This window comes from Cupressus sempervirens, chromosome 9 (genome assembly GCF_028749045.1).
Source record: "Cupressus sempervirens isolate cs-2001-9-10 chromosome 9, ASM2874904v1, whole genome shotgun sequence".
NCBI lineage: Eukaryota > Viridiplantae > Streptophyta > Pinopsida > Cupressales > Cupressaceae > Cupressus > Cupressus sempervirens.
The window spans coordinates 620,830,901-620,902,989 of NC_143126.1; the positions used below are offsets into that span (position 1 = coordinate 620,830,901).

Here is a 72,089-nt window from a genome sequence, read left to right on the forward strand (position 1 = left end):
TTTTATCTCCCCTTTTGACTATAATACTTCACATTATTAATGCTCCCCCTTTCTACATACTCATACAATTTTCCTGTATTACTCCCCCTTTGACATCAATGACAAAGATGTTAAAACTTATATACAAGTCAAAATTTTGGATCTATGCCTCTATTCTCAGGAGAATAATTGTAAAATGCAATGATCAAAACTTGTCCCCAGGATCTTAAAATTCTTCTCCCATGAGTCTCTAACTCCTTATGATATACGAAGAAGGGTGCAAAGCCCATAGGATGCAATTTCTACTACATTTAAATCTGAATAGACAAATTTCTCAAAAGATGTCTTCACTTGTAGACATTCTTCTACTTTATGCTCAAGTGTTGTTATCTTCAAAGATAGGTGCTCTCAAAGAAGTAAGAATATTTTTGTAATTCTCTCTCTATTCAACTCAATAAGACTAATTTCATCATAAGTCTTCCCAATCTTTGCTTCAATATGTTCTACCCTTTTATTAGGCTGATGTAGTTGATTTACTAGTTCTTGGATGTCTTTGTTCTTCTTCCTCAGCTCGTCATCACTATCCTTAGTGAACTTGAATGATAATGCACACTTATCATGTAGTTCCTTTCGTTCTTGTTCACATTTTCTTAGCTCTTGTATACATGCATCAAGAGCTCCCAAGTCATTTTTAATATTTTGACATATAGTGTCAAACATTTTTCCATCATGCTTAGCTTGTGCTTGAACTATTGCAATGTCAAAAAGGTTAATGAACTCTGCATCAAAGGATTTCACTAATTCCATGGCTCTTAGCTACATATCTTCTTTTGTCACTTGAGATGGAATTGTATTATGCATTCTGTCCAACACTTCAATTAGAGTCTTTTCAAGACTATGCACTTTCTTGTTCTTATCTAGTAGCTTACTCAAAGATGACATGAGTCTTTTTTTATCATCATTATCATCTAATGCCATTGCTACTTATTTTGCTTTCTTTTCTTGAATTTTTTCCTCCTCTTCTTCTTTCTATTTCCTCTTCTTCTCTTTGTCTTATTTCCTCTTCTTCTCTTCCTCTTCTTTATTTTTCTTCTCTTCATTTTCTTTATTTTTCTTTTCTTCTTCTTTCTTTCTTTTCTCCTCTTCTTTTTCCTTTTTATTTTTCTCTTCTTCTTTCTTTACTTTATCCTCTTCTTCCTTTTTCTTTTCTTCTTCTTCATCCTCAGAGCTAGTGTAACTAGTCAAATTACCAGCAATATTTGTACCATAATCCTTAACAGAATCTTCTGATGTGTCAATTTTTACCTTGGTGTTGTTAATATGCATTGTATCTATAGAAATTTTTATTTTTGGAGTAAGGGATACCTCTGTCATGACTCTATTCTTCTCCTTTTCTTGAACTATCATCATTGTTACAATTGTTGCCTCTGTTTCCTTGTTCACTTCTTCATAATTTATTCCCATGATTAGTATGGGCCTTTTCTTATTTCTCAAGTGAGGTGGAATGTTACTCATTAAGACTTGCAAATGATTTTCATCTTTAACTTCGCAAAGTTTTCTAAGATGATTCTCTCATATCTTTATGTCTTCTTCTGTAACTCTTTGTTTTATGTTAACAAGTCTTTTATACAAGTTTGTTGGAATAAGACCTTGTATATCTATAAATTTATTATCGTTAATAATCAAATGTCTTATTATAGAAATATCTAACTCAAATCTTTCAAAATTTCTATACAAATCATAAAACTTGTTAAGTTGTGCAAATTTTCCTTTGATGATTGCATCATTTAGGGTCTCAAATCTTGGCATCCGTGCCTTCCTGCCAATGGGTGTCTTAGTTTCTACCCTTTATAATTCATATTCCTTCTCCTCTATTTCCTTATCTGATGACTTTGATTTAGATTCAAATACCTCTATTTTTCTTTTGGGAACAAGATTTTTCCTTCTCTCTATGGTCTTGTGGCCATTTGTTTGAGTCTCTTCTGTTGTTTTGGAGGTTCTATTTTCTCCTTTTTAACCTCTGTAAGTCTTGTCAATTTTCTAGTGCTAGGAGGAGTGGTTGTCTATACCTTAACAATGCAAACATCATCTTCATTCTTCTTTTGTACAATGGTGGGTTGCACTTGTGAGACTATGGCATATGGTGTAATGGGAATCTGTGATGAGGGTCCTACTAATGTTACCCCTTCTGCTACTCCTACTAGCATCCATGATATTCCAAGACCAACCAATAGATTGTTCATGGAAATAAAGAACGAGAGAGTTAGAAGATGGGTGCAAAAGAGCACTTGAAAGCTTCTTCTTATTCTAGATAATCATAATGACCTAAAATGCCCCCTAAGATTCCATTTATTCCCAGTCTACACTAAGCCAAATTTTGTCCATTAGGCAGAAATTTATTTTTGAATTTTTATTTATTGGATAAGAAGTATATTCACTTTAAATTCATCTAAAGCACACTTGAGCCTATGTTACTTAACCAAGCTATTGAGCCCTCATATTCCACAAAAGAATTTGCATCATCACAATAAAAGAGAAAGTTGACCCAACTTCAAAAACTCTACCCTAACAAGAAAAAAAACCAATAGGGCATCAAATTGTATTATAGCTTTTTAAAATACCATTTGAGGTTGTCAATTTGACATAACCTAATTTGCTCCCTATAAATTTAGGGCAAGTCCCAAGACCTATCATTTTGGTCACCCTAATATCTTTTCCCACATCAATTTTATCCTTTTGTTTGTTTTCTTATCTACCATCATCCATTCAAACTCTTGGAAAAGCTCTCTATCTACATCCAAAAGAAAAGGAATCCTAGGGATGGGAGAGCCTCCCAAACCTACTTGATGTTTCTTCTGAGAATTTGAGCTTGCATTTGATAGATCCATTGGGAAAGTTGGGGGGGCAAGGGGGGTGGTCGAGGATAAAATAATTATGATAAAAGAGCTCAAAGAATGTAGACCCTTGCGCAAAAGAGGGCCATGCCTCACCCCAATCTCAATAGATAGAGGAGGAGCCAACCTTAGTGCATCATCTAGTATCTTTTGTTGAGAGGGAGTAAGCAGTGAACTTGAAGCACTCCCAAATGATTTATTTCTTGCTTCTTGGAAAGGAGGGATCAACTAGCCAGAAGAGGTGGGTACTGCCAACTATAGAGGGGGTTTATCTTGAGGAGGAATTTGTACTTTTTGGGCACTTGGAGTCTTTAATTCCTTAGCTCTATAAGGACAAGAGAAGTCCAAATGACCAAATGCCTTATAGTGAATATAAAAAAATTATGCATTCTCATATTCCAAAGGTTTGACATAGGACCCAAACTTAGAATCTAGAGTAACAAAGATAGGAAGGATCTTCTTCATAGTAACACTAACACATATCCAAGATTTTTCTTGCATAACCTTTTCCACTAACAGAAGAGTACCAAATGATTTTTCTATGCCTCTGAACACCTGGTTATTCCAAAACTCTAGAGGTGGACCCAGGAGCCTAATCCATGTGAAAGTCACCTAGGATTTTATTCATAGACATTAAGAATATTCCTTGAGTTAATCCCCAAGGACCAAGGTCCATTAGAAAGGAAAAAAAATAGGTCAACTTTATTCTAGAAGGAGATCAGATAAGATAAATTTATTAATGTCCAACAAGAGACCAACTAGGGTCTAAGGGACTAGAAATAGTACAAAGGGAAAATGCCATCAGGGGGAGCACCAAATAGTTTTCACAGAAAGAATTTGAAAGAAAAACAACAAAAGAACTAAGAAAAATAAATAACAGCAGCTAAGAATTTCTCACAGGTGAGAAGTAGTCCAGAATGGAGAGGTGGACATTAGGAAAATCAAGTACTCTAGAAGATCGCCTCTGAGGTCTACTAGAGGGACGTTGCCAAGTATAATCTCTATGGGGTCTCACAAATCTGATGTGAACCGAGATAGTACAGAGAGGCCACTTCGATCCTCGGGTAGGAACTATAGGACTAAAGAAAGAAGTGATGAGCTATGTAGGGGTCAAAGTCGAGAAAAGGTAGATTTGTATAGTGTGCTCACAAAGTTGCATGGTCTCTTGAAGGTAGAGTGCAAGACAGTGTTGGTTAATATATCTAAAAAATGAGGGAAGAGTCTGACACTCTCTGAACAAATAGTAGAATCTCCCTTGGATCTCATAGTAAATGTGACAACAAAAAATAAAGTGAAACTCAGTCTCGACCTCCCTGAGGTGACAAAGCCAATAGATCTTGTCCTCCTTACCAATCTAGCGATTAATCTAAACACATAGCCAGTGAGATCCCACCCTAAAAGATCCCAAGGAGATGTGAAGAGCATGATTCCAATGATGAGTGAGGTACCAAGGATGTAAGATGATCTCGTCCTGGATATCAAGAAAGTGATTAGCATAGAAGGCCATGTGTGAATGAAACCCACCTAGGGGATTCTTCTAGGTCATGATACCATACTGTTTGTAGATGTCAAGTCTAACATGCTCATTCAACTTCTGCTAAGGTGGAAGAAGATGGGTTGGAGCATCCAAAGAAAACTAGAAGGGGGAAGACAATCCAAGCTAATACCAATCGAGCCCAAGAGAGTAGAGACCTAGGTGTACCAACAACGAGACCTATGACCAAAGTCTAAATCTGCAACCTCCATAGAAGAACAGTAAGCCAAGTAGGAATATCTTTGATGATCGTAGAAGGAATCGACAAAGCTTTAGAGCCAGTGGAGAAGCCAAACTTAATCAAAGATGGTCCCTAATCTGAAAGGGTGAGCACCAAACCTAGCCAGAACAATGCTCTGTGGTGTGAACTAGTGACATATGATAATGCACCAAAGGAAAAGATTTTAGACTCTCTTAATAGAGGCCTAATCAAACTCCAAGAGGGAGGGGTCCCAAATAGTAGAGCCATAGAGGATAATCAGCTTGACCAGGGAGTCAAGAAGAGACATCTTAGTCATGGTGTCTTAGAAGTGATGTCAAAAACATTTTCAGTCAAGAATAGCAAGGGAGCCAAGCCCCTTGTTGACTCTGGGCTGTATGGTTGGCCTCAGGTTGAATCGAGGTCCAAAAAACTTAACCCCCAAGTAAGTATATGAAGATGCAATCTTGATCTCGGTACTCTAGAAGTAAAAATGGAGATGAGATTTCGTCAAACAATTGAAGACCATAACCTGAGTCTTGCCCAAATTTACAACTAGCTCACGTGAGTTGCAAAAAGAGGCCAAGTAATGAAGGAGCCACTAAAGACCATTGGGAGAAGATGCTAGGAGAATCACATCATCAGCAAATAAGAGAATAGAGATCAGTACTTGATGTAAATAACAACCATCGCTAGGGAGCGAGGAATCATGGAGAAATGCCTCAAGCTTGTTGATGTAGATGCCAAAAAAAGTGGGGGAGAGAGGACAACCCTGTTTTACCCTGATAGTGCTCTTGATAGGATCAGAGAAGCCCTATGGAGTCCTAAATCTTCCCTTGACATGCTCGTATAACCTCATAATAGTTGTAAAAATAATCTATGAGATCCTAATATCCCTAAGATGTTGAAAGAGAGCCACCCAAGGAACGAAGTCAAAGGCTTTGCAGAAGTCAACAAAGCAGCAATAAACTTTCACCAAGCAGTGACGAGCCTCCTCAATGATGGTTGTAAAGTCAAAATGTGATGGTTGTAAAAGAGCTTTAGAGACTAGAAGAACATGGCACAAAGAGACTTACACTACAATAAATAGAACTTTTGTTTCTTATGGCGAAGAGAGTAGCAGTAGTCGAGCCTCAACTAAGAGGAAGAGGAGGAAGAAGTACTGGATGGAGCAGAGTGAAGCATGCAATGAAAGGATTTTTAGTCCTCATCAAACCATTGGTTCATGGGGCAAGACATGCGAGTGGACCGAGGAGTGAGTGAGGAGGTACAATGGGGAATGGAGAGAAGGGTAGACTCCCACAAGGAAGACGCAAGTGAGTGGAACATGTAGGTGACATCCCTGGAGTTGGGGAAGGGGTCCTGGGGGAGAAGTCATCTGAGGTGGTGGATGAAGAGCTCTACATCACCATCAAAGAAATGAAAACAAGTGTGAGCATGGGGGGAGGGAAGAGGGGGGAAAGAAGAAATGGATAAGCAAGGGGGAGAAGATGTCAGGGGTTCCCAAAGGGTGATGCTAAGGAGGGCATGGTCATCCAAAGGAAGGCAAGAAATGGTAAAGTGAAAAATGAGAGGGATGAAGGAGGCATTAGAGAGGACGTAGTCAACAATGCTAGCACCACCACCATGTGTCCAAAAAGTAAAGAGTTCAGATCTTGGAAAATACGAGAGCCCATTCAAAATCACTAAGTCAAAAAACTCACAAAGTTGTAACAAATTACGACCATACCTGGTGAAGGTCCCTTGATAATCCTCGGATAGTCAAAGTAGACCTAAAAAACCAGGATCAGAAGCAATCGTACACATGGAATTAGACTTGCGATCATGGAAAGGAGGTTCTAGGTCTCTAGTCTGCGTGTTAAAGTCTCCTAGAATAATTATGTCCCCCATAGCAGAGAATTTGGTTATGTACTCAAGAAGGTCCTCATAGGATTCCCCACACTTAGTGTTGTGAACTACATAGTACAAAGATGTTGGCGGGAAGTAACAAACAACAATATAGATATCTCTATAGAGCAAGATTCCTCAATCAATGTGAATCCATATGAATCTAGCATAGCTATCAGAGTGAACCAAGGAAATTTTACTAAAAAGGTGGTCCCGAATAAGACAAGTGACCCCACTAGAGCACCTAAATTTGTCTCTAAAAGAGGAGAGCCACTGATATCTAAAAATACCGGGAAGAGGACACATGGGGCTCTCATGTGTCTCTGTAATAAAAAGAAGGTCAGAAAAACCAATAGCATCATTAAGTAAGCCAGGCATAGACCAGACAATACCATTACCATTCCAACAGTTGAGACACAAAGAGCCTATGCTCAACTGCCATTGAGCCATTCATTTGGCCTTAGAGGCTGCCCTCAAAACCTAGCTTGTAGGAAAGGTATCACAAATTATTGCTTTAATGTTTATGATGACCGCATATCTACCCTCTTGTCTTACTGACACAATGAGGACACAAGCTTGCTTGAGTTCTGCCACTTTTGATCGAGTGAGGTCCTCATCTAGGTAGATCTTAGGGGAAATTGAGAATAACTTTTTATTTGCTCTTAGAGCCTGCAACTTATCAAAGAGGGAGAGGAACAAGATGAAGAGAGTAACATTAGGGCCTAACCAACACCTGTCAAGAGTGTTAGAATTCTTTAGAATAACTGAGAGGGGGGGGGTGAATCAGTTATTCAAGGTCCAAATTCCCTATTAATACCTTTTTAATTCTTTTAATGAATCCATACACTTTTCATCCATCCAAACTTAAATCAATCATATAACCAAGTTACAGTAAATCAATATGCAAAGATAAAACATCCAAGATCAACACATGACACAATGATTTACGTGGAAACCCAATTTGGGAAAAACCACCAATAACATGCTACTTGATTCTCACTCTTCTGAAGTGATGCCCTGTTAAAAGCCTGCCCTATTAAAGGCTTACAACACACTGTTAAATGTGACCCTATTAGAGGATTTCATCGAACTGTTAGGAATGGGCCTGTTTAAAGGTCTTTAGAACATTCACTTGGAATGTCACCCTGTTAAAGGATTTATCTTATGGCTATTAAACCAACCTAAGTCCATAGGATTTAAACTTACTATTACAATTGCTAGAAACTAACGATAATAGTCTTTTGATGTGATATAACTTACAACATACTTTGCAGATTTTAGATCACACTTTCAGTTCAATCCTTATGCTTGGCTTCAATCACTCCAGCTCTGACTGCTTGTCTTCCTCTCAATCTTCGTCTCCTTGAGTTTTCTTACTCATTCTACCAATGCAATCATCCGTGTGGTCGTCTATCCAAACAAAGTTCTTGTGCTTTCTTCTCCTTAGCACCTTCTTCAGTACTTCATGCTTTTATGCTTGACCACCTCTCTCTCTCTCTTTTTCATTAACTTATGTCTTCTTAAATATAAATATGATTTGCCTTTGCCGCTCAATTCTCCCTCTCTAATTTTAGGGTTTCAGAATGGATTAGGTAGGATACAATGTATCTACCCCATATCTTGTTCTAAACTTTGCTAGTTGTATCCTTAAAAACATTCTACATGGTGTTCTGTGCCACCAGCTCATCATTCTTATCTTCCTTTTAATTCACAAATTTCTAGATAACAACCTTGTCGACTTAGATCTGGAAAATCTTCGATTTTCAAAATAATGCAACAACTTAGTATTATTGAGTTACTGGTGCTCGGCACCTCTATGTTACTCAGCACCTCTGTGTTACTCAGCACCTATACCTGCTCGGCACTTGGTTTTGCTCGACACTTGATAAACTCTGTGTCACTCGGCATCTGAACTTGCTTGGCATCTGAAGTTTACTGGGCATCTGAACTTGCTCGACATCTGAAGTTTACTCGGCATCTGAACTTGCTCGGCATCTAAAATTTACTCGGCATCTGAAGTTTACTCGACATTAACTAGGAATTTGCTCGGCTCTTACTAGCTTGCTTGGCTCCTTCTCTCTAATGAACTTAGTTGAGCTTTACAAAATACTTAGCTAAAACCTTAAATCTTTGATATGTTCTAGTGTGCCCATTCTCTGTATCTTATAGTATGTCATCAAATACACTTTTTCATCAATGGCTTAGCTGATCCTTGTACTTCATTACAACCTCATAACTTCAACCTTTCTCTAGGTATTCTAGTTACATCTTATTGATTGCCTCCTCCTCGACAATCAACTAATTGATAGTATTTGGATCAGTAAAGTAATTTTCATTCCTGCAAGTAGCAAGTTTAACATCAATGACAAAACAATGATTAAGGACATTCTTTACCAGTTCCATATATTATTCCAACAACTTTTCTTATGATCATTTCAATCATTTCCAACAAAGAGTGATGTCTAAAATGTCCATCTATCCTTGAGGAAAGAGTATCCAGCAGTCAAAGGATCATCAATGGAGAAGAGACTATGGACTCGTAAGTTTAGTTCATAGGTCCGTCTAACCCGCTCATTGTCCATCTTCTCTAATACTAACTTCTTAATGCCTGAAAGGGGAGCTTCAGCTGTAGAATAGCATAAAGAAGCCCAAGACTTCACCTTTAATTTAGTCTATGTTAACAGTGAAGAATACACATCGACAATCTTCGATTGTTTCTCCTTGATAGTGTCTAAATCCTTGAGTTGAATGGTAGCAGATTCTGTTAGAGTAAATAATTAATATTTAATTATTTATTCTATTACTTAAGCTTACTTAGGTCATGCATTTATTTAATATTTTATATTTAATGCATGTAGTGGTTAGTTGTTGACAACTCGGGAGTTTTCTCCTTTTTTAGCATATTCCATTTTTTGTGGATATGTGCTGAGTTGTCATTTTTGTCCTCTACCTCCTTCCAGCTTGTTCTACAAGCTTCCTGGAGCTCTTTATATTCGGGCTCTCTCTCATTGTAATATCGAACATCACAATATTGAAAGCCATTTCTTATTGTAAATACATTTCTTGTTGTGTTTGCATTATGATGGCTCTCATGTCCGTTTAGGGTTTTGCCCATGCTCCATGCTTTTCCCCTTCTTGGCTTCTCTTTGACAGGTTCGCATGCAGGTGATCTTGGCGTCTTTGGAGTTGGCTTTCCTCAACTCCAACATGGTATCAGAGCCTTCCTGTTGCTGCTTCGTTGAAGAAATTTTGAAGCCATGATTTGAAGTCACAAACCCTAGTTTGTTTGTGCATTTTTTCTTCAAATCAGGGGATCAGCAAATTTTCGGAGCACTTTCAGCCCAAACGGACATCACCATTGGATCTGGAAGGTCGTTTGCAGTCAGGATTCACATAAAGCTTGTCGATTTTGGAGACAGAGCTCCGGGAGGCAAAAAAATTTTTGACTGGAGGCACTTCCGTACGGATGTACGGACGATTCAGCATTTAAAAAAATAAATTTGCAGAGCGCACCGCCGAGCGGCCACCACCGTGCCACCCGGCGGTCGCCCGCGCTCCGCTTGCACCTCCTCAGTCACGGGCGGCTCCGCCTGAGCGCCTCCTCCGGCGGCACCTTTCCTGTCTCCACCTCCACCGGCAGCTCGCCGCCACTGCGGCCACCTCCGCCGGCGGTTCTGCTCCTCCCCCGGTTCTGCTCTGTGCCGCTCCGCCTAAGCCTCCGCTCGTCTACGTAGCATGCCAGCTCTGCAGGTACAATCAGCGTTTTGACAGGACAACGCTCGCGTGGTCAATACTGCACAGTCAGCAGTTTTTCAGCGTGACACGTGGCAGGCGTGCCACGTGGCACATTGCCACGTGGCCCCTGCCACGTCATCGTCCGTACTGCCACGTGGAAATGCCACGTGGCACTTCTTTTTTGCGGCGACGGCCTCCAAGTCGTCAAATTTAATCGCGTGACTTGCTGACGTCAGCGCTGCATCATCATCCTTGCTTGCACTCTCCTTCAGTTCTCTTTTGGACCTACTTGTGGTTTTTTGGCCATAACTCTTGCATACGGAGGTATTTTTCCGATCCGAAAGAAGCGTCGGAAAGCTGGTTCCGAGACGGAGATTTTGGTGTAGGTATTTTTAGGTTTTGATGCTTTTTTAGTGCCTGTTTTTTCAGTTAAAGTCCGAAGTCCTCTTTTTTACTCCGGCATGCATATCTTTTGCGTCCCATATCTGTTTTTGGAAAACTTTATATTTTTGGAAAGCTGGTTTTCTCATCTTTTCAGAACTGTCATCTTTTTTCCTCACTTTTGGCCTCTGCTCTTTCTATCATAGTTTTGGCATTTTTGCTCTATGGTGGATATTTTGAGTGTTTTAGGCCCGAGGATCGTTTTCCTGGCATGGTTTGCTTTCTTTTAGGCTGTACTTTCTTTTGGTTCAGCTCTTTTTCAGTTCTAATCATTGTAGCTATCTTTTTGAAGCACTTTTTATTTTCGCACTGAGATAATTTGTCACTTTTGCATTCTGGGAGTCATGAACGTTGTTTTGAGTCCGGTGTACTTGCACTATTTCATAAAGCACCATGGGGGGGATTATTTGTTTGCTGTTTTAGGCATTCTCCCTTTGTCAAGTGAGTGTCCCTTCCACGACATTAGCCCCATGTAGAGTCAGTTAGACCGTGTCTTTATCGGTGTCTGTCCTTCTTTTCCTCTCTCCTCGTTCTTGGTTCGTTTGCAGAAGATTTTGGCTCACCTTCTCAGTTGCCTGTCATCACACCCTGTTTGCATTAAGGGGGGATTATGCTATGTTCTAATGCATCCGTGGTTCGATGGTTCGATAGTGTGAACTATGTATTCAGTGGTTGATCCTACATACAAGGCGATTGCAGTGGCTGGCTACCTATGCATTTCGGTGAGATGGATCATCTACCATATAGACATGCTCAATTCGTGCCTTCTTCTTCCATGGAGGTTTCTTCAGATCAGCAGTTTGACAGATTTGCGACTTCTTCATGCTTCAGTGATGCTGCTTCTTCATGATCACTCTTTGTTCCTATTTTAGGGGGCAATTTCCCTAGTTGGAGACTTCTTCAGCTCTTCACTGGGTTCTTACCTCTTTTTAGGGGAGGGTTTTTCCCATGTGGTTTTCTCTCTTTCCCTGCTTACAGAGGTTTCATTCTTCTTGCATTGTACTTGGGTACGTAAAATGGCCTCGTTGCCGGGACCCATTATGCATTCATCTTAGCTTTGTGAGCTTAAGGCATTTCCCTAAGTTGCACTTAAGGGGGGGTGTTAGAGTAAATAATTAATATTTAATTATTTATTCTATTACTTAAGCTTACTTAGGTCATGCATTTATTTAATATTTTATATTTAATGCATGTAGTGGTTAGTTGTTGACAACTCGGGAGTTTTCTCCTTTTTTAGCATATTCCATTTTTTGTGGATATGTGCTGAGTTGTCATTTTTGTCCTCTACCTCCTTCCAGCTTGTTCTACAAGCTTCCTGGAGCTCTTTATATTCGGGGCTCTCTCTCATTGTAATATCGAACATCACAATATCGAAAGCCATTTCTTATTGTAAATACATTTCTTGTTGTGTTTGCATTATGATGGCTCTCATGTCCGTTTAGGGTTTTGCCCATGCTCCATGCTTTTCCCCTTCTTGGCTTCTCTTTGACAGGTTCGCATGCAGGTGATCTTGGCGTCTTCGGAGTTGGCTTTCCTCAACTCCAACAGATTCCAGATTAGCCTTAAGGCTTGTATTTTTAGCAACTAGAGATTGCATAGTATCTCGTAGAGTGTGGTTCTCAGATTCCAACAAAGCCAACCATTCTGTGATTTCAACATAGAGTGAATTTGACTAAGCAACAACACTTTGAAGGACAACATTAGCAGACGCCACGGTAGCCAAGCGATCAACAAGCCGTTGGAGTGTAATTGGCTCAAAAAAAGGTGTCATAGCTTATAAAAGAAGGTGCCCCTAGAAGTTCACAGCCTTACCACAGACCAATCATTTTGTCAAACAATTTATAGATAGCTATGTGAAGTACAATCCATCAAACAGTTGAAGATGTTGGCACCAAACCGATTCTTGATGATTTCCCTATGGTAAAGCCTCTAATAGAAGACGTAGAAGGAGTGATTAAAGAGTGGAGTCAAAGCAGCAGTGACTACTCCTGATCAAACCACGACTAGCTCAAAACTCAAAACTCAGCTCATGGCAAAGGAGATCAATCTCAAAGAGGGCACAGCAAAGCTCGACTCATGACAAAGGAGACCAATCTCAAAAACAATGTCAAAATTTGCTATCAAATTGTGGATCGAAGACTTGCAGTGGAATGACCTGCAATGGATAGATGTGACCTGTAGTAGAAGGATACACGCCACAACAGAGGGTGACTAAAAGGGCACACAAGCCACAGTAGAGGGTGACCAGAAGGGTACACAGGCACACAGGCCACGGCCACGGCAATTGGAAGGGCTCACGGCTCACGGTGACGACCTACTCACGGCTCACCTGCAACAACAATCAGGACCGAGGAGACCAACTGCAAATTGTTGCGTGGGGGTGAAGACATTGGCATCACAAGAAAAAATAGCAATGGACAGGAGGATGGCATGTGGTGTCTGAAGTAGGCGATGGCAGAAGGCGACCAAAAGGGCACACGGGCCACGGCCACGACAATTGGAAGAGCTCATGGCTCATGGTGACAACCTGCTCACAGCTCACCAAAGGGGGAGGAGCTCATTATCCAACAATTTGAGTCGGAGGTTTATCCCAACTATGAGCACCACATCTCCTGGTAGTGGCGTGTACGTATGCATGTGAACCAAAATGCAAGCAAAAGAAGAGCAACCCAGTATTAATTAACACACTTTCTTTAACTAGAGTATTAATTTTCACATTTCTTTAAGGGCCTAGGTAGAGGCAACCCATTTCTTTAGCTGGTCTATAGAGGACCTGAAAAGTAAAAACTTGTCGTCTGAGTTCTAAGTTGTTGACAATTTCCTCCACAATATCGTCTGAGACAGTAATGGTATTACCCTTCACCGCCCAAGAACCTTGAAGAGGAAAGACTAGATGTTTCCCCTAAGACCTTGTTCATACATAATATAATATATATATATATATATATTCTCCTCACCCCCTCTCTCACAACCACACATACTCTTTGTGTTTCTCCCTCCCTATCTTTATCCTTTTTTATACTTTTTTTTTTTTAAATGTTCATTGCTCTTCCCATATTGATATCTCTCTCCTTTTTATCTCTCTAATGTAGAATTTTTATTTTATTGATATTTATATAGTATATCAAAACAATATTAATATAAATTCATATATAAATATCAAATTAATAATACAAACAATAATTATAAATCTATTAAAATAACAAGTATCATGTAGTGGGGTACTTGCCTTTTATTTTAATTAATCATAGTCTTAATTTTATATCTAAATTTATAATTTAGTGACTATTATTATAAGTATTTAATATATTAATTGATTAATTATTATGTTATTTTAAAAACTTATAGTTGATATTTGAAATTTTAAGTACAAAAAATCTAATAATATCTTAAAAGTATTTATGTGACCCTCTAAATCATAATTCTAATTTTCATTAGAAATATTTTAACTGTATTATTTAATAATCTTAATTGTAGTTTAATGTTGTATTATTTTAATTATATATCATCATTAATACTTTATATGATATAGCATTATATTATATATCATATTATAGTATCATATTTCATATGGTAATAATTATTTAAATAAAAAATAGATTATGATATCGTAATATATTATAAATTTTAATGTTATATCCTAGCATCATCAATATGAATCATGAATAGTTTTGGGTAAATTATTAGAACAATTTCATAAATCCAATAAAAATGCCTCAAATTTTGTATTTTTATATAGGTACAAATTAGTTTTGTTCATTTCTAAACATTAAAAAAATTCCATCTTCACTATACAATATATTAATTTTGTAAGAAAATATAAAAATAATTATTTTCTGTTGGCAGAAGTAAAGAATTTTAATTACTAATTAAGTTAGAGAAATCAAAAAGTGATAGAAAAGTACTTAGCCTATCGACAAGTACTAATAATATAAAATGTAATACTAATATAATATAAATAATGTTAATAAAATAATAATATAAATGTAGTCTAGGTGATATTATGCCAAAAAATAACTTGGAAAAGGATGGAGGCACTGTGACACGATAGTAGGCAATGGCAGATAGGGAGATTTGTAGAAAAATTTCAGGCAGTCAGGCAGGATGGATCAGTTTCAACACACTGAAGGCAAACAGCTAAAATCTTGGGATGAAATCTTTTTCAAAAGGGCCATCATACAGCTGGCAAAACCCTTTTTCTTAAACCCTAGATTCCATATCAACAATAATGTAAAATCTAAGTACCAGGTGCCCTTCGAAATTTGTGAGAAGGAGATGCCATTCAATGGTCCTCTGCGAGAATTGCTTGATGAGCAAAGGGTTATGGATGGTGATATCCCCAATCAGCAAAATGGGTGTCCTTCAAATTCAAAATGAGATGTTGATCAACGTTCTTCTTAAGTAGTCAAGGGTTTATGGGAGAAGGTTGAGAGCTCGTTGCAAGGCATGCAAAGATAAAGGATTTCCAGAAACTCTAGGAGAGCTCCCTCCAAACCCAAACCTTTGAAGGTTAATAAAAATACTGGAAATGAAAGAGGATTTGGAGGAAGTAGTCAAAGACTATTGCTCATGTAGACACAAGGTTTAAAGATTGGGCAGTAATGGATATCACTATTCTAGAAAGGTTGATTTCCCCGCATGTTGAATTTTTGAGAAAGATAGCACTTAGGGTGCAGATTCAAATCCATAATTTAAGCAAAATGGACAAATAAGCATAGGTTTTCAGTAACTAGCCAGGTATGAAAGAGGTCACTACTCTTGTGTAAAGCCTACTATGGAGGTTTGTAAAGATAATCAAATTAGTCCTGGGTCAAAACTTCATGTTGTCAATACTTCAGAGAATTGTCATAAGATTATGGAAAGAAGGAAATGTCATTTTGCAAAACAATTCTTGATATATTTGCTAGGAGTAAGTTTTAAAAATCAATTTGTTTTGATGGCACATGCTCAAAAATTCCATAATATCTCATATCATCAAACAATTTGTAGGCAGTTGAATTACCAAGATTTTAGTTTGTCTGATTAGAACAAGCAAAGTTGGTCTACAGTAGATTTAATCACATATCATGTTATGTTTAATCAGCCCCCTCTAGAGATGTTTGTTCTTACATGTAAATAGACCATGCAAGGCATAAGGTTGGGTAGTAATGTGGAATCAGAGTTACATCAGTTAGCTAATGAGATTTCAGCATTTGTGGTATCAGAACAATTTCAATTAATTGTAGATGAAGTTATGCAAGAAGAAATGTCCCAGATATCAGCAGAAAACTTTGAAGAAGGTCAAAGTCGATTAGGAGGTTTCCAATCTGAACAAATGATAAATGGCAACATTAGTTGTAGGTCTACTTTTGATTTCTCATAAACCCTCTCAATTATGAAGTCACCTAGAGATAGCATTATGGTATCCTCTATGCCAAAGACTCGGGGCAGAAAAAGTAAATTAAAAAAGCAAAAGAAGAAGTTGTAGTAGGCATTCAATCCACTTTGGAAGAGAAATTTAAATCAGTAAAAAGAGTCACCAGAAGGACTAAATGTCCTCTGGTGGAAGGATGAAGATCATAACATGGAATGTCAGGGGCATTAATGCCCCTGAAAAAAGGAGGATTAAAAAATTGCTTGATGAGTCGAGGGGTGACATTATATTGCCTCAGGAAACAAAGTTATCAAATGAAAAGTATGAGGAGTCAATTGCTAAATGGAAATAATGGAAATATGTCCATTGTCCTAGTGTTGGGGCATTGGGAGATCTAACCACCTTGTGGAATCCAAAAATTGTTACTGGAAGCTTAATAGATCAAGATTTGGGATGTCAATCTTTTAAGTTTCAATATTTTGAAATTTTGATGGTTATCTTCAACATTTATGGTCCTTCAAGTATTTCAAATATGACTAATCTGTGGAATGTCATTTCAGAAAAAATCAGATCTTTTCCACAACAAAATTGTATCATAGGTGGTGACTTTAATGCAATTCGAAATAATTAGAAGAAACAGGGAGGAATTTTTCCATCTCTAAAAATTATGGAGGAATTTGATAACTTTATCACTATCAACAAATTGTTTGAAATTGAAACATCCAATGGATGCTTCACTTGGCATAATAGAAGAGATGGTTTCTTGCAAATTGTTGAGAAACTCAATAGATTTCTAGTTTCACAAGCACAAAAAATAACATCTATCCTGTTCTTGGCAAAAATTCTTCCTTTTTCGAGGTCGGATCACTTTCCTATTTCATTATCCTTAGATAATAAAGTGGACCAGTCAACATCACATTATAAATCTTCATTCAAATTTGAAAGAATGTGGTTCAGACATCCAATGTTCCTTCCTCTAATTAGACAATGGTGGGTCAGTGCTCCACAGCAAAAAGGTAATAGGATGTTTTGGTTCTATAAGAAACTCCAATATCTTAAAGACAAAATCAGAGTCTAGAATAAACAGGTTATTGAAAATATTTTTGAGGAGAAAAACAAGGTGCAAAAGGAACTTCAAGAAATTAATGAATAAATCATCAATATTGGTTTGAATTCAATTTCATATTCTCGTCAAAAAGAGAAGCAATCTCAATGGGTGGATTTGTGTCATAGGGAGGAAGAATATTGGCAACAAAAATCCAGAGAATTATGGTTAAGTGATGGTGGCCGTAACACAAATTTCTTTCATGCTTTAGCAAGTCAAAAAAAGGCAAGTAAATCTATTTTCAATCACAGAACAGCATACGGGTAAAAAATTATTAGAGGAGGTAAGTATCAAAAGGAAAGGGGTCAAATTCTTCAAAGAACTTCTTGATCCATTAGTGAAAATGGATGTAGATAATCATCAACTTAACTCTTTCTTCGAGGCAGTCCCAAGAATTATATCATATCAAGATAATGATGCTCTAATGAAACCCTTCACTTTGGAGAAAATTTGGAACATAGTCCAATCTTTGGCCCCAGATAAAGCACCTGGTCTAGATGGTTTTACAACTCTCTTCTTTCAGAAATGTTGGGATGTTTTGGGTTGGGATTTACTTATGGCCCTAGAATCCTCCCATCGCAAGGGTTACATGTGTGGGAATTTTAATTCTACTAATATTGCCCTCATTCCTAAGTCTAACGATCCCAGACTTTTTTTGATTTCAGACCAATTTCATTGTGTAACACTATATATAAAATTTTCACAAAGGCAATTTACTCTAGACTTCAAGTTTTGTTGCCCAAAATCATTTCTCCAAAACAGGGTGGTTTTGTGCCAGGCAAAGAGACATTGGAAGGGGCAATTGTTGCTTATGAAACTCTTCATCACATTAAAGAAAACCAAATCCCTTCCTTTGTTATTAAACTTGACATGATGAAGGCGTATGATAGATTTAATTGATCCTTTCTTATCAAATTATTGGAGAAATTTGGATTTAGTAAACTTTGGTGCAAATGGATCAAAGCTTGTATTTCAGGGGCTTCTTTTTCAGTTCTTATTAATGGGTCTCCAGAGGGATACTTAAAATCTTCTCAAGGAATCAGACAAGGTGATCCTCTTTCACCTGCCTTATTTATTCTGATGGCAAAAGCTTTTAGTAGGGCCATTATTCAATCTCAACAGTTGAAGCTTTGGAAAGGTATCCAGTTTGGAGGAAATGATCTAGTAGTCACTCACTCCCTCTTTGTAGATGACACTTTACTGTTTGGATCTACAAATATTAATGAAGCCAAGCATATTAAGAATTTACTAGATCAATATTCATGGTTCTCAGGTCAGAAGATCAGCATGGTTAAATCTAAAATCTTCTTTTTCAACACAGCTCCACCTATTGCACTAAGGATTAAAAAGATTCTTGATTTTGAGGAAGAAAAATTACCATCTACATATTTGGGTGTTCCCTTTTCATGGGCAGTAATAAAGCTTCTTATTTGAAAAACATAGTAGATAGAATTAAAGCCAAAACAATGGCTTGGAAGGTAAGATGGCTCTCTCTATTTGGCAAAATTCTTTTACTTAAGTCTATCTTATCAGCTATTCCAAATTATTATTTGTCTATATTATAATCTCCCAGGTTTATTATTAAGCAGATTGAAGGCATTATTCGAGAGTTTTTATGGACAAAAAATATATCAGGTAATAGCAAAATCCCTCTTATCTCATTAAAGAAAATGTCTTTAGAGAAGTATCAAGATGGGGTTAATCTTCCTAATCTGGCTTTAAGAAATATTGCTTTTGGAGGAAAATTAGTTTGGTCTTTGTATGAGAAAGCAAAGCAGAGGCTAAATGGTGCAGGATCTTTCAGAGAAAATATTTAAATTCTTCTAACCCTTCTAGAATTTTTACTAAGGATCACTTGCCTAAAGGGTCAGCTGTTTGGAACTTCTTGGTGGAATCTTGAGATTTAGTTGCTAGATATTTGACTTGGAAAATTAATAATGATTGTAAGGCACTTTTTTGGTAGGATCCATGGAATGGCCTTTCTCCGCTTTGTAATTCTCAATCCTTTGATAGTTGGATTGAAATTTTTTGTGCTGAATGGGGCCCATATGTAGATGATTATTTTCAATCTATTGATCCAATGTCAAGTAGAGTTACTTGGAAAAACCCGAATAAGTTACTAATTCTTGATCATATCAAAAAAGAATTTATTAGTATTTGTAAATCAGGGACTGTTTTAGTGACTAATCTCCCAGATACATTGATTTGGGCCCCACACCAAGAAGGCAGATATTCATTAAAATTGGGTTACTTAGCTGCCAAGAACTAAGAAACTAGCTATAAGTCATTTCGGGCATTCAAATTTTGTTGGAACCCGATAGTCTTACCAAAGGCAAGAAATTTTTCTTGGTTAGCTTTAAAAAAGAGAATTTTGACAAGAGAAAAGTTATCAAAATTGAATATTGTTCATAATATGAAATGTGTATTATGCATGGAGGTAGAGGAGAATGTTGATCACCTTTTTGTTCAATGTAAATTGGCATATCAATGTTGGATCTTTGTTCTTCAAAAGTTAAATTTCAGTATGCCCCTCCCAAACACCTTATGGGATATGTTCCAAGATTGGCCAACTCTGATTAATCATTCTTTTTATTCATGTATTTGGAAGTGTATCCCAACAATAGTTATTTGGGCAATTTGGTGGGAGAGGAATAAAAGCATTTTTTGAAATCAATCTTTAACATTAGAATCTATCTTGTCAACATTAGAAGTTACAGTAGGGGAAGTTGTGGTAGCCTATATCAAAAGAACTTCTGAACTTTATTGTCATAGGTTGGGATATTTCTTTGGCTAATAGATGGGCTTCTTTACCCTCTCCATCATATCAATTCATTAAATCTGGTGGTCCTTGTGAGAAATTTAACAGAAAGTTGGTTAAATGGATTTCTCCTGATAGGGGAGTTTGTAAGTTAAATTATGATGGTTGTTTGAGAGGTAATCCTGGTGAATCAGGAGCTGGAGCGTGTTTAAGAGACCATAATGGGTAGGTGTTGGGTATGTTGGCTCAAAAATTGCTAGTTGGTACAAATAACAAAGCTGAAGAAATGACACTCTTACTTGGTTTAGAACTGGCACTTCAACTAAACATAGTTAATATTCACATTGAGGAGGATTCTTCAATGGTTATTAATTCATGTGTAAAGAAAAAATTAGAGAATTGGAAGTTTTCTTATATTCTGGAAAAAGCTTGGGAAATGATTGATAAATTTAAAGTGGTGTCCTTCTCTCATACCATCAGGGAGGGAAATCAAGTTACAGATAAATTATCTAATATTGGTTGTGATTTGAAGACTATTGAGGAGGGGAGATGCTTGGTAAAATTAAATCTTGGGTATTTGGTTGCCTCTATTCAACAAGCAGATTTGAGAAATTCAAGGGTGTACAAATTCTGTTAGATCTCAAGTGTTTGCCGAGTGAATGTGATGTGCCTTAGTGTCTGCCGAGTGATCTGGTTTAGAGTTGTTGGAGATGCTCGGGTTTAGCTTTTTCCAAGTGACCTAATTCAGAGTTGACCGAATTGGGTCAGGGTCAGTGACTACCGAGTGTCTTCATACAAAGTTGGCCGAATGATGAGTTGATCGACTTCGGTCAGGTTCATTGATTATCGAGTGCCTCGGTACAAAGTTGGAAGAGTACACTAAGTTAGGTCGAGATTCATTGTTTATCGAGTGACTCAGTATATTCCTGAGGTAAAGTTGCCTTCATTGATTACCTGACTTGGTATAGAGCTGGAAGAGTTGACCGAGTTAGGTCGGGATTCATTGTTTACCGAGTGGCTTGGTATATACCTGAGGTAGAGTTGCCTGAGTGTGAACGGGAATAGTGATTGTCGAGTTAATTTCTTCTTGTATTTACCAAGTTAGTCAATTAACGCTGGCTGAATTGCTCAAGTCTAGTTATAATTGGGTACGCAATATTAATTGGTTGTCTGTGCCAGTGTTTAATATGGTTAGTACAGATTTGATGTGTTTATGTCAACTTGTAATTTTAAGTTCAATACAAGTTAATTGAAGATTTGATAGTGGATTTGGAGATTTATGAATTGCAAGTTGATAGGAATGGTACATTACATGTATGAATTTTATAATTAAATAAAATTTTAAACTTAAATTCTAATAAAAATACAACTAGGAAACTTACAAACTTTAAAAAGTATAAACTATTTATGTTATATATATATATATATAAAATTCTATTATATTACAATAATTATTTATTTTATATTAATATGATATTAACATTGTATTCTAATTATTATATTGTAGTTTTTAAAAATAATTATTATTTAGATTTTCAATTCTATACAATAATTGATGGAACTAATACAAAATTTGGATGTAATGAATGCATTACTATCCTACCGTCTCCATCTGACATGAAACTATTTCTTGTAAATCTCAATATTTATAATGCGAGGACAAAAATCATCTCCAAAGTAGGCTAGAGTGGATAGCCCAATGAGATAATTTGCCACGTAGCAGTAAATCTCCCTCGTTCTAGGGGTTTCTTCTCAAACTAAATGAAAAATTTAAGGCGTAAATGATGATTATAGTTCAAGGTGTTCAATAATTTGTTCTTATCTACCCCACACATACCACGTCAATAAGGACAATAGCCTCAAATGATTGTTAGTCCTTGACTTATCTACCTAGAACAAATGTTCCTAGTGATGGTCCACAATTAATTTTAACAACTTAAATCAGTGTAATGATAAAGTTCAAAAGTGATTTATTTTTAAATTAATTTTAATTGAACAATTTCTATTTTCCTATTGGCCAGCAACATTTTTGCTAGTCGTAAATTTAATTTTTTAGGATCAAAAATTAAAAAAATAAAATTCTAGAAAGTTCTTCGCTTAGTATCATCACTGATGGCATCAGACTCCTCTGCAAAGCACCAATTTCTGTTAGGCGACATTCTAGTCATGGAGACAAAGACCTCAAACTACACTTATGCCCTTATTTACATCTTTGGATCAAACCACCATAAAAGAAGCTCAAGGGAGTCTCTTGCAAAAGTCTCCCTGATAAATTCAACACCTACACAGTCTAGAGAGCTTAATAGTACCCTACGATCTGATGATTCAGCATCAATGTTGACGACAACTAAAGTATTTTTGTTTCCACCTTGATTGGGCGACAGAAGCGTCGCCTTCAACTGCAAACTACATTGTTGTAGTCTTTCCATATATTCCTTCGGGCCTTCTACTCTTGGCTTTCGATCTTAATCTGGATCTTCACCTCCTCGAGAGCCAACCATTCTAAAATGTGGATTGCAGCTTGTCAAGTCAAATCTAAGAGCAACCGCCTGAGGAAAGCGCACGCATACACCCAAAATGGGGCATCACAATTAAAGTATGACAATTGCTTCTGGAAAATACAACTTTGGAACAGCTAACAAGAGCTTCAACACGACCATGAAACAACTAGAAGTTCTTCGTACAAGACACAGCATTTGTAAGTTAGACACGTTATTGAAAATAATCATTTCAAATTTTACAACTGCTATACATCCTAACTTTATTTAATCAACATACTTGTGGAACACCTCCGAGAGCATGGAAATATGAGATATCATTTTACTCCTTTAAGTCATGTCTTATTTCGCCTGTCATTCTCTACTTGTATTGAATTTTTTTTGCAAAGAACATTTTAACAATATATATACCATTTTTCTATATTATTTATATGTAATTAGTATTACTATATTATAATTAATTTGTAAGTCTATTGCAAGTGTCTTTGCAAAATAAATACAATCGTAATAATAAGACTCTTTGTTTCATTGAGATCAATCTTTATATATTAAATTCTATCAATTTCAATTTTTGTGAAAAATATTAAAAATTAATTTAATTTTAGATCAATATTTCAGCAAAGAAAATTACGAATATAGTTTTATAAAAAATATATATATATATTTTTTTTTTTTTTTAAATTAAAAATTTAAACACTATTGTTACCCCCACCTAATTATAAAATATAGCCTTTACATACTCTTATTAATTGTTTTTACACACAACTCAATATTATTACTTGAAAATATGGTGGTAATATTACATTTATGCCTTTTTAACATTCTTTCACTTTTCGCATCGGCTTACATTTATGCCTTTCTGTCATTCTTTCACTTTTGGCATCCACTTCTTCAAAAATCATACTTTTTAAGTTACATTAGCCTTATTATTTAAATCTTTGGAGAATTTCTTGTTGGAGAAATTAAAACTAAATTTGTTAATTAGAAAACTTATTAATTAATTTTTTAAAAAATTATAAATATTAAAAGAACAATTCACACTATATTTCACAACAAACATTTGCTATTATATTTCCTCTTTATTTTTAAAATATGAAACACCAAAAAACCTCAAGGCAGGGACTCAAGCTCCTACAGAGCTCTTGTTTGAGTCTATAGAGATGCAGAGGAATTCATTGACGATGTAAAGTTAGTGCAAATGGCTTTGATACAGGCTCACTGGCATATGGGCCTCAACATTGTTCTAGAATCACCACGTTTTCCAGCCCGTAATGGGCTGTGGCCCACTTGCCACACATTTTCTGCACTAGCATGGGTTCCATGAAAAGTACTAAATGTTTGAACATCTTCATCTTCCCTGTTGTTGGTGTGAGTCTTTTCTACTGAGCTCTGCATTCTCTCCCGTTTTCGTCCATTGTTTATTATCAAAGAAACCATAGATGGTATTTGTTGCAAGTCTCCCATCTAATTTTTTTTATATTTTCCACTTTCTACACAGATGAAAAGTGCACAAAATCTTAAAATGCCTCCATCTTACCAGGGAATTACCCTTTTCTCAGTACAGAACAAAATTACCGTTCACCAATTTCTCCAACTACATTTATCCCTGTCAATTGGACAAGTCACATTGATTACAGCAAAACATTGCTACTTGCCAACGCTGCCAATGGTTTAAAAAGAACAAAGAAAAAAGGAAAAACTCTGATAGCATAAGAACTCACGTGAAGTTTTAGGAAAAATGAGAGAAGAGGAGAAATCTGGCTGGGTGCATCTTCAAAAAATGGGAACTGGAAAAAGGATTTGTGTCCTAAAGAGTTATATACTAACACACTTCAGCCTTATCAATTATATGTCTTCAGTTTTAAAACAACAATTGTTTGAAAATTAAATCTTTGTTCATGCAAAAACTACATAAATAATTAAAAAATATCAGAAGCATTCAAATTATATAAATAATAAAAAATATCAGAGGCATTCTTGATAAAAATGACATTGGTTAAAAACCCCTGCAAATTTAGACTTGATATTGCTGACTTGCCATCATTCTACAGATAGCAACCCTTTGTTGAAACATTCTAATGAAATATTTATTGTATGTTTAGATTCACACTCCACAGGAACCCGAAGCATTCTTGATATAGCCAACTTCACATTGGTTAAAAAACCTTGCAAATTTAGACTTGATTTTGCTGATTTGCCATCATTCTACAGACAGCAACCCTTTGTTAAAACATTCTAATGAAAAGAAAATATTTATCGTATGCTTAGCTTTCACTCCACAAGAACCCTCAAGAGAGTTACAGGATTTTGATCAACAGTACAAATAAAGCTGGAAATATGGACCAACTGGTTGTCACATGTAACAGAATGTATACAACTGTTGATAGCAGTTGACCTTTCAGAGCAGAATTGTGTACTGAAACAATATAGATAAAATCTATGTTGAAGGCAATGGTAAAACCAAAATCCTGCCTCATTAAACTGAACAATATCACCTTGGGCAGCATTACTTGTCACACTATAGCCTTAGTTTCTAATTTGTTAAACCATTTCCTCTACGGCACAAAAAGAGGACCTCCATTGTTAGTTTCCAATTATTCATAATGCCCTAAACAACCAGCTTCAGTGAGGTTGCAAGTAAACCAGTTTCTCTTTATATGATTGTCTTCTTCTTTATTTATGTGAGGGGCAAAATGGTTTGCTAGTCATTTTTATTAAAACATGAAAACATTGCTGGAGACAAGCTGACTTACAGTAGAGCACAGGGCAGCTTTGTGATTTCAAGAAATGGTGCTTGGGCTGCTAGAGTGTCAACAAGCAATGAAGCCACAAGCCGCACATACTGGCAAATGCAATGCATGTGACCGTTATGCTCAGCAATCATTCCCGTCCCTACTAATAATCTATATATAAATTGAATTCTGTATTAAAAAGGGATAATGAACTAGATACTCCAAAATTAACACTCTTCAAACTAGGAACACTTTTTAAAGATTGAATTAATTAACCTATAAAATAACTAAAACATCACCTACCTACCAAAGGCAGATTGCACTTCTGAAAACTGAACCCATTGCCCATGAAAACATTTTTTCATTAGAAATTAGTTTTAACTTCTTTATTTAATCATGTCAACCAAAAAGGACCTTAGCCCAGCAACTGCATGATCATCAACTGTTCTTCTTACCCATAACAAGATGAACATCAGGTGACCAGAAATACTTAATAGCAAGCCTAAATCTATAACTCCAAAAGATACATCTACATCAAGCCATAAATGCTGTAGTCAACAGCACTGATACACAGGAATAAAAGAGAAGTTATAACTAAAGGTTTCTGAGTAAAGCCACCAGGATTTTGATGGTGTGGATAATTGGTGTTTTGACTTTATTGAGTAGTGGCACTCAGACGTGGATAATTGGTGTTTTGACTTTATTGAGTAGTGGCACTCAGATGCAGCTACACCAGTAACTTGAAAATATATAAGTTCCAGATCAAATATAATCTACAAGAACACAAAATCTAGAACAAAAGTTTGATTACAGGAAAGAAGCTGACAAAGAAAGTTACTCCTCAAAACAACTTAAAGACTAGTGATACAGAAGTATTATACAATTATCAATATACCTTGGTTATCAGATACTCTTTCAGGTGCAAAGAGAACAAATACCAAGGTACAGGATGTAGGTTTTGTCGTGTTACAACTTTCTAAAACTTGAATTCAATGTCTCCCGTATAACATGCATCCGCTCTGTGAGTAGAAGCTCCTTTATCTGTTCCATCAGTGCATATTCCTTCTCCATTATTGTTTCTATCTCCTCGAAATGCACAATCTTTAAGTATAACTTTTTTAACTGTTATTTAATACAGGAAAAGAAAGCCAGGTTACAATCCAATCTTTCCAAAAAGCTCAAGTTAAGCTCCAGAGTCAATTGAGAAAAGTCAACTACCTGGTTTTCAATAATAATTGACATCAACTGTTCAATATCTCTCTCTTCTTGATCTGCTAGAAGTTTTGCACGTGCTCCTGCTGCCCCCAAAGCTGTTGCAATAGCGGCTCGCATTTGCACATGTGTGGCAGGCAAGTCTTTTGGGTTTACGGGAAAATCTGCTTTTAAATCTTCAACAGTTCCTGCAGATGTAGTGGCATTTATGCTACCTGAAGAGTTCACAATTGTGATAAAAGGTGTCATAACAGAGTACAATTTCTATTCCAGTGAGAGATATTAATAAGGTAATCAATATCCATCACAAATTGGCATGCAGGTAAGACCTTCAGAAAATTTTAAACTAAAATGCAGAAAAAAATAGCATTAAAAAAACTGTTCTACCTTCTGGTTCTTTGTTGCACTCCAGCTGAAATGACTTCCTTGTGCTGGTGTTAAATACATTGAGAAAGCAACAAAAAAATATGAGTATTAATAAGTTGCAGTGTGCTATATAATTATGAATCAGGATCTGTATCTAATGATGAAGCAATGCTAATGTCATACTGCAATAAACAAAGTTTTGGAAAAACGATTGACCTCTCTGAATCAAGCCCATTCAATGAAGGATCATATTTTGGATTCAGTGATTTAGTCTCCAGAGGATGTATGATCTGGCTTGCAGAAGGATCCTCTTCACAAAGAGCTGCAATAGCAGCTTCTGCTGCAGCTGCTGCAACACGAGAGCCGACCATAGTGGACAAAAAGGACACCTAACAGTAAGAAAAACTCTTAAAAGCCAATTTAGATACATCTTACAGATTCCACCTTGGGAGAAGTACCAATCAACAGTGATTCATGAAATATTTAAAAATACAATTAAAACAATTAAGTTTTTAACCTCACCTGTCCCATTATCGGATTCCCCACATCTGCAAGAGGAGAAAGACGGTTGCGTTTGAGAGGAGGACCTGGAATTTCATCCTCAGTAATGTGCATCTCTTCTTCACACTCATTTTCCTGGTAATTTTGGGCAGTGCTGTCTTTGACACTAAATACTTGATCAGACGCTTTTTTTTCATTTCTTAAACTTCTCAATCTGCTAATATCATTGCCTTCAATTCCAACATTTACCATAAACTGTTCTCCAAAGGGAAGTTGAATGAGTTTCATGATGCAATCAGTCTCAGTCTTGTTATGTACATGTTGAGCTACACTTTTCCAATCATCACTGTAAAGCAAAGTACCTTCCAGGAGAAGCAAAATCTCTTTATCTGTCCAACCATCAGCATCCACTTCAATAGATTCTTGATTGAAATTATTGGGTTTAAAATCAGCAGCACACAACCCAAGCCCATAGTTCCCGTGCTCAAAACATTTTGTGCAAAGAACGAAACCTACCTGCTAAAGAAGATTAGCATTAGAAAATAAACCCATAAGGTATTCACGTAAGAGTCCAGATAAAAAGCAAAATGTGAAAAATGAAATACCATAAAATCTTATCATTTGGAATCTTGGACAAATAGTTGGAAAGACCAGAATCTGTCTATTTGATTTCCTATAATTCTAATTCATGGGGATTAGCTTTTCAAGTTTTCCGTAGTATTTCTATATTTTGTATTCTTAACAATCCTGTTGAACACTTTTAAGTGAAATGGAAGAAAGAAATCATACAGCACAGAAAAACATAACAGAATTGGCTGTCCAAGTGTTTCATCCTTATAGTAATGTAAATCCATATGATTATGGAGCTAAGTCACGAGGTTCGAGTTCGAGTTTGGCAAACTATGAAGTTTGAATGAAGCTTGGCAAGTCAAAAAAAAAAAATCGAGATTAATTTCACCTAATGTAATTTCCAAAAACAATAAGTATATGTTATTTTTACTATTATATGTTTTAATAATATAAATAATACAAGTATACATAATTAATTATAAGTGTATGCTATTTAGTACTGTATAATAATAAAAAATATTGACATGTTTTAATATTTGATAAATAATATAAAATTAATAACAACAATAAATTAATAATAACAAAACATACAATAATAAAAATTTAGAACTCATAACTAAACCTAAAATTTAATTATCTCAAAACGTTAAACATACTATAATAAAAATTTTAAACTATTAACTAAACCTAATAAATAATCTCAAAAATCAATATATCATTCTCCAAACTGCCGACGGAGAGGAATGGAAGCTGAGCTTTGTTCAGACACCGTTGCTGACGGAGAGGAATGGAAGCCGAGTTTTCTTCAGAGGTCCCGTTCATTGCAGGGCATTCAAGAGATGTTGAAATCAGACAGCAAAGCAAGGAGGTTAATGCCCTGAAAGCAGACAGGAAAGCAGACGGTAGAATGTGTAACCAGTTGGGAGAATTTGTAACCCCTGACCTGCAACCTTCACTCACAGTTTCAAAAATGACAACCTGCAACCTGTTTCAGAAAAATTTAGGACGAATTTATCCCATTTTTTTTAAAACATTTAGGCTCGGCAAACCTTGTGAGACAGGTATGGAGCAAAAGACTAATTCACTTGCAGATCACATCAACAAACTATATTCTGTCTTTATGCAACCTCCATGCTAACAACAGAACCATCTACCACTTCATTGTGCATAATTTGGCATGAAATTCGGGCCACCCCCCAGTCATTATAATCTTGTGGCCTGTATCAAAATCGGGGATAAGCTGGATGAAAGTGTCTAGATAGAATTTTGAAAAATGGTAACCTTTCTGAATTGGAAGTTTAACAGAAGTGAGAATATTCTACATATATGGTGCACTGTAGACTGTGTTTCAATAGCATTCTTAAACCTAGAAATAAGACTCAAATCAAGATATTCAGCAATTGCTTTATGTTTGCATCAATACAACACACATTCAACTTCTTAAAATACATTATCACCTAGATCAAATTCTAATCACCTATTTGCTTGGCTATTTTGTGTGTCATCATCAATCCACCTATGCTATTTTCTTGTACCATATTATCTTATTATCTTTACCGACCGTTTCCCTAATTGAAGCAATTATGTCACTGACAAAGATCTTCCCAAGTTTGTAATTAAATGCCATGATTGTAGAAGCTCTGTTCTCCCACTGGTACTTTCAGGATATGCTAAGCACTCTTAAGACATGCAAAACCAACCAATCTAGTTTTCTGCTCAACATCACAGACTATATTTTAACAAATTCATTGACATTCTAAACTGCCTGATTCGAGATTCCACACATAATCTGGTTGCCACAATAGAAAATTCTCTAAGGAGCCTCCGTATTTTGAAATAGCTTCTGCAGTAGGCCTGCTTCTAGCTTGACATTACCAAAAACTAATCAAAAAAGGGAAAGAAGCTAGCTTTAAACAAAACCAAAAGATTGTCCATCAAGACGACCAATTTAGAGCCCTCCCAGTAGAACAATATAACACAAAGCATTCAATTATTTGAATCTGGAGTTAGGTAATCCCGGCTAATTCATATGCAATAGGTAAGAGACTAACCTTCTTAACAGATTTACCAATAGCACATAATTTTAAATTAAGAGTAAAGGAAGAAACCACAGAATCATTAATTACGAGCTTCAACATATATGCTGCATAGGATGTCATGTCCTCGAAATACAAAAGATTGCAGGACTCAACTCACAACCTGGGTGTTCAAATAAGATGACAGCGATTCCATAAAGAGTCAATTAAGATTATACAAAAGAATACCATGGCCAGCAATCCATTAACAGCATTTAAATAAAATTAGATTTAGGAAAGTCAGCAGCAATTACTTAAGGAATGTAATCAAAATATGAAGGATTAAGACCACAATTAATTATGAATAGTTGCAACTCTTTCAAAGGGCATATATAATGGTAGGCCGTGATACCCCAAATAACAATATATAAATGGAAGATCATATCCTTAGAAGGAGATGACAAAGCAAGGAATAAAATAATCATAGGTTGGGAATGAAAGAATCAATTGGGAAATAAATTATTGTTCTTATAAATAGTAATGCTAAGGTGGCAACTTGATTCTTGTGAAAGGTGACAACTCTTTCACCAATAAATATGAACGGAAGATCAATCAATCAGCAAATGCATCATGCAACCAAGGAATAAATCAATTTATCAAATCAATCAATCCATCACTCAAACTTCAAGTCTTGAACGATTAAAGCATTGAATCTTTCCAACACAAATCATTCAAACATCAAGCTTTCAATCATCATTCATTCCAACATCTACCGTTTGAGCACCATCCATTAAAGAATCATTTCATTCTCAATTCAGATCATCGATTCAGAAATCAATTTAAAAGATCAACTCACAAGCACTTCGGCATATAGATGCAGCACTTCATATTAAAAAACAAGTAGTCATTCAGCCATATATGTTTGCAAAAAATCAATAAAGAATCATTCATAAGGCATTCAAGGATTACTCAACTTTTGACTTGTCAATCTGTCAAGAAATATTAGTTAACAATAATCTAGCAAATTCCTTGAGAAATCAGTTTTTTATTTGTAAAGTGTCTTGCAAATAGGAATGACGAAAACCCTTCCAAGTTCATGAGAGATGAAAGAACGGCCCCCCTTTATGTTCTTATCAAGATGAACAGGAGTTGGGAGGACGGCCAGCTTTCCATGATCTTGTGCTTGATCAAGGACAGAAAGCCTCCAAGGCGGACTGGGAGACAAAGGGATGGTCGACCTTCCATGCTATTGGCAAGTCAAGGATGACCAGCCTTGAGGATTGCCATTTGCAAGCACTTCCAAAGAATTCACGATGTGACTGGCTGTGAAGAAGATACTATGATGTATTGATCCAAATGCCAATGATGCTATGATGTATGAATTTGATTATTAAATAAATTCTTGATCTTTAACATATCTCTTCTCGAGGCCCATGAAGGGGCAGAGTTGGGTTAATCCAGCTTTAGAATAGAAATAAGTAATTAGATGGAAACAACAAGAGGATGGGTGGATTAAAATTGATTTCGATGAAGCGTCAAAAGGTAATCCAGGACCTAGTGGAATAGGGTGTGTGGCCAGAGATAGCCAAGGGAATATCTTGAGATTGGAAGCAAAGAGAAATGTGGATGGAACAAATAGTGTGGCTGAAGCTCTGGCAGCTATATAAGCTGTTAGATTTGGAAGGAAGATGGGGATCAAAAAATTACATTTGGAGGGAGGCCCCTAGTAATTGTGGAGACAATAATAGCAGAAACAACACAGGCTTTGTATTTGCAAAAATAAATATATATTATTCAGAAGAAATTAATTTTTTTGAGGAATTTAAAATCACCCACATTAAACCATTGGGAAATGAGGTGGCAGATACATCAAAATGGGTGCTGAGGTTAGCAATTGGTTAAATGTGATGGGAAGATTTTGAAAATCTTCAAATGTTACTCGGTAATGAAGACGTCGTCCAAGCAATGATGGTGTAATGAGAAGAATGAGTGCCGTGATTACTGATTGGCCTTGTGATGTGTGAAATGGGACAGCGAAGTGTGTGAAGAGCTTTAAATGTGGAATGTTAGCAGAAGTAGCAAGAATTTGACTCATGTTTGTTGTGGACATTTGACAGACTAGATGGAGACCAATTTCTCACTGGTAATGCCACAAGAACAGGAGGAGGTTTTCTAGGGGTGAAGAGCAGGATACTGACAGGCATGTTGAAGAGCAAAACCAAAAAGGTGGTGAAGGCAGTGATGGAGGTGCTGTGAGATGAATTTAACACAGCCAGGCACAGATATTGCATAAACATCAATATCATTAGCATGGTCTTGACTTGGGGTTTGGCATGGTCTTGACTTGGGGTTTGGAATTGGCCAAGGACACAGAAGTCAATATGCGGGTAATGAGGAATTGGTAAAGGAGGATGTGCTATTAGGGATGGAGCCCATTTTTGAGTGGGCAGAGCTGGGAGTTGGTTTTGATGTCTTGGGGAGTATTGAAAATCCTGAGGAGGCAGCACAGTTCGGCATGGTGCCCTTTGTGTGCTGGCCAAGCAAACTAAACAGGAATGAATACCAGGGCAAAGTGCGGGTGGCTTGGGCCATTTTGAATAGGAGTAGCGAGTGGAGCACAAGCAGAGGCTTCGAGGACAAAAGCAGTTGCTCAACAGCAGAGCTGAGGAGAGGCTGCCTGTGGAGGACCAAGAGAGCAAGAGGAAGGTGGAATGAAGCCATACCTGAAAATGGAAACCAGGGATAAAGATGAAGTAAATGGTGTTTTCTATTTTTTGTCATTTTGGTTAGACACTAAAGCCCTGGTTAAAGTATTAAAAATGTTCACTCGGAGAACTGTCTGTAAATTTTGATATAAAGAATTGTATAGAAGGGTCAGATTATTACGATAATAGGTAATCGTCTATTATTGGGTAATGGTAGTTATTTGTAATCTATTGTATATATTAGAATGTTTCTAATATTTAGTTAGCTATAGTTATCTGTTAGCTTTTTTAGCTTTTTTTAAGCTAGAATAGATTGTTTCTATTCTTTACAATCGTTTCCTAAGGAAATATCACTTTATTCTTTTGTATATATAGACCTCTCAGTCTTTGTTAATAACAAGCAAGTAGTTTACCAATTACTTGGTAATATGGTATCAGAGCAAAGGTTTTTTTTTTTTTAAATAATAATTTCTTTTTGGAAATTATCAATCGCTATTTTGGAAATAAGTATCCGAGATATTTTGCTTCAAACTGGGGTTTTCCATTCGGAGAGATCTGACTTTAAATTGCAACCAGGGTTTTTGTACATTCGCATTACTCCCAGGTGCATTTTTGCTACTCTATTCCTGCGTGTCTTTTAAACATGATTTTCAGTGATTATCGCACGAATTTTTTACTGCAAAACACTCGGCTCATTACACCTGTGAATGGCGACACAAATCCTTGAAATGCTCGTGTTTTCTCTGCAAATCGTGTCTAAAACACACGTCTGAAGCAGCTCGCAAATGGGCATTTTTGTTGTGCTTCGAGCAACAAAACGTCTGCAATAACCATTCTCTTTCACCCAAATCTGCCATTGTTGGAACTTGAAACAAACATCTGGAACAACTCAGCTTGGGATTGGATGTTTTCTGCAATTTTTTGCCCAGATCTGCCATAGTTGAAGCTTTCTTTACAGCCAGGTAGGGTTTTGCTCGAAACCCTAAATTTTGAGCTCGAAAATTTTTTTTGATCAAAAATTCTTGATGGGTTTTTCAAGAGCTCAATTGGGTTGTCATCAGTTTTTTTGGATGCCTCGAGTGTTGTGCCCCAATTTTCGAGCCAGCGAATCTAGAAATTGACAACATTTTTTTTTTGGGTTTTTCGAGCTCTCTTTTAGGTCATCCTTCAGATTTTTTGGGTCTTCTTTAGCCTTGAAGAATGTGCATTCACAAATTTTCACGTTTTTTCATTGAAAAACGTACCATGGCATCTCTGACAAACATTCTATTCAAGCACAACTCAAAATTCAATGGTCAAAATTATGGCACTTAGAAGCAGTGGATAATAGCAATTTTTTAATATCGGAATACCGATCAAATTGTTCTGGGTATTACAAAACATCCGACTACTCCTAGTGTTAATCAAAATACATGGGATCTGAATAATCGAGAGGCGGTTATGCTTCTCAAATTATCCGTGGTTGATGATTAGCTCTCTCAGATTCCATCCGGCAAAATAGCTACTAAGATATAGGCACATCTCAAAGGTCTTCATGAGACTTCTGACAAAAGCAGAGCTTCCTTTTTGAAGAACACTCTGTTTTCTATTATCATGGATGAGTGAACCTTGCTCCAAGCACACTTAAATAGGATTCAGGGAATCCATGATCAATTACTTGCCATTGGTCGCAAGATGGAGGAAGAGGACATTGTGGTTATCACTCTTCGAAATTTACCAAAGTCCTATGAGCTATTTATCGAGACTCTCAACATTACGTCTTCTGGTGTTGATCTGAAGTTCACCGATCTCTACACACTTTTGCTTCAGCAAGATCGGTGGAAACAATAGTTCGGTAGCAGTTCCAACTCTACCTCCACAGAGCAAGCCTTTGATGCTAAATCCTTTTAGAAGGATAAAGGCAAGTCTCGGCTGTCTTCTTAGTAGAAGTCCTCTACTCCAACTTCAAACAGTCCCAGAAGAAGAACATTCAATACAACTATTGCCACGAGTTTGGTCACATGAAAGTTGAATGTTGGAAACACTTTGCTGCCCAATCTAAGTAATCAGGTTTGCAGCCCAAAGCAAACAGTGTTAAGCAGACGGAATCTGCCTTTTACGCCTTGATGGCTAAAAGACCTGCAAATCATGTAAGTCATCTCGTCTGCCTGGTACATTGATTCAGGCACCTCTCGTCATTTCAATCACTGCAAAGACTAGTTTACTGACTACCAACCTTATTCAAATTTTGTTATTTTTGGTGGAGAAGAGTACACCATTGTTAGCAAAGGCAACGTTCAGATTCAGTTTGCTGGGAGGAATCTCATTTTCCTCAATGTGTGCTATGTTCTAGGGATGGCACTAAATCTACTCTCAGTCAATTAGTTACTACGACATTTTCCTCACTTGGATGTCACCTTCAGTTCACATCAATGTACCATCACTGATTGGGCAATTCGGTCTACTGTTGCAGTGGGTCTTGAGGATCATGGTCTTTTCCAACTTACTGATTCTAGTGATTCTCGAGACTAAGCTATGGCTGCTCGGCGATCTTCTGTTAGCACACTTTGGCATCAGTGATATGGGCACTTAAATGTGCATTATCTCTCTCAGCTTGCTCCAGATGAGCTTGTCCTTGGATTGCCAGAGACTCAAACTTAGCAGCTTGGAGTTTGTTATGCATGCCAAACTCGGAAGCAACATCGCACACCTTTTACCATTGGCGATTCATGGCAAGCTTCTCACGTACTTCAGCTTGTTCATGCTGATATTTGCGACCCTATGGCCACTTCTGTTCTTGGGTCCAAGTATTTTCTATTGTCTGTTGATAATTTCAATAGAAAAATGTTGGTGTATTTTCTTAAAAAGAAATCAGATGCATTCATGTGTTTCAATAGTTTAAACCTTTAGTTGAAAAAAAGTCTAGGAAATCTATTATTTTTCTTAGATCAAACAATGGGGGGAATTTTGTTCTAATGAATTCTCTAGCTTCTTGGATACTCATGGCATCAAAAGCCAGTTAACCACACCCCACACACCACAACAGAACAGTGTAGTTGAACGACAGAACAAAACAATCACCGAGATGGCTCGATCCATGCTTGAACACATACATGTTCCAAAGAAGTGTTAGGCAGAAGCAATCAACAGTGCAATTTATCTTTTGAACCGGTCACCCACAATGGCGGTCAAAGGTAAAACTCTGGAAGAGGCCTAGTCAGGTCGCAAGCCCAGAATCAGTCACTTGAAAGTTTTTGGCTCCCTTGCTTTTGTTTGGACCCCTATTGCATCAAGCACCAAGTTGGATGCCAAGAGTCAAAAACTCATGCTTGCTAGATATAGTAGTCCTCGCAAAGCCTACCACCTGATCGATGTTGAGACATCTCATCTCATCTACAATAGTGATGTAGTATAGGACCTTTCATGCATGTTTCTCCTATTCTTGATCCAACATACCAGCCTATGAAGGCTCATGAATTGGGAGAAGGCTTCCATTAACTCCACCTGATGAGAGGGCTCCATAGCTCTTGTAGCTCTAGTTATACTAGTGATCCCTGTATAGACACCTCCAGCTTCTCCTGTAGGATCACCTCAATTTGTAGATGCTTCACCTGAGTTTGATCCAAATTCTTCTAATGAGAAACCTGATCACCAAGCATCTCCTTATACAAATGTTGGTCATTCTCCTCTCCAGCCTAAGTGGTGGGCTAAGACACTTGTTGATCTTCGTGATGATGAGCTCATTAATGGGAGAACTACTCGGAAAAAGAGAAAACCTACAAAGTTTGTTAACTTTTCTCTCATGGCCAACATTCATAGTGTGTTTGAACCTCAAACATATTCCAAGGCTAAAGGAATTCTTGAGTGGGAACAGGCCATGACATCTGAACACCAGAACCTGCTGAAGAATAACACCTAGGTCCTTCTGATGTTCCACCTAAGAAGAAACCCATTGGCTGCAAATGGGTTTACAAAATCAAATAAAAATCGGATAGTACTTTAGATAAGTACAAAGTTTGTTTAGTTGCGAAGGGCTTTTCTTAGCGTTAGGGCATTAATTATGAGGAGACCTTTGCTTTTACTACAAAGATGAGCGCAATCATATTAGTCCTAGCCATGGCAGCACAATTTGGCTAGAAGGTCCATCAAATGGACGTCAAGAGTGCTTTCCTGAATGTTGATCTCCATGACGAGGTCTACATGATGTAGCCTCCTGGTTTCAAGGTTGTTGGTAAAGACCATCAAGTTCTCAGATTGGTAAAAGCTCTCTATGGCTTGAAGCATGCCCCTTGGGCATGGTACATAAAAATTGATAAGTACCTCAGTGACCAAGGCTCCAAGAGGAGTTCTTCAAACTCAAATTTGTACATCAAGACTACTAACAGTGACATCATCCTTCTGGTTACTTATGCAGATGATTTGATCATCACTTGCAGTTCGACATCTTTGATTTAGGGAATCAAACAGAATTCATGCCAATGTTTTAATATGACTGACCTTGGGTTCATGCATTATTGCCTAGGAGTTGAGGTTTGGCAACAATCTTTTGGTATATTTATCTCCTAGTCCAAATATGCCAGGGCTTTGTTAGACAAATTTTGTATGCAAGATTGCAAGCCTGCATCTACACCCATAGAGAAAGGTCTCAAGTTATCAGCCAAGTCTGATTCTCCTCCCGTTGATGATATTACATACAAGCAACTAGTAGACAACCTCATCTACCTCTGCTACTAGGCCTGACATCAACTTCGCAGTCATGACAACTCCCAAGGCTGATCATTGGATGGCCGCAAAGCGTGTGCTTCATTATGTGAAGGACACTTCAAATTATGGACTTCTTTACTCTCAAAGTTCTAATCCTCGACTTCGAGGGTTATGTATGATCTTACTCGATGCCTTTATCCTTTATTTCATATATCTCATGGGAGATGTATATCTTTTAAACTTCTTACTTTTCTTCCTTTTAAGCCAATTCTTAAGTTTCTTCCCCTCTGCATTGTACTTCCCCCCTAAATAAAAGCCATAGGGTCCCAACAATCGACGTGACCCTTGACCTCAGTGCCTTTTTGAAGGGTTATGTGGTTTGTTTGACGATGGCATTTCCTTAAAATAAAACAATTAAACCATATGCAATTTGCCCGATTTCGATGATTTGGCCAATTTCATTAATGTGTTGGTGATTATTTTGGTTCCTTTATTATTATTGATTAGTGTTATTTATTTATTATATGCTATTCAAGAGTAATATGAATATTTTTAGTTGGGATGACCTACAATGTGACGATAACATCACAAGCCTCACAAGCATGAAGTCCTTAGTTCAAGTCGTGCCCGCCCCCTCACTCGTTTCAATAGTCTAATGAACTTGCCATTGATGATGTGGTTGACGTGGAGTGGAGTGCTAGTTGTTTTGTCGCCCATGCCTGAGCCCTCATACCTCAGTGGAGTGTTGTGGTCTCAGTCTTCTGGTGAACAATGTTACTAACTAATTAATCTCGAGAGGAGGTTAATGTGTTCGGAGAGATAAGGTGGTCTTGTGTGCAATTTGTGGAGGTTACGATCAACAACCATGCTGGCCGAGTCTTCAAGGATCGTTGTCAATTGTCTGGGAGTCATAAGGTGATACAATGGCAGTAATTTCAGGAGTCATAAGGAGTTATAAAGCATCTTCAACATTCTTGGCCAATATGATCGGTGTTCGCAATTGCTGCTTGGTCTACACGTGGAGAGATAAAGAGATTGTCTGGAGCGATAAGGAGATTGTGTGGAGTACTTGGAGAGATAAGGTGTAGATGAATGGAGGGATAAGGTGGACGGAGTGAAGAGGGATAAGGTGGAGAGATAAGGAGTTAGGGTGATAAGGAATTGGAAAGTTTAGATGTCTAACTGGCACATGTCTTGAGCGAAAAAAATATATGGAAGACCTGGGGCAAGGGGTCCCCCAAATGTGTCTCCACAGGTTCAAAGGCTCCAATCAAAAGCGATTATCAACCAATATATATATATATATATTTGATAATAAACTATATTCTAAATACTTTACAAAGATGACTTCATAATGGGTGAAGAATGATCAATTATTTGATGATAATAAAAATAACATATTGGTCAAATGCCATTATTAATCCATGACTTAATCAGGGTTCATTGCAGACACTCTCTCAAATCTGATTTTGGTATTCGAATCTTGCCATGTTTTGCTTCATTTTATCACAAAATAACGACATGCAAACAAAACATGCAAGGAACCAAATATAGATTTCCAAGGAAACAACCAATTACAAACACAAGTTTATTGATAATAATTCTAATATATAACATGCATTGATGTAACATCAACATACTGCTATTACAATGCTAGAACATGGATAAATTTTCCTCCAAAACTGTTTAAAACAATAGAATTCTGCTCAATGATGAGCACAAAGTGAGTTCACCTCTCAAGTAGTGTTAAGTTTCCATCCAACCTACAAATATCCAAGGGTTTTCGTCCTCAAATATGGCTGCTACTGTCAAACAAGCAACAATGGAGAAATTATAAAGTAACAAATCAACATCTCATAATAGAATGAGACTTAAAACCCCTATTGAACTTTTCATAAAAATCCCCAGACAAAAAGTTGTTATTCTCCTTCTTCTAATTCTTTTATATAGTAATTTACACAAGTAATAATATTTGCCTCACATAATAATTCATCCCCATGGCCTACAAAAGACTTAAGTCATAACTTAAGTTGCCCTCTTTTTTATTATTGCCGATAATAATTAAATTCATTTTAGCAATAACTATAACTTTATCCTCCCCTTTATTTAATTAAACACGTAACCCTCTTTATTAAATTAATGCTTTAGCCTATGTGAAGAATAGATAATAGGCTAGCATTAGTCTGTATTTTTATTTCTTGATGTACTAGGCATAAAGGGTCATTGCAGTCCTCCCTTTCCAAAGATTGCTTGCCCTCAAGCAATCCACACCGCATGCTGAACCAAATGCTTGGATCCCATATTAACTTTAGGAACACTGCTCCATCAATTTGCTGTGCTACTCTGATAATGACAACATTGTACTCAGAGTTCTGAAGCAACTAACCACCCTGACTTTGAATCATCTTTACATCTTCTATGCTATAATGCACAAAATCTGCTCTCTTACTAGTTGCATCATCAACCCATGTTTCATGACTATCTGCCCTCAATATTAGGTGACCCCATAACATTGCCATCTCTATAATTGTGGGTTGCATTATCTTGAGGATGAAGAGATATATCACTGTTGTTATAACAATCAACACTATTGTCATGCATTCATGTCATGTCTTCACCTTTTACAAGCACTTCTTTATTGAAAACTTCATATTCAACACTAGACTCCTTTGCATTAGTCATTCCATGTGTAAGGGCTGCTATGCATGAGAATGTGGAAGTAAACTACCATTGACCCAAACCAAAATTTTGACCTCCTCTTGACTTTCTTTGGAATCATCAATCATCACCAAATGGTCTTGCAAATCTTCCCGCACCAAAGGTTTTTGCTCCATATTCCCCATAAGTCCTTGAATGACATGTTCTAATTCTCCTTCATGTATACAAATTCTACCAACATTAGAATCAACTAACACACTAAAAGATCAATTGTGATCACCCAAAGGATCCATGTTGGCATAGTGTTGTTACATTGCTTAGTACGACTGGTTACAATTTTGTAACTATTAACTACCTCCAAACTGTCATTTGGTGTAACCGCCTTCAAGGTATAAATTCCCTTGATCACTTATCAATAAAATCATCAAATGTTTATTGTTATCAGTTTTATTTGGTATCAGAGCATTGAAGGTTCTTGTGCTTGTGATCTGCGATGGAAGTTGAGCCTGTGATCGGATGAGTATGGCTGCAAGTGAGACATTGGCTATCTACAAAAGAATGTGAAGGTCGCCAAGATATCTCCCAAGAGTTGGAATCCACGCACAGTTGCACATGAGATTCTCATTGAGATCATTACTGTTGTAAATTTTACATGACAGAGACCTTCATTCTTCTCCTCTAGTTCCACATTGACATCAAAAACGTAAAGCGCATGTGGGTCTACAGTAGTCTTATATGATGGAAGAGATAAGTATCCAAGACACTTTGTTTGAAGTGTTGGGGCCTTTGAAATGAAATTAGTGTGTCACACACTATATATTAAATCATCACCATCCTCTGATCAGTCTTGCCTTTGAATGTGACGGTGTGTAGAACCTTGTGAGCCCTTGTAGCATGCATGCTTTTTTGTTTCAAAGATATTGCCCTACATGCAACTTTTGGTGGTCCAGTTGATTGTCAGCACCGAGGTTTTTCGAAGTATCTAGTATCTAGTTTTGTGATGAATGCATTGCACCTTATGTCAAATGTTAAATTATGATAAAATTGAAGAAATGAAATGCTGGATGTGTTCTCGGTTACTAAGATAAGCAAAACCGGTTGCTCGGTAATTGTTTGGCATGAAAAAACAGATGGAGACAAGAATTTAATATCATTCTCTTATCAGAAGCACGCAGTGAAATTTGTGCAAGCAAAGAAGTGATGAAGTCTGAGACCTACCGTGTAGAGACTAGACTGGCGAGGAAGTGCGTGCCTGTGAAGTATGTAGCTGAAGTTCTTAAGATGGACTGAGTGAGTAGAGAAAAGGTTAGTAAACATCATCTCACAACTTGTGGTATTAACCTTTATATAAATTTTGGATCACATGATAGTGAGGTACCACAGTTTAAGAACATTGGTGTACAGAGAAATGAGATAACAAAAGATGATTTTTTTTACCCAGTAAAATGGTGTGTATGGGATGTCATATGATTGTCCTCGTGATTACTATTATTAAGTACAAAAACGCACTAGAATTATTTTCATACAATTATCATATGGACATGACACCAAAGGATGTTATTGAGATGCTACAAATTGTTGAAATTTCTCTAGTTAAGACACAAAATCTCTATTATGCCAAATCAAGTTTGAAGAGTGGCAAGAATAGTTTAATTGGTAAATCAAAGCTTCCTCCTTGCTATGGCTTAGATGTTTGATGATGTAATACTGGAGGTTGGCGGCATTGGAGGATGGAGGAACTTCCATCATCTCAAGTCAGCTTCTCTCTTTGAGATGGTACTCTAACGAGAAGAGATTTTTGAGTTTTTTGTTCACTGCTTTCTTTTATTTTCTGATACTGACAAATGTAAAGAATATATGTTTTGTGAAGCTGCATTTTGAAGACAATTGTGTTCAATATGGATTGATGTCAAGCGAGCTTCAGAGTACATGATCGAGAATTATACCCTTTGACAGTCACTAGACAATGATAGAGATCAGTCACGTCTCTTAGGAATCATTGTTCAATAATTCAAGATTATGTGTTCAGGAATGTGAGGTTAGGAACACAGCTCAAAGCTACACCTTTCTGAGGGTCACAAGACAGCTTAATGCAGCCATGCATGGTTCAAGGTCTGCTACTTCAGAAGTTCATTTCCTCAAAACATGTATTCAAATTATGTAATCAGCTTGTTTTTCTATGTAAGCCTTAAGGGAAGGTCCTTAAGGTGTTTTTGGTGTTTTTTTGGATCAATGTAATAAGGCAGGCAATCTTGGCATATTATTATTACAATGCTTGGTACGACTGGTTACAATTTTGTAACTGTTAACTTCCTCCAAACTGTCATTTGATGTAAATGCCTTCAAGGTATAAATCACCTTGATCACTTATCAATAAAATCATCAAATGTTTATTGTTGTCTGCTTCAATCCAAACCATCATTATAAAAATCAATCTCATGCTTAACATCAAGAGAAGTCATGTTTCTCTCTATTATAGAATCCTCTTGTAATTTTCTTGCAAAGATGATGAAGCCTCACATGAGTCACTCTCCAATGCTTTCCTGTTGTCCTCACGGCTCAAATTTGCATGTTTATCAAATTATTCATGTCGAATTTTGCATACCTCCTTTGAATTTTCTTTCCTCTTATGTTATCATTTTGAACTTATAGGATGATTGTTCTTCTCTTTTTGGTATAAAAGTAGATCGAAGTGATCTATCTAAATGGTCCAATCCCATCTGACCCATGATTCTAATCATACACTTCTAATTGTTGCAGCATTTGCTATTGTTGTTGGGCAAAAGTAGTCAAGAAATCATTAAGCTGATTATCCATGTCCCTAGGCAAGCTTTTTTACTCTCCTCTTATTAATTTCTTCAACAATGAGATTATCCGCAACTTCCCTAGCCTACTCCTGGTGTAATTTTTGTGTGATCCTACCACTCTAGGGTACATAGAATGAATTCAAACTGACTTGCAATAACCCACTTTCATAACTTGATCAAAACTACCATGCAACCCTTTGTGTATCCACCAAACTAACATGCAACACAAATCCACTAACCAGGATTGCTCAAAATAATGTGCAACTGACATGCAAGAGCAGCTAGCTCACATGCAACTGAAAACCTTCACATGTAACTGAGATTTTTCCCACACTTATAAACCCCAAAGGCTGGTAGGATTTAAGGCTTTTATAAAACGAAATATCCCAAAACCAGATACTGTCTCAAATCTGACTTGGGTATTTGAATCTTGACATGTTTTGCTTCATTTCATTGCAAAATAACAACATGCAAATATGCAATGAAACAATATAGATTTCCAAGGAGATAATCGATTACAAATATGAATAATGATTATGATATAAAACATGCAAGGCTATACATCAAATATATTGTTATTACAATGCTAGAACATGTAAATTTTGCACAAAATCATGTTTAAAACTAAAGAAATTTGCTCAATGATGAACCCAAAGTGATCCCACCTCTCAACTAGTGATGGGTCTCCACTCTACGAATATACAAGGGTTTCCATCCTCAAATATGGTTGTTATTGTCAAACCAATAACGATGGAGAAATTATCAAGTAACAAATCAACATCTCATAATAAAATGAGGTTCAAAACCCCGACTATAACCTTTTATAAAACTCCCCAGCCAAAAAGTTGTTGATTTCCTTCTTCTAATTCTTTTATTTAGCAACTTTGGCCTATGAAAGAGCTATATGCAGTGTTCCATGGGGACGTGTCCCCTATGTTTTAGGACTCGTACCCGTCCCAGGGATGACACAAGGATGCAGGGACGGATTTTTGTCGTCCACAAAGCCATCCCCTATTTGCCAAATTCAGAAACGTCCCCGAAACGGCAGAGTCTTTTGGGCAGGAAACTTGGGGATGGCCAGCAATTCCAGAGACAGCAAAGTCGTCCCCTAGTCGTCCTCGAAACTTCTAACCATTCCCTCCAGCCGTCCCCAAAACGGCTGGCTGTCCCCTTTTATCCAGCTAGTCGGGTAAAAGCAAAACACTAAATTTTTGTTTTTTGTGCAGGTCCATAGTTGTCTTAAACACATGGTAAAAATATGCAAACCATATTTGTCCATTAAAACACTAAAACACGAACTCTCCTACTCATTTTAAGATATGACGTACTTGCTAAGAGGAAGAAAAAAACATAGAGCAACAACAGCAGCAGCAGTGAAGGAAGATTGCATTTAGTATTTACTACTTACTATTTTAGTTGAACTTCTCTTTATTCCATTCTGATTTCATGCATAATACTTGGAGCCTTTAGACATTTTGATTTTTGCTATATGTGTATGTGATATTGTTATAATGGAAGTACACAGTATTTGTCATTTGATAATTTTCCACGTATTGATCTTCTAAAATATCAATGGTTAATGGTTTATCAATGTTATGATATGCATACTTGAATTTTGTCTCTCTATATAAAAAAATCCCCTATGTTTTTTATCGTCATCCCTAAGGACCCATCCCCTAAATTTTGGCTTTGACCCGTCCCTGTACCAAAAACACATCCTTGTCCCCTAAAACGTCCCCGTTCCAGAAACTCCGTGGAGCATAGCCTATATCATAACTTAAGTTGGCCCCTTTTAATAATTGTCAATGAATAATTGGCCCCTATAAACATAGCTTTTTCCTCCTCGTATTTAATTAAACACTTAACCACCTTTATTAACTTAATGCTTTACCCTATGGGGAGAATAGACAATAGGCTAACATAAGTCTTTATTTATTGACATGCTAGGCAAAAAGGTGACATTACAAAAACATATTCAAACCCTAGTAATGGTTGATCTTAAGAATCTTAACTTCAATATTTGTCTAATATGATTGGATGATCTTAAAGAAGAGAGAGGATTTATCTTGCTTGGAATCCTTTCGGATAAAGTTATATCTCTAACTATATTATATTCCCTTTTTATTTGAATTTGTGATTCTAGGGCAAATTATAGGGTAATCTAGAAATGGGACATTATGGAAAGATATTTTACTACCATGCCATGCCATGCTATGCCATCTTCTACTTTTTTTGCTTGTACCAAGGATGTTTTGTATCAGCTTTTAGCCTTAATAGCGATCACATTTAGCCATAAGCTGGCACAAAGTTCAACTCCTAATGAAACACATAGTTGACCAAACATGTTAGCATAAAACGAATGCAATGATTAAGAGCAATGGAAATGCATTTTGATGAGGTTCACTTCGAATGCTCTATTAGGTCCAATGAACGTGGTATTGGCAACAAAATAGACTAATAAAACATTTGTTATTGTTTTTGTTTACTTCAAAGCACCTTCTCGTCTTGATAACACAAAAGCAGCTGTTTTAGTAGTCTATTTTGTCACACAATACTATGTAATAGTAGATGTTATCAAGTATCATTATTTTTTGTGAGTTTCTGCTGACTAGCATAAAGAGTTTATACCAAAAATGAAGGAAATGGCTACAAATATTCAAGAATGATGCTATTCCCGTCGTGAACTGCACTGCCATTTAGGTCTATCAGATTCCACAGCTTCACCATTAGTTCTTTGAAGAATGAATATTTGGTGCTGGAGACCATAATAATAAAATTAAGAAAACTGCCCGGCACCATAATCATAAAATTAAGGAAACGGCTACAATTATTCAAGAATGATGCTATTCCCGTCTTGAACTGCACAGCCATTTAAGTCTATCAGATTCCCCAGCTTCACCATTAGTTCTTTAAAAAATGAATATTTGGTACTAGAGAACATAATAATAAAATTAAGAAAACTGCCCTGCACCATAAAGGTCCCTATGGTCTGAGAAGCCTTACTTTGGGGTTAGTGAAAGGGACTTCGCCCCTTGAATCCAACCTACAAACAAAGGCACTGCCCCACACCCCCACTCTAGATTTAAAAATAAATTTTGTTTTGGGCTCATGTTTTGTGTGCATATGTATACTATTTGCACTGCCAGTCACCACCTAAAGATATGTGTACATGGCCACCCCAAAAACCAGTCCCCCCTTTCCAAAAACCTATCTGAAAATGAGGGAGCACCAGCTGCGACAAATGCCGCCCGAAGTCAACAGAACAAACTCCAAATTTTGCTAGTACATAAGCCTTCATTCTCAATAGTGACAACCTTAAAGGAAATTAATAACCAAATGAAGATATATATGTGGCCTTGAATAATCTGACTATGAGGATCAATGAGATGATAGGAAAACGCAGGTGAATCGGAACATCTATGAGGCATTATGCTTAATTATTTGAAAGAAACTGTGGGCAATATACAATATAGCTAATTATACTGAAAATTAAAGTAACCATATTGGCAGTAATATCATGCTGAAAAATAGATACCTTCTGGCAATTAAAGCAGCTAGCTGTGCATTCTTCCCTGCAATTATTGCAAAAAAGCTTTGAAGTAGGTTCTCTTTCTAAACTTGTTGATTTTGTTTCTGATCTACCTGTAGTTTCTGCTACCTTGTCTTCATTGAAAACATCTCTATAAGATGCCAAAGCTGGTTCTTGTCCAACACTAACTTTTCTGCCATATAATTTTCCTTTCATACTTGGCAACATCGTGTGCTTTGCAGTTTTAGGAGTTGAAACAACACGAATGCCATTAGGAGTAACATTATCCATGACAACTGGAGCAAAGGCTTTGGTTGATGCCTGTAATTTGGAATCCAAAGGTGCCTGGAAATTTATCAATCCCCATGTCTCCAAAAAATCAAAAACTTTATGAATGGAGGTAACATCCCCAACCAGAAACTTTCGCATTTCTGTGAAGGTCACTCTTTTGAGTGGATCTTCCCTGTATTTATTGATCATAAAGTCCCTGTACTCTTTGTAAATTTTTGGAGTTTTAGAAGACGATCTACCATCAAAGAACTCATTAAGTGAAATTCGCTCTGTTTCATGAATCTTGTTCCAGGAAAACCAACCTGACAATCAAAAACAAATAATAGCAAATTCATAATTAAAAAAATCAAAAAAGTCAAAACTTAAAAATTTCTTGCAACACAATGAAGTACACTGTTTGTAACACTGCCAGACCTGTTTGCTCAGCAAAAAATACACAGTTTAGCTAACATTTCTAGAAATTTCCTATAGGTAAGACCCCCATTCAAATGAAAAACAGTTCATGATTTGTAAAATTATCAATTTAAATTATCATAATTAAAGACCCTTCTATTTGGTGACAAGATAGAACTAGAAGCCCAAATTCCGAGTGATACATTTCCAAGATTATACTAGTAGATAATGATTAGTAGCAGCAGATCTTCTATGTTTTTGTCATTTTTTAGTTGTAAGTTGGTGGCTTAAGGCATTCAATTCTCAGTGTTATATAATATATATACACAGCATCACCTAGATCCAATGAGCGCTAAGTGTTCCCTTTATTCTCATGAGAGATGGATTCGTGTCAATCACTACTCATGAAACAGGGGTCAATGAATTTGTCTCAAAAACTACACAGTTAAATCGTGATAGCAATATCACAATTTGACTTGCTGTGGAAATTATCTCCTACTTATCAATGAAATTGTTAGTTTGTGTTGACTCTAATGTGAATTCTCAATTCAGCTATAACGTTTCGCAATATGATTTTATAATGTATATAACGAATGTTTTATGTGTATAATTGAAACTTCCTATTTTAAATTTTTCAAATACCTTATCATTTAAAGTGGCGTCCCCTTAGAAAAACCTCCCATCCCCTGCTGTCCCTGTCCCAGAAACACAGTGGGAGATAATTATGTAGCTAACTAGAGAATTTATTTGGCAATGAAAAAGTATTAAAACCTAATTCCTTGAAGCTTCAATCCACTTGCAAAGAGACGGACAACACCCTCACTTCTAGTCATGTAAAGATGATCACGGGTATAATCAGAAGACTTAGCTGCCAGTGAGAGGATATTAAAACCTAATTCCCAGGAACTTCACTCCCAGCCTAAGTGTTAATAATGAGGATAATTATGTGCCAATAACACTTCTTGCCATAGAATACACAGTGTTTGTGACACCGAAGTTTCCATGAAATCTTTCAGGACAATCACTACTTTGCAGTTATAAATACGAATATAAACTCTTATTTCTTTTCATCGTGGCATTTCTTATTGCCGTTTACTCATTTTTTCACACACTAATATTCAATATAAAAAAGACAAGGCAGAAACATGTTTATCATGGAAATCCTAAACGGCATTCCTCGGCTGCTGCATTCGCATTGAATTTAAAAGTAACGTCATCCATTAAGGAGGTACATTGCAAAACCTTTGTATTTTACAGAACATGCAGAGCGAACGGTAGCAGAGCAGAGCTTCGAAATCGATAATTTACACATTAATGCTCAAAGATCTCAGATAAGTTATACGTATTGTTTAAACCAAAAATGAAAATCTGAATAGACTCTTTTTCAATAGTGACGGTACAAAAGAGAAAAATAAACAAAATTTGCGGTGAAAACTTACGTGCATAGCTGGGGATGGTGTAGGTCTCTATGTTTGTATTAGACGAGGGTTCTGATGGAAGAGGCTCAACCCCTTTGGTCTCCACGGGGGTCAAATTCTGTTGAGCAGACTGATCGTGTGAGCATTCCACCAAGCGTTGAGCAGGCTGCTCAGGCGTGTCCTTACTGTCGTTAATGATGGTATTGATAGGGCTCCCCATGATTCCGCATGCACAACGCCAACACAGTATGTTTGGGCTCCTAATGGAGCTCGCCGCTTTCAATGTTTCACAAAGCTTTCAATGTCTCACAAAATTGCAGGGCTGATTTCGACCACTCTTGAGAATCGAACCCAGAACTAACGGAGATTCTAAGCGTGCTATTTTACACGGAAGAAAGAGGCTTCGTAGCTACCCTTTGCTGCTGCGGAAGTACCAAGGGCTTTCTGTGCGGAGAAGTGACTTGCTTAGTTTGATTGTGAGCGGTAAAAACGCCTGTGTTCGGTTTCGGGTTCCTGAGCAGAAATTATGGCTGCGGAAGAAAGATCTTTCACAGAGTTTTTGCCTGCATTTTAATTAAACCCTAAACCTGGCGATAAATCGAGCTTGGTTCGACTAGATTATATAATTCAACAAGAAAATGGATGTCGAGCGTATCAGTCTGTTGACGGCTCATATCTCCTGACAGGCCATGTGAGATGGGAACAGCGTCCAATTAAACGAAAAGAAACTCCTCCATTGAATGAAATCTGCTGTTCATGAAAGTTTGGAACTACTTTATGAAACGAACACTCGTCCCGAAAAGAGGTACAAGATTATGCTTCAGTTTTATTTAACAAATCTTATAAGTCAATATTTAAAATACTATGTATAATTTTGTTTTAATTAATTTTATATATAAAAGATTAGATTTGTGATTTTATTATTAGGAGAATGATGATATTATTGACATAAATACAATGAATGTATGTATAGATGGAAATATAAATCAAAAGTCTTAATAATTATTTACTTCAATCAATAAAAGATTATCTAGGTAATATTGTAAAGTGTTTCTTTTTTCAAAAGTTTGTAGACTATTCTCATCTTTAAATGTTAAATATAGAGTATAACCATGGTGAGAAGTCTTATTGTAGATAGACGTGTTAGTCATTTATTATATTAATGTTCAAAATTGTTATTTTAAATTTGTGGTGCATTGTAGCTAATAGGAAAAATCCACACATATTTGTGTTGAAATTTTTTATGTGTTAATCAATTATTTTAGTTAACTATCTTGGATGTACGGGTCAATGATACTCAATCCTCCTTTATCCTTTAGTTGAATGTGGTGGATCCATTAGGTAACTGGAATCTCTCATATTGCCTCACTTAGCCCATATAAAATTCCTAATTGCTTAAACCAGTTAATTGTAACATGCTTTAGACGGCAACCAACAAGAAGAAATATAAACATGACTAACAATAAGGATCTGGTTGGAAACCTGAATTCTACCAACCATGGAAAGAAATATGTTAATCTAATTCAAAAATTTCTTTTAATTTTTATCTATGAACCATCTCCACATATCATTAAGGAAACTCTAATGCCAAAAGGCATCCTAAGTTATCTTGTAATAACACCATGCTTTATCTCTCTCTGCATGGGATCCAAGGTAGTGGATGAAGGACTAGGTCATGATGAACTATGTCTTGTGCATGGCAGGGTTAGAACTTGACATGAAACAAAACGGGTCCAAAACTTCAAGAGGATTGGCCAATTCTTTTGTTGAACTTTGGCTGAAAGCATAATGTCATCAACTTAATAATGTCCATCTTACTACCTACAAATGTCTCAAATATAAATGACTCTTAATAAAGGCATTTAGGTTTTTTGAGGCCTTTGGGACTAAGTTGGCTTTAATTGGAAAGTGTGACATGATCTTTGGTCTCAATACAAGCTATCCCCTTTTAGACAAGATTCCTATCAATCAAATTTGAAGTCTAATTACTCCTAACTGTACTCTCTAGTGTCCACCCTTGTCATGACAACTTCCTCATTGACTAGTGTTTAGGGTAAAAATGAAACTTTCACTTCCCAAGTATTCAAATGTAAGGGAAAGAAGAGGGTGTCGAAGAATAACCCTCTTTATAACTCAAGTTTGATTAATGAGACCCAAAGATGAGGGGATGTTGATACAAAACCCAAATTACACTAAGGAAATATACAAGAAAGTCCATTTCACGAAATGATAATTAACCTTAGATGTGTTATGTGAAAGTAAATTTATTAAAATTAATTAAAAGCTAGACTGATAACCTAATTAGGTTTAATGGATTTAAAATCAAGAAACACAAGTACAACTCTATTATAAAAGAAAACATATCCGAAATATACATGGATAAGAAAGAATGCAACTTACCTTGACAATGTGATAAGGAGGATACTTTGAAGGATTGAAAACAGTATTATGGAAATAGCACTGACAAAATAGAAACTAGATCTTGAAGTAGGAAGTCTAGAGGAACAAAATTGATAGACTAATATATCTAGAGAACATCTCATTTTGAGTCAACGTATATGTCACAGTATTAGGTCTACATAGTTTTTAGGGTAAGATTTTATTTCAGACAATGTGTACACATGAGTAAAACTCATGTGAATCCCAAAAATTATGTAAAAAGGGTATCTAGATTTGTATCCAAAACTATGATCTAAGCTAGCAAATATGAGAAAAAATGGTTGTGTCTGTTGGGAGAGGAAGCAAGATAAACTATAAATAATTCACCTTGCTTTATGAGACCCTTGTTAAGAAGGATTTTGCAATGCTTGATGTTGTGAATGTTGAATATTCAATGTGAATGTTGGAAATTTCAACAAATTCAATGGATCTTATCAATGCCAACTAATGGAATAATATAATATGAGGTTCGTCAACCTCAAGGGTTAGGGCTTAGAGTCTAGAACCTTCTCGGATGGTTAGAAGTGCCTGTATAAGGAAGGCCCGTAGGTTGTCTAGGGCAGTTCTAGGTGATAGTCACAATGTTGTCTTGCACATAGTTGTAAGGAAGGTGCCAATGTGGGTTTCATATTCTAATTCTATAATTTGATATTTGTGGGGACAATAAGAAGCCCATATTTTGTTCTCTCAATTCATGTTATTTATCTATTTTCGTTATGTGGTGTGGTACTAAGGGGAGCACCCTTCGTCAAGTGGTATTAGAGTGGGAGTTATTGAATATGTAAATAGATCGTCGACTGGGAGTCAATTTACACCAGGATTGTAGTTTGGACTGAGCATCTGGATAGATCACCGATTGTGAGACATTTTGCACTAGGTTTCACTGGAAGTGCAAAAATGCCTCCATGAAGAGAGCCTAGTGGAAGAGTGGTAGTTGTTATGCCTAGGGGTTTTAGAGCCCTCTAGAAACATATGCAAGCATTGGAAGAACAAATGCCTAGAGGAATAAATGTTTTCATAAGAGATGAAAGTGAGGACGAAGAAGAAGAGGAAACTGTTGAAGAAGAGGTAGTCATGAACCCAAAAGAAGAGAGGCTTTTTAGGGCCATTTCCAATATTGAGAAAAGACCTAAGTTTGAGGTTCCCATATTTTTGGGAAATTAAGGAGTTGATCGATTGGATCAATGAATTGGAGAGATACTTTGAGTATGAAGATATTGAAGATCTGGATAAGATCAAATTTGTAAAGGCCAAACTAAAGGGTCATGTGAAGATCTGGTGGCAGGAGATCCAGCTAGAATAAAATAGAATAAGGAAAGATAAAATCACAAGATAGGACTGGATGATAGCCAAATTCAAGCGACAATTCATTCATGTGAATTATGAGCTTGATCTATTGAAGAAAATGCAAGGGTTGAAGCAATTGGGAAGATTTGTTCAAGAGTATACTAAAGAGTTCTATCGAGTTGTCATCAGAATCGGCCATGCAGAAGTCGATAAGGATAAAGTTTCCCATTATCTTAATGGGTTGAGGTCAAGCATTCAAGAGGAGCCAAGTGTGGTTTGAATGGCCAGTATTGAAGACCTGTACCAATTTTCCCTAAGAGTTGAGGAAAAGTTGAACAAGAAGTTTGATAACAAAAATAGTGGAAGAGCTCACAAGTGGAAGATCCGACAGATAGTCTTATGGAGATCGAAATGATGATTAGAAGAATAAGGACGAGGCCAATAGTAGGATCCAAAGGGGGTGAATCAATTACTTAAGGTCCATAAGTACCAATTGAACAAACAAGCATTAAACATTCATTGTTATGCTTATCATATTGTAGCTCGGTCTCTACTGAATACTGATAAATAAAATTACAAGTAGTTCACTGTCCTATTATAACAGACTTTGTTGAATGTAAAACATTTAAAGACAAAACACCATAAAACATTCAACACAAGTTTGACACTGGGATTTTACATGGAAACCCAATTTGGGAAAGACCACCAGCAACATGTCACCATTTTTTCACGCTTTCAAAGTGAGCTCTATTAAGAGTCAACCCTGTTAAAGGTTACAATACACACTATTAAATGTGACCTAGTTAAAGGATTTAATCACCCTATTAGTATTGTCCTTGTCAGAGGAATTTGATCATTCCATTTAGAATGTCACATTGCTAAAGGATTTTCACGAACTATTAAGTCCTTCAATGACTGTTAGGTCAGCCTTTGATTAAAAGGATTTCAATACAAATTGTTTACAATTATTAGCAAGAGGGTTTTGATCTATATGATTATAGCTCACTTTGCAGTTTTAGATCATTATTCGGTTCATGTGTTGATTCACTGATAAGTTTCCCCTTGTCATCTTTGTTCTTAACTCGCTTAGCAACCCTTCAATCAGTCAATCTTCTCCTTCCAACAAACTTAAGCCTTCTACTCAGATTCACTTATCAACTTTCAGTAGCATCTGCGCAAGCATTTCCTTTCTCTTACTTCGCTCTCATACATTTGTGTATTCACCCTTGTGTGCCTATGTTCCACCTTTTTCTGTGTGTGTGTGTGTCTTTCTAAAATTTAGCTCTATACCTCCTTAAATAGGTAATTCAACTTTTCCATTTTTCATGATCACCATAGATCTTAGGGTTTACAATATGGTTCATCAAGTTCATTGTATCTATCCATCTTCCTTCTTTTCTAGAAACTTCTTATCCATCAAATTTGATCTTAGGTATGACACGTAATCCTCTCCTTGAATTAAATGATCCAACTCATCAATCTTATCTTCAACACCGAATTTCCATATCCCAAGAAATCAACTGAGTCAGGTAGAAATCATGATTATTCTAATGCATTCAAAATAATGTTACTTAGCTATAACTAAGTTTTGGCTCTCGATCATTACTAAATTTGCTCGATCATTGTAAATCTCGACACCAACTATCACTTGGTTGATATTGATTCTTGGTCAATATTGAATTTGCTCGACACTTACCATGGCTCGGTTGATACTAGCATCACTCAACATTCCTCAGTCTCACACTCTATTGCTCAGTTGGGCTTTACATGATATATCTTGATTTATACTGTAAAGACTTGAACATCAACATGATATAAACAATCACTTTAGTTTGTCAAAGTCTAACTAATCAAATGTCCATTGTAAGTTCTTTTTCATAACTCAACCTTTCCTCTAGGTTCTTTTGTTATGGAAAATCTCTCAAATCCTCTTCATCAATCAAAATAGATATGACATTTAGATCAAATAGTAACATGTCTCATTAGTAGATTTGACATCAATGACAAAACAACAATTGTAGTTTCTAACAATCTCCCTCTTTGGCATTGATGGCAACACCTCAATACATCTTACAATAGTAGGAATACAATCTCCCTCTTTGTGAGCATGAAATCCAAAAGATTTCATTATCATGAGTGACCAATATCTTTAGTTTCACTATAATTCTAATCTATGCAATTTCAGAAAACTCCCTCTATCATTTTATGTTATTTTTCATATTCAAATCTATCCTTCTATAGTATATCTCTCTTCTCTCTTTCATGATTCTCTCCCTCGGAGGTTTATCTCTCCCTCTCAGAAATCTCTTCCTCTTTCATTATTCTCTCCCTCTTTGAAAACAATGCCAAAGACACTTAGCATTCTTGGCTTTGTAATGTCTACCCAGGTAGTTTACTTTTCGTATTATATTGTCGAATTCGTTTAGGCCAGCTTTATGGTTATGTTTTATGATTGGTGGTACTTTGTCACCCGATTTGATTTGGATGTTATTTCATACTTAGTTGATATATTTGATGAGATACTTGATACTCGGTTATTTCATGTGTTCATGTTTATTCTTTCGATGGTGATGCTTTGTATGTTAATCTACAAACTAAGATTTACAAGTTTTATAACTTTAATCCTAAAACAAATTTAATCCCTAATCCATGCAATAATTGTGTGGCCATTTGTTTTAACCATTGAAATTACAAGAAAATGTATGCTTTAAACACAATTAATCAACTATGTGTTTAATAGCAATAAAAGCTCAAAGAATAGGGAGAATAAGAAAGAGAATAAATAGACACAAACAATTTGATACAGAGTTCGTTCGGGTAGGACTACATCTTTGGGTCCACTTCTCAATCAAGGGAACACTTTATTAATTTTGCTCAACAAAACACTTTGTTACGAAATCCAAGCTTCGATCATTCATAGTCTCTCCTTTGCACTTGAAGACAATAGACAATGCCTTCATGCTTACAAATTCTCTCACGAGGAAAAAATATTCCTTCCTTTACAAAAATTCTCTTTGCAAATATTCTCCAAGACTTTTTTTTTTCCAAGGACTAATTGTCTTTCCAAAGGAAATAATCCCCTTTTATACATAAAATACACTAATATGGGGATAAAACCATATCTCCCAAATTTACACTATCTTCCTTATAAAATCAATAACCTCCACTAATTTTTTTTGGAGTTTATTCATTTGATAAAAAATGAAGGAGATTGGTTTTTAACCATTCCCTATATTGAATGAAGGCTTGGGCTCCTTTAACAATGGGCATCGCTTCATTATTAACAAAACCAATGACTACCCAATTTAAATTAACAATCTAACAAATCCAATCTTGAAAATCATGGTGGTGTAGTTGGTTGGAGAAGGAAATAACATAGTAGTGGATATGGGTTCAAATCCCTGCAATGTTATTTTTAGCTTTTTAAAACCCGTTGATTTCCTCTTAGAGGGACACATTTTTTAAGGCAAGGTTCTAAGTTTGAACCTCATTGGTGATGATTTTGGACAGCTCAACAACTAACCTTGTAGTGAAATTGCCTAACTTGGAATGGTGTTAATTGTATTATTTTAATAGCTCACAATGACACCTATCATTAGATGATTAGAAAATGCCATCTCACTATTTTCAATGTGGATTAATGATTTCCATGTCATCGTGCTGATTAGATTTTTGATGTCATGATGATGTCATCATTACTTGCATTTTCCCTTCAACTTCAAACAAGCATAACTTCCATATACGATCTCCATTTTTGGCAAAATGAACATCGCTAGAAAGCTTTCGACAAGCTCTTTAATTTAAAACCCATTAATGACCACTTTTGAGATGATCAAATTTTACCTTTTTGGTCAACCCCTATTTCTCCTATTTGACCCAAACTTTGACCAAGCATAACTTTTGCACACGAGCTCCTTTTTCACCCATTCAAATTGCACCAGGTTCAATTTCCAAAGCTCTTTGTACGCATGCTAAATTTAAAGAGATTTTGAGACTGTGAATTTTTCAAGTTCTTTAGATCCACCTAGATCATATATTCATATAGTGATTTCAGTTATTTCATGATGATAGTTAGATGGATTATTTATATGCATTTTCTATGATTACTTACCCCATACTTGCATGTATATGGTGTACTTGTATGTTTTACTTTATTTTTGACATTTCTAATGTGGTTGAGGGAGGGAGTTGTAGTCACCTACTAGTTAGGATCTACACGATGCACCACTCCTCGCTATTGCTTGTTTAGTTTAGATTTATATGTATATGTACATGCTCAGATTTTATGCAGATTGCAAGTACCAAGCATCGACTTCCCTGAATTGTCAGGATGAGTGTGCCCTATCGTAGCATCTCAATGTTAAAAGAGGGGAGATAATTCTTGAATCCAAATCCTAACCCTAAGCCAATTGTCCTATAAAGTAGGACAAGTATCTGAGTTATTTACCCTTTCGAATTCGTCAAGTGACACAAATTCATGATTTTGACCTTTGAGTTTGATGTAGTACTCTATCTTATTATGAGTTGTTTGGATTTAGTTTTGTGGGTCTATTTTGATTTTCAGTTATAATAAATAAATATATATGTATTCAACGATTTAATTAAATGAAAAATTTATGAAGAAAAATTAATATTTAATTAATTAAAAAAGTAATTAAATAAATGAATTAAATTTTAAAGATTTAATTAAAGTTATAATTTTGGTGTAATTATATTAATTTAATTTAATAATAATATATTTAGGAGTTTCATTTTAATAATAAAGTTTAAATATTATTATTAGTTGAATTAATAAATATATTATTAAAGGCATCTTGTGATTTAATAGAGAGAGAGGGGGGAAGAATAAATTTAATAAAGTTTATTTTAAATTAAATGTAAAAAGTTTGCACATGGAATAAAATAAAATAAAATAATAAAGAAAAATAATTTGCGTGTTTGCAAAACTGAAACCCTAAAGGAGAAAACTCTTTATTAAGAAATAAGAGCTCATTTCTCCACACACAGGTTTGGAGGAGCAAATTTGAGGAAAAAAGATTTTCGAGGAAACGGGAAATTCTTGCAATCTCCGAGCATTCGTCTTGTTAGCATCATATTGAGGTAGGATTGTTGCTTGAATTTATCACAATAATTTCTCTTCGTATTTCTCTTTGTCCTCTTTGTGTTTGTATGGATATGTTTTTAGAATTTATCTGGGTTGAATCCCTTGTGTTGAAATTTATTGTTCTTGGGAAATGTCTATGAATGAATTCTTAATTAGAAACACTTGTTTGAGATATTCATTGATTAGTAAATTGGATTGATTAAAATCGGGATTAGGGTTTAGAAAAGAAAACCAAGTTTGTTTTATTATTTTTGACTATTTAATCTGGGTTTCTATATAAGATCTATATTGGAAAAATTATCTGTGTGTGTGTGTGTGTGTGTAATCACCACAATAATGGATATTTGCTATGATAATTATAATTTTATAAAAATAGATGAAAAAAATGAAAATTGGGGGGGGGACATTGGATTTTGGTTTGGATTTGATTTTATATATATATATAATCAATTGTCCTTTGATACTTTCCAATTACTTGTATAGAATTGAGGTTATTATTGTGACTTTCTTGCTATAACCTTTGAGTTTTCAATCGGTTATCTTTTGGTGTTTTCCAGTTGCTTGTATAGGACTAAGGTGATTATTGTGATTGGTCTTTAGGTGCTTTCTAGTTTATTGTAAAGGACTGAGCTGAATATTGTGTTTTATCTATAGGTGCTTTCCAGTTGCTTGTAAAGGACTGAGGTGAAAATTGTGATTTTGTAAGTTGTACTTTTCATGAGCTTAAGGTAGGCAATTTATGTGTACATTGGGAAGTGGCTTGCAATGGATATGGGTTCAAATCCCTGCAATGTTATTTTTAGCTTTTTAAAACCCGTTGATTTCCTCTTAGAGAGACACATTTTTTAAGGCAAGGTTCTAAGTTTGAACCTCATTGGTGATGATTTTGGACAGCTGAACAACTAACCTTGTAGTGAAATTGCCTACCTTGGAATGGTGTTAATTGTATTATTTTAATAGCTCACAATGACACCTATCATTAGATAATTGGAAAATGCCATCTCACTATTTTCTATGTGGATTAATGATTTCCATGTCATCATGTTGATTAGATTGTTGATGTCATGATGATGTCATCATTACTTGCATTTTCCCTTCAACTTCAAACGAGCATAACTTCCATATACAATCTCCATTTTTTGCAAAATGAACATGGTTGGAAAGCTTTCGACAAGCTCTTTAATTTAAAACCCATTAATGACCACTTTTGAGATGATCAAATTTTACCTTTTTGGTCAACCCCTATTTCTCCTATTTGACCCAAACTTTGACCAAGCATAACTTTTGCACATGAGCTCCTTTTTCACCCATTCAAATTGCACTAGGTTCAATTTCCAAAGCTCTTTGTACGCATGCTAAATTTAAAGAGATTTTGAGACTGTGAATTTTTCAAGTTCTCTAGATCCACCTGGATCATATATTCATATAGTTCACTAGAATTTTTCAAGTTCTCTAGAATTTGCGTGTTTGCAAAACTGAAACCCTAAAGGAGAAAACTCTTTATTAAGAAATTAGAGCTCATTTCTCCACACACAGGTTTGGAGGAGCTATATATATATATATATATATATATATATATATATATATATATATATATATATATATATATATATATATAATCACCACAATAATGGATATTTGCTATGATAATTATAATTTTATAAAAATAGATGAAAAAAATGAAAATGGGGGGGGGGGGGGGGCGTACATTGGATTTTGGTTTGGATTTGTTTATATATATATATAATCAATTGTCTTTTGATACTTTCCAGTTACTTGTATAGAGTTGAGGTTATTATTGTGACTTTCTTGCTATAACCTTCGAGTTTTCAATCGGTTATCTTTTGGTGTTTTCCAATTGCTTGTATAGGACTAAGGTGATTATTGTGATTGGTCTTTAGGTGCTTTCTAGTTTATTGTAAAGGACTGAGGTGAATATTGTGTTTTATCTATAGGTTCTTTCCAATTGCTTGTAAAGGACTGAGGTGAAAATTGTGATTTTATAAGTTGTACTTTTCATGAGCTTAGGGTAGGCAATTTATGTGTACATTGGGAAGTGGCTTGCAATGGAGGCCAGAGCCCTAAAGAGGTTGCCTGGGTAACCCATTGTAAGTTGTTTTAATAAGTGATAACATTTCATTAAATGGGTTTAAAATGAATTAATAAGAGTCAATATTTTTCCTTGTCCATGCCTCGAGTGCTAGTACAGGCCAGGATGGGAGTAGAGAGGATGTTTGATTGTGACCGTGCCTCGTTAGTATGCCTTGTCTATACGAAAGGATATTGATGCAACATAGATTCACTAGGAGATCAGAGTCTAGAGAGGCTACCAAGGTAACCTTAGAGTTGACTCATGCGTTGACACTTGCCCACTTACATAGTAGATTTTCTACACGTCTTTGTTGCCTCTAGGTTTAGATATTACTTGTGCCTTGGTACCTTGGAGATAGATTGCTATCAAGATTTCTTTGACCTATATGTTGGCTATGACTTGTCGATTGATATTCGTATGGGACTTGAGATTATCTCCTCAGCATGGTGGGAGTGGGCCATTTAGTTTCTACGAGGTTGGGTGGTAGTGTTTCTTATACCATTGAGATCCAACAACTAGATGTTGTTGTTGAATGTGCTTGTGTAGTTGTTCCTTTCATTTTGATCTTTTATTTATTTTTGGATGGTCATATTTTGTTGTACTATACTTTATTTTCAAAGGTCTTTTGAGATGATGTAATTTTTCATGATGTATATTCTTTGAGCTTTTCATACCCTATGACTTGTACATCAAATGATCATGCATTCTAATTATGCCAAGTGACATCTTATGTAATTGCATATTATTTAATTTGATTCGTACTTATGGTTATTCTATGACGTGGATATGTTGTGCATCAGATTTAGTATTAATAAAACTTATATGTGATTCAATGTCATGGGACCCTTAAGAGATGTAATTTCTTTATGGATGGTTGTATGTATGTGAGTTATTGCTTCCGCTATGTTATCTCTTGTTAATATAATCTTTCAAAAAAGAATGTTTGGAAAACTTAGTGAAACTTTAGGTTAATTTCTTTTGAGTTCCCTAGCGGGCCTTTATAGGCTTCATATACTTCATACATCTTGATCATGTAGATATTTGAATGTTTGGCTAGTTTATGTCATCTTTATATGATTGATTTGTTATGTTGATCTTCTTCTCCCTAAATTTCACTACCTTAGGCATCTCCTAAAGTATACTTGTTTTGGATCAATGTGTAAGGTATTATGATAAGCACATTTGATGCAATGCAACTTTTCTTTTTAAGTTTCTTTGCTTTAGGGTATCACCACTAATTTACTTCTAAGATATTCATGAGAATCTTTAGGTAAGGCTTTAGTGACTATGTCTATAATTTGTTCTTTGGTGTGCATATTTACTAACTTCACTTCTTTGTCTTAAACTAGTTCTCTCAAGTAGTGATACTTGATAGCAATGTGCTTGGTCTTAGTGTGCATCAGTAGATTTTTTGATACGTTGATAGCACTTGTGTTATCACAATAGATAACCATTGGATCTATAATTTCTTATTTCATTCCTTTCAGCAATTGCTTGATCCACATAATGTTTGAGTAGTTCACTGCAATAACCACATATTCAGCTTCAGTTTTTAATTGGGAAATACGGTTATGTTTCTTGCTTGCCATGAAACCAATCTCTTTCCTAGAAATAATGCACCCCCACTAGTGCTTTTTCTATCATCAATATTTCATGCCCATTCAGAGTTAGTGAATACCTTCAGTTCAAACCTATCACTTTTCTTGTAATACAATCCATAATCCTCTATACCTTTAAGATATCTCAATACCATTTTCAATGCCATCATGTGATTCTCCTTAGGATTTGCTAAGAATCTAGCAACTATCCCATCTGCTAATGCAATATCATGTCTACTATGAGTAACATATTGTAATTTTCCAATCATTGATTTGTATACTGTCTGGTTCACATTAGCAGATTCATCATTTTTAGATAACTTATGTCATGTTGACATAGGTGTGCTCGTTGGCCTTGATTCTTCCATTCCAAAGGTCTTGTAGTATCTCCTTGATATATTTGGATTGAGTAATAAAAAAAATTCACCAAACATTGACATTTCAAATTCCTTCTTCATTTCATCAGTAAATGATTTGCAAAGCGCTTCTTTTCCTCCAAATATAATTTCATCAACAAAAAATTTAGATAGTAGTACTTCATTGTTCTTACCAGTCTTCAAATATAGGCTACTATTAGCATTTGTCCTTTCAAAACCAATCTTCACCAAATAATTGTGTAGTCTTTCATGCCATGATCTTGGGGCTTGTTTCAATCCATAAAGAGCTTTATTTAGTTTACATACAACATTCTTCTTGTATGGATCCAAAAATCCTTTATGTTGTTCAATGTACACTTCTTCCTCAAGTATACCATTTAGAGTTGCAGATTTGAATCCATCTAATATACCTTGAAATTCTTGTAAACTGAATATGCAAGTAGAGTTCTAACTCCTTCAATTCTTGCCATAGGAGAATTTTTTTCTTTATAGTCAACTCCTTCTTCTTGAGCATATCCTTTGCATACCAATCTTTCCTTGTTCCTTGTCACTCCACCATTTTTATTCATCTTATTCCTAAAAACCCATTTTGTTCCAATAACATTTTTATCCTTTGGTCTTGGTACCAGGGTCCAAGTATTGTTCTTCTCGATCTGTTCAACTTCTTCATTCATTGGTTGAATCTAATCTTCATTGTATAAAGCATCCTTCACTAATTTGGGCTCAAATTTACAAAGTAAGCATGCATGATCTTTGAATCTTTTTCTTGTCATAACACTTGATTCTACATCACCAATGATTTGTACAGGTTTTTGATGTCTTCTTACAAACTTAGCTAGCACAGGTGGTTTCCTTCTCTGTTCTTTAATAGGTTCATCTTGAAAAATAATCTCAGGCTCATTTTCTCTTTCTTGTTTAGGTTTAGGTCCAGGTTATGCATGCTAGGCATTATCTCTCTTATGGTCGATATTACCTGTCTATGACTTGGCATCTTCGGCCTGTTGTTCGACACCCATTCTCTGATGCTCGACAACCTATTGTTTTACCTTGGCATTCCTTGTCTATCAGGAAACTCAACTTTATTTTCTTGTTTAGTACGAGTGCTTGGAGCATCGTCATCCACATAGATGAATGAGTTGTAATCTCTAGGTTCTTCGTTACATGTGAGATCATTTCTTTTTAAAAACGCATCAACTTTCACATTTGCACTTTCCACAACTTTGTTAGTGTTAGAGTTCAAACACTTATAAGCTTCACTCTTAGTGGAATATCCTAGGAATATACCTCATCACTCTTTACATTAAGTTTTCCATTCCTATTATCTTTGAATATATATTTACTTTCAAAGATCTTGAAATATTTTACATTAGCAGAATATCCATACCATAGTTCAAAGGTGTAGCATTCTTGGTAAAGGTGTGGTTTATGCTTTCATTTCACATGTTATCCGTGGTGTGAGGATGGTTTCATTATTATGTCATGGTATACTCTTGATACGCATTTAGAGTTGTGACATGTTATGGTATGTTCATATGGAGCATGTTATCTCTTTGGTTGAGATGGTAAGATCATGTTGTCATGTTTATGTTCCTGAGGCCATGGTTGGAACTTTGACATTGATCTTGGTTTAGTTTATTGGTATTGAGTACACTGATCATAAGCTGGATACTTCATGATATTGCTATGTTGCATTTGGAGTTGGCATGGATTAATTGGTTATAGGTGCTCATGGATACTTAGAGATGGTGATGATGTTGATTTCTCTTGGATTAGAGAAGTATTTGTTGGGACAGTTGATGGTTTCAGTAAGAAGTCCGAGGGGGAGTCACCTGATATGGACTTTAGAGGAGATTGTTCTTAGATGAGTCTTGGTTGGAGACTTAGATATCTTGATGAGCATTCTCATTTCCCACTCTTGGTCTACTCAGCGGTTTGCTACTTGAGAGGTATAACCCATTTTTTCTCTCAGTTGCATTATATTTATGCTTGTCTTTCATGGATATGGATCTTGAGCTATGGTGCATGAGTTAGTTGGGTTCATTTGAGAGATGATTAAGCATTGGTTATCTCCATGTGCATATGTTGTTATGCTAGTTGAGTTTGGGAGATGGATTTATATTGGGCATATTTCTTAGATTTATGAATGGTTATTCCTTGATTTAGGAATGGTTTATGAGTGTTATCTTCTTGTGAGAGGCTTACATCCATCATGAGTTATATGGTATAATTTGGGTGTTGTTGTGGCTTCTTGTTGGGGCTTTATGGAGGAGATCATACTTGCACAGTTTACATCTAGAGGTGTGTGTAGGAGGACATGATATAGGTTATGATTTGCATGGTTTCTCTTGGTCTTGATTATCTTCTTGGATGTTTGGTTTCACTTACATTGGATTTGAGATTGGTTAGAGATTGTGATCACTAGTTTGTGTTCATGTATGTCATGTGAGAGATGACATTGTTATTCCTTTATCTCTTTCCTCTGTTGGTTGTGAAAAACTTGGGAGAGTGTTGGAGACTTGTTATGAGAGTTGTTCTTGCAGGTTATTGGTATATATATATTGTGGATGTCCTTGAGACTACATGGATTCACTTCTTTGAGATGTTGTGAGTGGATAGGTTATAGATTTGACATTATCTTTTGCAGTGGGAGCTTCTTGGTATATATGTGGCAGGTATTGCTCTTCAGGTTTGTGATTGCAGGTTGTAGATTGGATATGTTGATGATGTGAGATTCACTTGGCATACCTTTGGAGGTATGGATAGTTGGATGGGTTGGCACTTTGCTGTGGGTGTTATTTCAGCTATTGATATTTTGACAACTGCGGATACATGTGATTACCTTTGGATCAAGTTTTTATGCTTGGAATTTTAGTTGGTATAGGATTTTATGATCTTTTAATGCGACAGGTTGGGTGGCTTTCTCTTTAGATGGCTTCTATGTATGTCTAGTGGTAGTGGCATAATAGGAGGTGAGATCATTCATGTTTGAGATGCTGGATACTTTGATTTTGTTGCAGGTACCAAGATGGAGCACTTGGTGTACTTTGATCCATGATGGTGGATGTGTTGGGAGGGATTGCTCCCTTGTTCATTTATGTGGCTATGGATTGACCCTATGCAATGTATATAACAAGTGGGAGATTGTTGAGATAATGGGTATTGCACACATTGCATAATATTGTTATATTTTATTATTTTATTTTATTATGTAATGTTGCATCTAGATGGATGTGCAACATGTAAAGATTTCCATGGGATATACTTGATGAGTTGTATTGTAACATTGTGATAATATTTTATGTAATTATTTAATATTGGAGAAAAGAATTAAATGCTTAATATTAAATGTGGGGTCAGTGGGTTAGGTAGCACATGGTTTATGTAATACCACTTAGTGGTTTTGTGAGACTTGCTACTATATAAGCAGTGACAAGGGTAGTTGTTGGTGACAAAAGGTAAGAGTCAAGCGGGACAAGGCTTGATAGGTTAGCCAAGGGAGCATTTGTGAAGGTTGGAAGCATGGCATGGGATGTGTGGATTCATGCTTGTTCACATAGTTTGCTCGGTTGTGGGTATGGCCATGAAGGCTTCCATGGTTGTATTGCAATGGTATTTTTGTTGAATAAGACATGGTGATGGATGCTTTTGGAGGATAGGTTTTTCCCTCAATGAGGGTTTCCCAGGGTTTATCTTGTGTCACAATTTTGTGGGTATGTTGTCTATTCTCTTGCATGTGGATTTTAATTCTGTGTTTATTTCTAATCTATTATGGGTTATGTGGAAACAGTTATATTTCATGTTGCTGAGTTTCCTTACACATTCTTCTCCATCATCAACATTCTTATATAGTTCATTATTGATATGTTTCTTCTTTCAGCTATCCCATTTCGAGTAGGGGTCCTTGGTGCTAACATATATCTTTTAATTCTTCTGTCATTGCAGAATGTATTGAACTCATTGGAAATGAACTCACCACCTCTTTTAGATCTTGAATACTTCAGACTCTTCTATTTCTTTTTCAACTTTGGCTACATACCACTTGAATAACTAAAAGGCATCAGATTTAGCTTTGAGAAACATAGCAATCATCATCCTAGAATAGTCATCAATAAACAAAATGAAATACTTTTCTCCATAGTAGTTTTGAACATCAATAGGTCCACATAGATTAGTATGAACCAATTCTAGAATATCACTAGATATGTATGTTTTGCTCTTAAAACTAGACTTTCTCATTTTCCCAATTGACATTGTTTTCACATAGCATTGTCAAGCTTCTTTAGTTTTGGCAACCCTCTTACTTTCTTCATTTTACTAATGTTCATCGAATTGTCAATGTTTACATAACATAACCTTTTGTGCCATAACCAAACATCTTCTTGTCATACAAACAAATATGTCTCATTAGATGAATCTAGATAGAATAAGTTGCCTCTTGTCTGATCACCATTTCCAATTAGCTTACCATCAACACCATATATCTTGGTCATCTTGTGATGGAATTCAACTTTGTATCCTAATTTTTTTAACTATGAAACACTCAAAAAATTATACTTAAGTACTTCCACCAAGTAAACATTGTCACACTTGATATTGGTAGTCAATTGAATTGTACCTTTACCTTTCATAGCACATGGAATATCATTACCAAACTTAACACATCCACATTTGTATGGTCCAATACCTTCAATTTTTTTTAATCACCAAACATATGGATAGAGAAACCACTATCAATTATCCATCCATCACTCTTGTTCACATAAGAGATTAATGCAGTTTTCTCATCTTCATCATAATCTTCTTTCATAGCGACATAGACAACTTCATCATCATTACTTTTAGATTCAATGTCAGTTTTTTCTTCAACGATTTAACAAGAATTCTAACCTTTGTCATCCTTGTTCTTCTTGTAATCCCTGTCATCTCTTCTTCCTTTGTAGTTGCTTTCCTTTCTTTCATCCTTGTCTTCCTTGTCAGGACACCTTGCAACAATATGACCAAACTTGTTGCATGAAAAACAAATAATAGGTAATTTACCTTTGTATTTACCTCTACCTCTTCCAAATATTTTAGCAATAAGTGTTTCAAGTTCATGAAGCTCATCATCATAAGTGTCACTATTAATTTTCACATGTTTGCCTTTCCTTTTGCTAATAACCAATCGTGACTTGAATTCAAATTCAATAGTAGCAAGTGTGTAGTTATCAAAATTAGACATCTCAAAAGCATAAAGTCTACCAATTACACCTTCTAAAGTCAAAGTGTTACCTAGAGTACATCGCAATTCTTGCATTGCATAAACTCTAATAGCATATATAAGGAGTAGAGTCCTCAATACCTTGCGTATCACTATTTCATCTTTAATTTCTCTATTTTCTCCTCAAATAACGTTGACAACTTCTTTGACTCTTGTGCAATATTGAACTATATTTTCACCTTCCATCATTCTCATTTCATCAAATTTACCTCTTAGGTTCTTTGATTTGGCTCTCAAGACATTGTCATCTCCTCCACATATGGTTTTTAGTTTGTTCCATATCTTCTTTGCACTGTCACATTCTTTTATATCATCAAACTCGACATAGCTTAGGGCTAAGGCAATCTCCAACATTGCCTGATTATGTTCTTGCTTTTTCTTGAGTTGTTTAGCTATTAGGGGAGTAGTCATTATTTTCACGTACTCATTGTCCACAAAGTTTGTAGTAGCATCACTGATATTGGATATATGTAGCCTCATCAATGTTTGCGATGTAGGAAAGTTCTCCTTGTTCAACATTGGTAACTCTCTTTTGTGAGTCATGATCTTTAGCTTTAAGTACCTTCAAAATTATCTCTACAAGCACTGATGCTCTAATACCAATTGTTAGAATATTTAGAATAACTAAGAGGGGGAGGGGGTGAATCAATTACTCAAGGTCCATATGTACCATTTGAACAAACAATTATTAAACATTCACTGTTCTGCTTATCCTACTATAGCTTAGTCTCTACTGAATACTGGAATTTTTTTTTATTAAAGTAGTTCACTATCCTATTATAACAGACTTTTTTGAATGTGAAACATGTAAATACAAAACACCATACAACATTCAACACAAGTTTGACATTAGAATTTTACGTGGAACCCAATTTGGGAAAAACCACTAGCAATGTGTTACCATTTTTTTACTCTTTTGAAGTGAGCTCTATTAGGAGCCAACCCTATTAAATGTGACTTGGTTAGAGGATTTAATCACCCTATTAAGAGTGACCTTGCCAGAGCACTTTGATCATTCCATTTAGAATGTCACCTTGCAAAAAGATTTTCATAGACCATTAAGTCCTTTGATAAATGTTAGGTCAACCTTTGATTAAAAAGATTTCAATACAAATTGTTTACAATTATTAGAAAGAAAATAGTAGGGTTTTGATCTATATGATTACAACTCACTTTCCAGTTTTAGATCACTATTTGGTTCATGTGTTGATTCACTAATAAGTTTCCCCTTGCCATCTCTATTCTTAACTCGCTTGGTAGCCCTTCAAGCAGTCAATCTTCTCCTTCCAAAAAACTTAAACCTTTTGCTCAAATTCACTTATCAACTTTCAGCTACATCTGCACAAGCATTTCCTTTCTCTTGCTTCCCTCTCACACACTTGTGTATTCACCCTTGTGTGCCTCTATTCAACATTTTTCTATGTATGTGTCTTTCTAACATTTGGCTCTATACCTCCTTAAATAGGTAATTTTGGTTTTGTCATTTTTCATGATCACCATAGATCTTAGGGTTTATGATCTAGTTCATCAGGTTCATTGTATCTATCCATCTTCCTTCTTTTCTAGAAACTTCTCATCCATCAAATTCAATCTTAAGTATGATACCCAATCCTCTCCTTGAATTAAATGATCCAACTCATCAATCTTATCTTCAACATAGTTTCCATATCCCAAGAAATCAACTGAGTTGGTCAGAAGTCATGATTCTTCTTATGCATTCAAAATACTATTAGTCAGCCATAACTAAGTTCTTGCACTTGGTCATTACTAATTTTTCTCAGTGTCTATAAAGCTCGACACTAACTATCACTTGGTTCATACTGATGCTTAGTTAACACTAAATTTTCTCAGCACTTACTATGGCTTGATTGATATCACTCGACATTCCTTAGTCTTTCACTCTATTGCTCAGTCAGGCTTTACATCAATGATATATCTTGACACATACTGTAAAGACTTGAACATCAACATGATATAAACAATCACTTTGGTTTGTCAAATTCTAACTAATCAAATATCCATTATAACTTCATTTTCATAACTCAACCTTTCCTCTAGGTGCTTTTGTTATGAGAAATCTCTCAAATCCTCTCCATCAATCAAAATAGATATGACATTTAGATCATATGGGAACATGTCTCGTCAGTAGATTTGACATCAATGACAAAACAACAATTATTCCAATTGTAGTTTCCAACTAGAACAATTCCAATCATTTCCATGATTAGAATAATATAGATCAAAGAGGAAGAGGAAGAGAAGTCTTTTGTGAAATTTATTTTTCACTTTGGAGAAGAAGGGCATAGAGCATTTGAGTGCTTCTAGTGTTAAGGAAGGACTGATAGGAAAACAAAAGGCCAGGCTAGAGTTGTACATGTTAATGAAGATGCCAAATCACCACATTCTGAAGACGCTAAAAGAGGAGATGTCCTAGTTAATAGAAGAGTCTTGTTGAGTGGTGAGAATGAACTTGATCAAAGGAGGAGATTATTTTGCACCGAGTACAAATGTGAAGATATGTTTTTTGATGTGATCATTGATGGTGGAAGCACTAACAATTTGGTACCAAAAAATATGATGACGAAGTTATATCTCAAGAGGCAGAAATACCCATGCCCATAATATTTTGTTTGGGTGCAAGATGGCCATAAGGATACAATCAACGAGCAATGCTTAGTGAAGTTCAAGATTGGAAGATACCAGGATGAGATGTTGTGTTGGGTGCAAGATGACCACAAGGTCATGATCAATAAGCACGCTCTAGTTGGAGTAGTACTGGGATGGGCAACCTCTTGAGAAGTCCCAATGCTTCACCTCTGTAAGCATCACCTAGATCCAATGAGTGCTAAGTGTTTCATTTATTATCATGAGATATAGATTCATGTGAATCACTACTCATGAAATATGGGTCAATGAGTTTGACTCAAAAACTACTTAGTTAAATCCTAATAGCAATATCACAACTATACCTTCTTGTTGTGAATATCCTTTACATACCAATCTTGCTTTGTTTCTCACAACCTCACCTTGTTCATTCATCTTATTTCTGAAAACCCCCTTAGTTCTTATAATATTCTTATCTTTGTGTATAGGGACCAATTCCCATACATCATTCTTCACAATATGATCTTGTTCTTCCTTTGTTGATTGAATCCAATGATCATCCTTGCATGCTTCATCTGCACTCTTTGGTTTAACTTGAGAAATCAAACATTATTCTTCATGAACTCTATTTCTTGTCATAACTCCTTTGTCTTTGTTTCCAGTAATCTGATTAGCAGGGTGAACCTTTGTCAAATTCTTGTTTGGTGTTGGTGTTACTAACTCATTTTTTACTTCTTCTCTAGGTTCAGATCTAGGTTCTTCTCTATGTTTCACAACTTGAATGTCATTCTACAAATCATTATTAATTAGAAAGAAAGTTTCAACATTTTCTTGGATAGAATTAAGATTAGCTTTTTCATCAACAAAATTATAATCAAGAATTCTCTCTTTAAGTCCAAACTTCTCATCCACTTTCACATTTGTGCTCTCAACAATAGTCTTATTCCTCTAATTAAAACATCTACAAGTTTTTATTTTCAATGAATAACTAAGGAACATACATACCTTCATCAATTCTTGCATTAAACTTATCAATGTCATCAACACTATTGATATAACATTTGTTTCTAAAGATTTTGAATTACTTTACTGGTGGCGTATGTTCAAACCAAAATTCAAAGGAGTCTTGTTTGTACCTTTCCTGATTTCACTATGTTCATTGTATACACTATTGTATTAACTACTTCTCTCCAGAATGTCTTTGATATATAATTCTCAAATATCATGACCTTGTTGCTTTTGTTATAGACCTATTTCTTCTCTTAGCTATACCATTTTTCTCAGGTGTCTTAGGGGCGATAGCTTCCTCTTACCAATTTTTCTCTCTTGTTTTAGAAGGTTTGCTGCCAAAACAAGAGAAAATTTACTCTAGTTTTATTCCTCTAACACCTTCTTTGGCTGACAGTGTTCACATTCTACGTCTTTTAAATCATATTTTATTTGAGTTCACTTTTTCGTTCCTCGTGACTTTCCTTTCAAAAAAATTGAATTACATATATATTAAATTCAAACTTCAGCTTTTGTAATAATAAAAAACCAATAGCACGTGGGTTTAAGGGAAAAAAAAAAAGGATTTCAACTAAAGTTCACAAAAAAAAAAAGTATTCTTAAAATTAAACTTTTAAATTTTCTTCCAATATTAAAATAAAATAAAAAAATTTGAAAAAATTATGATTATGATTAAATTGTATTCATAAGTTTATAGTGGTTAATTAAACTATCAATCTTTAAGTAAATAAATATTTTGTTAAAATAAAATAAGGGATTATTATACCACCTTCAATATTAGTACTCTAAATATTGCAATTAATTCCCTATATAATTTGTACTGATTATTATTTTTCCTTAAATTTCTTTTTTTTTTTGGAAGAATTGTGCAACTCAAAGAGATAATTATGTTTATTTCTTTCAATTTATCCTATTATATATTCTCATATTATTACTAAGTGTTTCCTATACATTATCACTATCATGTGTCCAATCTTTACAAACTATTTTTTGTGCATTGATATGTTTATTCTAAGATGAGAGCATAGATAATTTCTTAAAACCTCAAAGTTATTATTTTATGTTGATATCATTTGATAGCACTTTACTACAACAATATGCTCCACTAACCATTTGCCTTTCATGTGGGTTACATATGATTATATTCTAATAATTGTGTGATTTCTTACTATGATATATTTATTCAAGTATATATGGGTGCACACATATATACTCAAATATATATATATATATATATATATATATATATATATATATATATATATATAATCTACTATGACTATGATGATTAATCAATTCTATGGGTATATTCTTTTGAAAATTATTGTGTTTAAAACTACCCATGTTCACCCTCAATGGAGTTGCTACTTGATATCCATACTTTGTTTATTTTTCCATTGATCTTCCTTGGATACCTGTATTTACCTTAAATGGATTATGAGTTATCTTACACATTTGCCTTCATTGTGATATTTTGATATGCACTTAGTTGCACTTTTATGCTTTTATAGCATCATTCTATGCCCATGTTGGCACTTTATGGTTTTATACCATTGATCTACATGATTTATATGATATTTTGTTTGAGTTGCATAGGGAGCCATTTTTTTTCAAGGTTAACTATGTAAGTCCCCTCAGTATAACTGATAAATAGTTTCCTTATTTGGCCCATGGAGTATCCCTCCATCCTATATTGGTGTGCACTCATTTTATATGGAGTATCCCTCCATTTGATCCTATTTGTTCCACTTTGATAGGATAATATTTATATGGAGTTTCCCTCCATTTGATTCTATATGCTCTACTTTGAAAGGTTGATATTTATGGAGTTTTCCCTCCATGTTGTTCTATTTTGTTCCTCAATGAAGAGGATTTTATTATTGGAGTTTTTCCCTCCAAATTCAGATGATTTGATCCAATTTGAAGGTAATATGTTGTTAAATCCTCATAATCCATTCCTTTTAGTATCCTAACAAAAATCATGATAATACTAATTTGATCAGCATCTCTCTCCTTTTACTTTATTTTTATATATTAATGTGATAATGCTCTGCATACTT

The 72,089-nt window shown here is 35.6% G+C and overlaps 1 protein-coding gene across 2 annotated transcripts; it reads right to left on the reverse strand.

The window, feature by feature from the left end:
* Window positions 1-25,906: 25,906 nt before the first annotated feature.
* Window positions 25,907-49,095, reverse strand: SWI3A (SWITCH/sucrose nonfermenting 3A). 2 transcript variants are annotated; one of them, XM_089801381.1, is made up of 7 exons: window positions 48,285-49,095; window positions 46,168-46,754; window positions 27,216-27,713; window positions 26,910-27,082; window positions 26,715-26,758; window positions 26,334-26,542; window positions 25,907-26,237 (listed from the first exon to the last, which is right to left on the reverse strand). In XM_089801381.1, the coding sequence occupies exons 1-7, from the start codon at window positions 48,481-48,483 to the stop codon at window positions 26,082-26,084; spliced, it is 1,866 nt and encodes a 621-aa protein (XP_089657507.1). In that variant the 5' UTR covers window positions 48,484-49,095; the 3' UTR covers window positions 25,907-26,081. The 2 variants fall into 2 exon arrangements, with proteins under 2 accessions (XP_089657507.1, XP_089657508.1); XM_089801382.1 differs by having other exon boundaries at window positions 27,216-27,710; window positions 48,285-49,091.
* Between the last annotated feature and the right edge of the window lie 22,994 nt (window positions 49,096-72,089).

What these genes read in the sequence shown, in the direction of transcription:
- SWI3A (XM_089801381.1), bottom strand. Translation starts at nt 48,483, where the DNA reads ATGGGGAGCCCTATCAATACCATCATTAACGACAGTAAGGACACGCCT. An exon ending in AATGGGCTTGATTCAGAGAG is followed by an intron (nt 26,759 to 26,909) that starts GTCAATCGTTTT and finishes ATTTAACACCAG; the next exon opens with CACAAGGAAGTCATTTCAGC. An exon ending in CAATTATTATTGAAAACCAG is followed by an intron (nt 26,238 to 26,333) that starts GTAGTTGACTTT and finishes ATTAAATAACAG; the next exon opens with TTAAAAAAGTTATACTTAAA.